This window comes from Corvus cornix, chromosome 5, assembly GCF_000738735.6.
Source record: "Corvus cornix cornix isolate S_Up_H32 chromosome 5, ASM73873v5, whole genome shotgun sequence".
Classification (NCBI taxonomy): domain Eukaryota; kingdom Metazoa; phylum Chordata; class Aves; order Passeriformes; family Corvidae; genus Corvus; species Corvus cornix.
The window spans coordinates 57,130,638-57,202,726 of record NC_046335.1 but is presented as its reverse complement, the minus strand read 5'-3'; the positions used below and the strand labels follow the sequence as shown (position 1 = coordinate 57,202,726).

At 43.0% G+C, this 72,089-nt stretch overlaps 1 long non-coding RNA gene across 1 annotated transcript; it reads right to left on the bottom strand.

Moving 5' to 3' along the window:
• Positions 1-14,466: 14,466 nt before the first annotated feature.
• Positions 14,467-63,409, bottom strand: LOC109146377. Its single transcript, XR_005602108.1, has 3 exons — positions 63,345-63,409; positions 61,393-61,492; positions 14,467-15,393 (listed from the first exon to the last, which is right to left on the bottom strand). It is a non-coding gene; the product is annotated as an uncharacterized LOC109146377 (long non-coding RNA).
• Positions 63,410-72,089: the final 8,680 nt, after the last annotated feature.

The window sequence follows — 72,089 nt, the reverse complement described above, 5'->3', positions numbered from 1 at the left end:
GGGGGGAAAAAAGCAAGAGAAAACAATTGGGCATTAAGGACAAAAAAAAAGGCTGGACACAGAGACAGAAGGAAAAAGAACCAAAACATTATCTTGAGAAAAGCAAATTGGATGGGATTTTGAGCAAAAGGCTATCTGTGGAAAGGCCTTTGGACTTTCCACAGCCAGGATATTCTCTCTTGGTGCTTGATGCCTGCTTGATGCCTTCCACCGAGCAACACTTTGCATGCCTAAGCAAAACAAACAGGACAATACAAGAAACTGCATTTTCTTCATTGAAAAAAAAAAAAAAAAGGCAATTCTATGGCAAATCAGTCAGCTTTAACAGGAAACAGTCGACCTCCAAATTTATCACGAGTCTTGCAGCCAAGCCTTGAACTCTGCGAACTTCTTCCTTCCCAGTGCCACAGCAGAGACACCCAACATTACAGATCCCACACAAAGGTGATGGAGCATCCCTGCTGCGGGAGTCAAAGCCCTTCTTTGGGGCTGCCAACCCAAAACACCACCAAGCCCCACTTTACACCTGCATGGTGCTGTGCTGCAGCTTTCCTTCCACAGGGCTTCCTTTGCCTTCCACTGGTGGTGTTGGGACAGGGCTGTTAAACCCCCTCAGGACAAAAGGAGCTCTGCAGGACCTCGTTATATGTTAAATAGAAATAGTTATATTGTAGCCTTGCATGCAGTCTATTTTACTTGGGCAAGTGTGTTTTTTGTTAGACACGTAAAACACAGAGTGGGTTTTAATGGCTGATCAGATCCCGTTAAAGCAAATTGCATGTTTAAATACAAAGGATGAAAGGATCTCTATTATTCTACAAATTTCTAGCAGCACTGCACCTTAAAAGGAATTTTATAGCAAATTTGTAGCTTTGCAACCAGCTCATGAACCAGGGGGCATAAAAAGGACATGTGTTCCAAGAGCAAATGCATTCCATATTTCAGAAATAATAAGTTCTTGCTCGAACCCAGATCTCATCAGTGCAGAGGAAGGATTTTGCACCCATGGGTTTTTTTGCACCCATGGGAAGAAGGGCTTTTTTTGCAATCCACACAAACATTCAAGGATAAAGATCCACACTGGGGGAAACACTGTCCCAGCAGATCTGGCTCATAGGAAGTGAAAAGATTTAAACACTCTGACAGCAATAAGGTTTGTGCAAGTGAATCTTCACACAGGCAGGAAGAAAACGTTCATGTGGTCTTGGAATTAATGAAAGCTGTGGGATTAGAAGGTGCAAGACACACAAACATCTCACAGCCTTCAACCACAGTAATATTCGAGCCTCTGTACTCTACATGGATATTTGTATGAATTTATATGGGCAAGCAGCTCAAGCCCTAAGCAGATCACTAGGGCCAGGGTGGTGAAAGTGAGAACATGTGATGATTTGCTGGTTTTGAGAAGCTAAATGAAATCCTAGGCTTTTTATGTGAAGAATGAAAATTCCTCCTTCTCTTACTTACGTTTTACTGCTTATAGTCGTGATTCTTGATGTCTCCCCATAGCTTTCTTTCATCTAAACAATTTTCCTTCATGCATTGGAAGTTCCAGGTCCACAAAGAGGAGAAAGAAAATTAGAAAGAATGAAAATAAATCAGAAATTGGAGGGCGGGGGGGAGGGGGGGGGCGGGGGAGGAGTGAAGCAGATCTTAAAGGTGCAAAATTTTATTCTTCCATGAGAAAAGTCACATTGGTTTGAAGTTAGTGAAAGCTGCCAATGGCTTGACCAATACCTAAGCCACAAACAATGAGCCACAGAGCATCCCCTGCATGTTCAGCAGGGCAGTGAGTGTAGGAGAGCACTATAATGAGTTGTCTTGAGGCAACTCCTCTTTGTTCTCATTTATGTAAACCTTTACATGCACTCAGGCCTGAGGTATTTCAGCTCTTTCAGCAGTGCACCAAGCAGTGATGCACTGAGACCTCCTACATCTCTTCCTCTTGCAGAAAATGAAATGTAAGAGGGTGGACCTTGACAGCCAAGCAGAGGGTGGGGAGCCCTGCCATGGTGTGCATTCCCCAGAGAACTTTGTGTCTGAGTCATGCCCTCAGAAATGTTGTGTCTTGTAGAGATCTGCTTTATCTATTTAGGAAAACCCTGTTGTGCCAGAAAAGTAAAGCTATTTTTTGTGGCAGGGCACTGGCCTGGCTTTGCTAAGGGTGAAAGGAAATGGCACCAAGGTTCATTTTTCCTCAGCCACAAGCAGCAACCCATAAAGCTTTACGTTCATCTATAGATGATACATTGTGAATGTCACAGAAAAAACAAAACTCATTGAAGAAAAATGATCCAAAACACATCATGATTCAAAAAAAACTTGAATAAAATAAGCAAAAAACTTGGCCATGAGCTTTATGTGAAGTAAAGATGAATACTGCACGATTAGCCAAAAATTACAGAAAATGTTCTCGTTGGTTCTTTCCCACTTCTTCACTGCATCCAAGTTACAGTTAGTGTAAAAAGAGGGAGATTTCTATTTGCAAGCTAGAGAGATTTCCTGGGCTCAAAACCAGAGTATGTCTTTAAGACAAATTCATGCCTCCAAAAACCCCATCACATGTGACAACCTACATTATTCCTTTATTTTCTATACACGGGATGTGTAAAGTCTGGGTTGATTTTCTTACGACGTGTCCAAATGCTTCTGTTGTGGAAAACTCCAGGTTTCCAGTGGTGTAAAATCCCATTGTGAGACGAGAGCTGTCTCATGTTTGGAAGCCAGGAGGCTGCTGCTTTTTCTAGTCCTTCCTGCCATCTGCAAGATCTCATATGGGGTAAAAACGGGAAATTACTTGAGCAAATCTTCAGCTTCCCTCAGTTTGCTTTAAATAACGTCCTCAGCCTTCTGCCTCATGATTTACATAATAAGGAGACTGTGTTGTGTTATTACATCAGTTTCATTTCTTCAGGGAAAAGGGCTCCAGATGTATTTGACTAAGTCATTAGTGCAAACATCCCATATTTGTAACAGCATTCCCTAGATCAACTGTAAAGACACACTGTTGATTTTGGCTACAGCCTGAGGAGTGGACAGACACTGCCACTTGATCTAAGCAGCTGCCTCCTCATGACTCCCTCCAAGTTCATTGTCATGGAGAGAAGTACAAACCCCTAATGGATTCACAGCATGAGCACCGATTCTCTAAACTTGGCAGATGACTCATCTGATAAAAATCACCATCGTACAGCTATTCAAGGAGTAGGGGGAAAAAAAAGGTTCAGCCTTCCTTAGAGAGATTGCTTCCTTTCCTCAGGGTGTTTTTCTTCGGTCATACGGGAATGGAATTATGAACAAGGACAGAGTGGGATCCTGACACCTCAGCTCTGGTGGGACACTGCTGCCAGTGGGTTTATTGAAAGCTCTGGTGAGTAAGGTACTACTCAGGATGAGGAAAAGTTACAAAAGCCCTTCCCATCTGACTCAAAAGCATCAGTGAAATGTAACAATGAACAATATATGACCCAGCAGAATTCTGGAAGTAAAAACACTGATTTTCCTCCATGATTTGCTGCTTGATTCAACTTATGCAAAAACTTGACTACACCAAATTATTACTTGCTACCACATCGAGCAAGCAGAAGCTTTTTTGATTGCAGATAAAGCCTTGTTGGTTTACTTTTGTACCCTAATATTGACAATTAGAAATGTTTAAAAAAAGCTAATTAAAAGATAGCAGCTTCAAATTGTTAGCAAATGGTTCCAAACAGGCACAGTAATGCCAAAAAAGTGAAAACAAGTTCTCTGAAATACTGCTGCAAAGCAGGAGAGGACACATGGCTAAGCAGATGAGAAGCTTCTAAAAGGAAATAACCTAAATAACTTATTTCTGAATAGAAATCTTGAGAATAGGTCAGGAATTCTGGTAGATGCTGACACATTTGTATCACATTTGTGCCACAGCCTCTATTTGCTCCCTGGATGCCACTGTAACACTGAGATTTTTCTGTAAATGGTTGGAATTATAAATTGAGTAAGGACTGTCATGTCCCCATACAATATACATTGTATTTTTCATTTAGAAACATTTCATTTAGAAAACACTTTCATTTAGCATGACACAAAGATGTGTGAGAATTCCAACGTACAGGTAAAGTAATGGACAAGCTATATATATATATATATATAAATATGTGGCACATGCTCTCCTACAGGATTAGACCCCATTAAAGGTAAAAAATTGCACTTATTGCTGTCTCCTGGCTTTGTCATAACCATTCAGATCCCTGTTGCTGTGCAGGAGATGTGGTATTTGCCCTTAATTGCATCATTTGAAAGCCTTAGAAGAGGGTATTCTAATGATTAAATCAATGTAAACCAGGTTTCAGAGCCAAAATAATCAAAAGTCTGACCAAGGCAAATGTTCTCAATAAAATGAGCTTGCCAAACACAAGTGCTAATTAACACCTGATTCTAATTTGGTGATTGTGAAAGTGTGGCAATGAAGCCCTATGATTTTGCAAGTGGAAATAACATTGCTTTTCCCCATTGGTAGACTGCATGAATTGCCCTCGTGGCCAAAATTCCTCCTTTTCATCTGTTCTGGGTAAAATCCACCAGCAGGGGAGCAGCTATGTTCAGGTTGTACAGTACTGCCCTGTCTGAGAATATTTACCATTCCTTGGGTGTTTCCCCAACTCTAGTGGTTCTGAATGAAATTTTATCATCCTCAAGGTCGGTTTTCACTGAAAATTTCCAAGACGAGAAAGTTCAAAATACCCCACCGACTACACATGGTAAAAACAAGTGGTCACACTCTTTCATGTTTCCTGTTATGATGGGATCAGATTATTGAGGGAGGAAGAATTCTCTTTCAGCCAGCTTTCACACAGGGAGCTCAGGACCTCCTGCACTGCAGCAAGTCTTCCATTCAGCAAGACACTTGTAACAAAAGCAGATGTGGCAGATGTGACTAATTCCTGAGGTCACTGGGCATTTGATCAGCCACCTGAATGACTCAGGGTTTGCCTTGTGCTCATAGTGAGGACACACAACAGACCAACCACAACCTGGCGTTAGATGGTATCTTTGTTGGCACCCCAAATGGCTTTGCGAACGGAAAAGGACTCGAAGGACAATTTTTCCTCCTGAATTAAGCCATGAGTCTTCCCAGTACACACAGTGAGTCTCCTCTGTGGACAACTGCAACACTTCAGACCTTGGGATCATTGATCCAGTGTCAACTCCCAAAATATTTTTTTTTTATTCCTTAAGTGCACATTCAGTGACACTCTCACATTTCTTTGCACGAAGGTGGCATCACTACACCCTGGCATCACACAAAATAAAGCTACTGCTGTCTCAGACCTAAAAGTTGAGGCACTTCTCACTTGTGACATGCCTGAAATAACGTGCAATTGAACTCCATGTGCAACACGCACAAGTAATTACCAGGGCACACAATGTATGAAGCATCTTCAAAAACAAAGTGACACAAACTTAACTTCTAGCTGACTGTCGATTAATCCAGTTATAAAATCAACACCTCACGTATTTGATCTACACAACAGAGACATTATACCATCTACTGATCTTTTAAATGGTTTACTCAGTCCCTCATTTAAAAAAAAAAAAAAGAAGTATGAAAGCCGAATTTGTAAGTGCAGGATCTGCAGAAATATTTGAAGAGACTCTAAGCGTTTTATTACCTCTGCAGTGCAAATGCATTTGACTGTGTGTTTAAAGCAACAGCAGTTTGTTCTTAATAAGGGTGAATTTGCACTATAAATGGCATCCCCTCTTTGGAAACAATACTTCCTTTATCTGCTTGTGTTCAAAAGCTCCTACCAGGGAAACCTAACTTATCTGTTTCATCTTAAAACTGGAGCTGCCTGTCAAGCTTTGACAATCTTCAGATTCTTTTGGAAATAGGAAGCAACCCATTGTGTTCAAATTTGCTCCTAGTGACAGCTGATCCCACAGGAGCATCTAGTTAGAAAATAATTGATAGCACTTGAAACAGAAAGGACTGCAAATCAGGTATGACAAGTTTGCATTCAACTGCAGCCCTAAAACTAATTGTCCGGTTAAGAAATCAGCTTCAAAAGGGGGGGAAAAAAACAAACTTAAGGGGAAGGAAATGAGAAGTTTGTTTATTGCACATACACTTTCATTCTGACAATATTTTCCTCTTTAAAAGGCAGGTCTGGAATAAGCAGTACATTAAAGGGATGGGCCCAAAGCAAAGCCTCCAAACCGAATACCCCGAACTTTATGACTCAAGCCCATCTGTAGTTTGTTATAAACAAGTCATAAGGCATAAATGAAAAAATCTGGATGCGGAAGGACAGGGGCTCGATCCTGCTACTACTGAAGTGAACAGAAAATCTCTTGCTGACTACAGAGGGCTTTGGATCAGGCATTAAAATTCCAGAGTAATACTGGCACAGCTTCAATCGTGTGTATGTGTGTGTGTGAGTGTGCGCACCCTTGTGCATAAATATACACACAGCCCAATATTACGGATTTTTAACCCTGACTCTTATGTCAGACTCTAACACCGGATGTCAAAAATGAAGATAACATGGGAGGAAGTTTATTTTGATGAGGAAATCCCTAAATGCTGTTGAAAATATGCTTGGAATGGTTAATTAGTATGTAGGGGCTTTGGAGGAAATGATATCTTGCAGCTTGACCATCATCTTTTTGCCAGGTTTCCCTTCAATTTATCTCTTATCTGCAGGAAACTGTCTCAGCTTCTGAATCTGCTGTTGGCTAAAAAGAGAAAAAGGACAATGACTCATTGTTGGGTAACAGGACAAGTTTTATTTGGATTCTAAATTTCCACATTAATGCGAGTTAATGTCCTATCTACTGTACTTCAGCCCGTCCAGGGCATATCCAGGGTGGGCTCTGAAACCAACCAAAAGTGAAAGTTCCTCCACCAAAATAACAAACAGTAAATGAAGAGAAGACACAATACCCAAGGGATGAAAACACTGAGTAAGAAGAAAAAAAAAAATAAAAGATCTGCTGTACTTTCTATGACTAAGGCATCAAAAAGGCTTCGTTAATAAATTAGAGTATTGCAAATAATGGGTAAAACACCGGTGACAGGATTGCAGCGGCTGATGCCCACCGAAGTTATTGCTGGTCAGACAACATTAAGCACCTTGACTGCTGTGACTTTTCTATTCCAAGAGGTATTTTCATGCACAAACAAGCATCGCAGGATTCCTTCCTCTGCAGCATTGGTTGAGGGCTGGCAGGGAAGGTCTGGTTAGACACAGGTGGTGAGAGGGGTTGGTGCATCCAGCAGCCACAAACAGGGGCCGGGAAGATCACTGGAGCATCCCGGGCCCCGGCTGGAAGTTCCTATGGAAATGCCGAGCTTAAGGAAGTGCTGGGGGAGGGACGAGATGCATCAGACGATCCCCGTGCCAACACTAATGAGCACATCAATGAGAGGATTAAGAAGGGATGGGGATGTGTTTCTCCCACTCCCTCTCCTGCAGTGATTGCTCCGGTGCTCAGAGGTGTGGCTTCATTTGGGTAAGAACTGAAAATTCAGCGGCTTCTCCAAATATTACATAAAAGGAAAGAATTACATAAAAAACACGACCTAACCGTGTAAATATTTTTTCCAGTTTCGCTGACCAAATCCCAAGCATGTCATGTGTCTTGCATTTTTTATTCCCCCAGCTCTCTCTCCCCAGCGTTGAGCTAACATCTGAAATAAGAGTACACAACCGGTATGTTAATAATCAAGGAGTCTGCTCGTTGCATTATGCAGACATCAGAGGAATTTCTTCCACTGTCTGATGAATATTATAAACAGGCCCGTTTGTACTAGCAGAGCCTTGTGTAGCAAATGCAAAAGTGGCAAACCAAACAGTTTTAAGCGGTTGCATTCCATCCCCAAAAGCCCTGAGTACCAAGCATCACTGGAGACCTGCATCCCGGCTGCACGTGAGGAAAACAAAGAGGCCCACACTCCGTTGGGCTGGAGGCTGGGTGCTGAAGCAGATGACTGTGACGAGGATTTTTTAGCAACCAAAGTGACACTGCAAATGCAATCTGGCATTGCAGCTGGAGGGCCAGGGCTGTTGTATCAGTTACCGAGAGGGAAGGCATTTGTTCTGGAGAGAGAGAGCGAGAGTGACACTCCAGGAAGGGTTTACATCTGAGTCATCATCTCTGCCAGCATGTGTGTGTGTGTGTCCATCATCTGGCTGAGCAGCAGAGCTGCTGCAAAACATTGCCCGACTGCAGGGGAGCCCTGAGATCTGTGACCACCGTGGGCCTCCTCTGCTGCGCTGCCGAAGGAAAGGTCCCCTTCCTGTGGGCTGAGGACTGGATGGCAACTCTTGGACTTGGAAATGGCAATAAGCATTCCAAGCATGCGGCCAAACTGCTTGAATTATCACACAAAATATAGCATATCGGCAAAATAGGCACAGCTCCTTCCCATTCCTGCATAAAGGTGTGTAACACTCAAAGCAGCGAGGGGTGGGGGTTATAGCAGGAAAGGAAAGAGAAGAATCGCCTGAATGTCCCTTTTTTCCCCCTGCTCGTTTCCCTCTCCACCTCCTTAGTCTCTTGGGAGACTGGGAATCCTCCTGGAGCACACACATGCAGGCTGAGGTGGGAGGGGGACACCTTCCTTTCTGCAAATCACCATCAGCAAGCACGACATGTGCGGAGGTCGAGGCTGCAGTCCTGAGGCACGGTGAGCTCTCAAGAGCTCATTTTTGGAAGAGAGAATGCTGCAGGCGTGCAGGTCCCTTCATTTCACATAACTGCACAGAAAGGAAGGTTCAGACGCTTATGAGCCAGCCACAGTCTTCCCTGTGCCTACGATCGTCACGAGGCCTTGGAGTGGAAGGGACTGCACCAGAAACGCTGGGAGAAGGAGGTTTCTTCACCCAAGCTGGAGGATGCCTATTGACTGTTTATTTCCACCAAATCACTTGGGTTTCCAAAGTGGGGCCTGGAAACTGTGAAGGGACAGTCTTTCTCATGAGATTTCCTGTTGGTGCTGCATCTAGTAGCACCGGAAATATCACAAGAATAGCTTTGCTTGCGGTATTTTATTACTTCTGCTTCTGCTCCTGACCGGAATTGGGAAGTACAGGGGTGCACGGAAATGAAATATAGTGGTCAGGGGAGAGTCTGCCAAAAATTTGGAAACGACAACAGCAAGAAAGGTCATTCACTCAAGTCTCAGGAACTGCTTCCAGTCCGCTCTTATTTTATTCAGATGCATTTACGTGGTGCTGCTTTCAGAAGTCATTCACCCAAGGCTGGCACCAGCACCCATTCAAACATGGACTGCCTGTGGTTTAGCTGGGAGTTCTGCTGCTGAGTTCTTACAGAGAAGCGGCTTCTGTTTCCTAAAATGTTTAACTGACATAATCCATCATCAGAATAGGTCCAAGCAGAAAAAAAACCAAAAAGCCCCATCCTGCTACATCTCAGTTACATTGCTTTTATTTAATATTACGGCAGCATGATTAGGCATATGAGATGATATAAAATCTGCCCATATACTTTCCCTGGTCAAAAGAAAATCTATTTATCTGTATTTACTTCCTTGCTCAAAATTGTTTGACAAATGCTTTGGGCAGACAAAATCTCTCTAGCAATTGTTTGTAAATACACGTTGCAAATATTTTGCAGCTCTCTCAGGCAGTGGTTCTTGGTGGCAGTGGTGACTAAGCAGTGCAAGCAGCTGCTAGCAATTCTCCCCCAGCCACGTTTGCCCTGAAGGCAGCTCAGGGGCTTGATCCAGATGGGAGGGGAATGGTTCAGGCAGCAGCGGAACCCCTAGGAGCAGTCAGGAGGAAGGGAAAGCCAACAGCAGCTCAGGCCAGCAAAAGCTGTTCAGCAATTTACACCCTTGGCATTGCAATCAGACTACCTAAACCCCACGGGACTGATTCCATTTCCTGTTTGGTAGATTTAATCTTTACAAGTTACTCCTGTTTCTTCCTGAAGTGAATTCTCCTTCACTGCAAAACTAATTTTGTTCCATTATTAAATAAGTGTTGGCTGCTAATCAACACTTTGCCTTCCTGGACAAGCTCCATTTGCAAATAAACCAAATTAAAAGGAGAATAATGACTAGAAATTATTTAAAAGCCAGAAAAAGATTCCCTGAGTTCATTTCCCCAATTATCTGTCACCCTAAGAGCACTTTGCTCAGTTTAGACCAGAAAAGTGAACTTTTGCTGCAGAAACGCCAATGTCATGAGGAATAATCATGGGTACTTTCAATTCCCTTTTTTGCAGGAGACTTAGGACACTTGTTTCACTCGTGAATAATTGCACTGAAGTTGAGGGGACTATTCCATCATGATAAAGATACGACAGATTTGGCCCAAGGAGGCTGTTTTTCCGCTGGTGTGCCAGAGAGCTAAAGGCACATGCTGTTGGAAGAAATAAACCTCCTGTAATAGCTGGTTCCATGGCCTCTGTCATAAAACAGGACCAGATTCTGCACCGACAACCTGTGCAAGCACAACAGAAAACATTTCTTTTAAAGCTACAAAAATCTTATCTCACTCCTCACTCCCTCCCAGCTGCACAGATATCCCGAAGCACAGCTCACAGTTCAAAGTAATTATTGTTGTAAAATACCTTGGCTATCATCAAGGCCTTTGCTGCACCCTTCAGAGGGCGTGGCTCCATTCCCAGTTGTGCTTCCCTGGAGTCGCCCAGCATGGATTTCTGTGCCAAGGAAGAAGATGGTTTGGAGGCAGCTTCACTGCTTTTCCCTTTTTTTTCACATCCTGTTCTGCGTTGACGCTGTTGGGTGGTATTTGGGTCATGTCTAGTGGCTGTGTGTACATTTATCACACACCTGTACTTCCCACCGCGTTAAAAGCTGGGACACTAAACTACACATTTATGTTGTACGGTTGCATAACATGTAAATACTTTGAAAAACAGGCAAAACTGGGAACTTAGCTGAAAGTTTAAACATCAGCAGATGGAATCTCATGAAGGACTAACAGGTTATTGTAGACACACAAGCAAGACCCCTCTACTCAGAATCACAGAACGTGCTGGTTGGAATCATCAGGATCACTGAGAACATTTCAATGTCCTTTCACACACTTCAGAACTAGGTATTGCCACAAAACACTGTAAAGATGCCTGTTTAAACCTTTGAGATCATGCAGCAGCAGCAGCTTTCACCCAGGGCATAAGAATGACTCCTCAACTTGACAGCCTTTGTGCTTCCTTCTCAGTCAAGTAAAACTGTAAGAGCCTGCCAGGAGAATTTTAAAGTCAGTGGGAAATTTGAGTAAAAAAGACACAAAATCTCCTTCGCCTGGAATTTGCCACAATTGAATGAAAGCAAAAATACAGATCTGGGTTGCATGCATCCAGTGTACATAAAATGAAAATATTGGATAGGGATAGGTGGCCCAGATGAATATCGCCATCCCTTTCCATGATATTCCTCAAAAAGCCTGAAACAGTCTGGATTCACTTGCATATTTCTCTGGCACACAGGAATGTTTGAGTCTGAGGTTTTGTGCTGAAATGTCAGGCACCTATTGTTATGATTTTAGTATCGATGTTTTAATTCCTTTCGAGCACTTCAGTGGAACACAGATTTTTCAATTAGCTCAGTGCTCTAGGGAAGACTTTCCAAAGTAGCAAGTGCAAATTAGATGGTGAAGAACTAGGAATGGTGTGAGGGTCAGCCCATGATGAAAGTTCTGAGTCAGTTAGAGCTGGTTGAGGTCCTGGCCACCACAGCTGAAACATGGAACAAAATTTGGACTGGATTCCTGATAGCCTCATAAAATTCTTTCAAATATCACTTTTTTTTTTTTAATCTATATGAAGAACCACAAATAATAGCCTTATTTCCCGGGATTATTTCAGAGATTAATTAATTAATTAATATTTACAAATCATTTGGATTTTAGAGTGGAGGGGGAGTGAGGGCAAAAATGAAGCAAGAATTCGGACGGGCCAAGAAAAACAGCAGAGTTTCTTCATTCCGTTTTCAACAAAGGACATGCTCAAATCTACCCCAGTAAATGAGAGCAGAAGCCCACCAAGTTAATTATGTGCTCTGGTGCTTTTATAACAGCGAAAATCGACCGGTATCACTGAAAAATGCAGAGTAGATGGCAGTCTGACCCCTCAGTGCTCCTCCATCAGCCCCCAAGCCCAGCATGGCCTTGCCATGACTGCCCTGAGCCACTGCAAACACTGGATATGCCCAGATGAGGAGCACAGGCAGCAACACTCAGGTACCCGAAAGCAGACTTTGTCTCATTATGTTCGAAAGGTGAGTTTTAAATGTTCGCCAGGGTAGATGGAACGAGTGGTGGAACAACCCATCCCACTGGGGAGCCTGGATCATAAACCTGGACTCAGGGCTTGGGGGCAGCGGGGATTTGGACTCCAGCTGAACTTTGCAGCTCCTGCTTAGCCAAACGAAATGAAATTGAACTGGAACTACTTTATCAGTAGTTATTTGATCAGCACAGAACACGGGCACAGGCTCGGTGCTGTCCCAGCTCTGCCCTGTGAGAGCCCTCGCAGTTATTTAAGGAGCATTCTTTCAGTGTACTTGAAAGAAAGCAACTCCTGGCCTGCCGTGTTATCAGTCCTGTGCATCTCAGGATCTAACACGTTTTGGAGCTGGTTATCAGCGGCAGTAAAATCAACATTTTATAGGCTTCTATTCTTGTGCCATATTTGTAGAAGTAGCAACGCTATCGCCGAACAAATGCCTCTTTCATTGCCTTTCTGGAAACATAAAGTTCCTTTAAAGCCTAGAAAATTAAATTGTGTTCGTCTGGGAGACGGCGTGTAGACAAAATCTGCTTCAAAAGTCAGAAGGCCCCTGAGTCAGAGGAAAGTTCAATTAATTTGTCAGAGAACTGAAAACAGATGATTTCAATCAGCACCAGGGAATGACTTCATGGCTGGGAAAGGCCAGAGCTCCGCTTCCAGCCGCAGTAACGGGCGGCTCCGCAGGATTCACGCTGCTCGGGAGCCCCTGGTTGCGTTCAGCTGGGCTGAGCTGAGCCGAGCCGGGGCGAGCCCACCCGGGCCGAGAAGGGCCGAGACGGGCCGAGACAAGCCGAACTCAGCCGAACTCAGCCGAGCGCGGTCGTGGTGGGGCCGGAGCCGAGCGCGGTCCCGCGCGGGAAGCGCGGGCTCATGAATAGCCGGGGTGCCGCGCCTCCCCATTGGCTGCACCGCCCGCGGGACTGGCCAATCAGAGCCGGGGGCGCTGCCGGGGCGGGCCGCTCCGCCGCCACCGCTGCCCGGTCCCGTCCCGGTCCCGTCTCTGTCCCTTCTCTGTCCCTTCTCATCCTGGCCCCATCCTGGTCCTGTCCCGTCTCAGTCCTGTGTCGCCTCTGTCCTGTCTCGTCGCTGTCCTGTCCCGTCGTTATCCCGTCCTGCCGCTGTCGCGACCCATCCCTGTCCCATCCCGCCCCGGTCCCTTCCCACCGCTGTCCCATCCTTGTCCCGTCCTATCCCTGTCCCATCCCGCCCCGGTCCCATCGTTGTCCCGTCCTATCCCTGTCCCATCCCGCCCCGGTCCCATCCCACCGCTGTCCCATCCTTGTCCCGTCCTATCCCTGTCCCATCCCGCCCCGGTCCCATCCCACCGCTGTCCCATCCTTGTCCCGTGCTGTCTCTCTCCCGTGCCGTCGCTGTCCCGCCCGGCCTCGCCCGTCCTTCCCTGCGCCCAATCCCTCGCTGTTTCCCGGGCCCCGGCGGTGCGAGCGCGGCTCTGGGATGCGGGGCGGGGGCGGCTGCCCTGATGCCGGGCTCGGGACGCGGGGAATAAATGTCGGGAAATGAACCCCATGGCCGTCGGTAAAGCCCTGTCCCATGCACCCCAGGAGCACGGATGGCCCCCCGCGGGAGCACCATCCCTCCCTGCTTCCCTCCAGTTCGCAGGGAGGGTGCGGCCACGGCGCTGAAATCCACGTTCCAGCATTGAAAATGCCGGGTCCCACCCTCCCAGTCTATTTGTCCCTGTCCTTTGGGTAAGAAATACGCCAAAACCTTGCCCGTGGTCCGGGCAGCGAGAGGTTTGTCGTGCCAGCACGGAGAGCGTGGTGTCACCACACACACCATAGAGACAAAAAAACTTCTTCAGTGGCAAAAAAAAAACCACTCCAGTGGGAAAAGCCCAAAATCCACTGGCTCCGTCACTGCAAGATTTGGACTGTAAGAATGTCTGATTGCGTGATAATTTTTTATCATTCCCCTAAGATGACCACTTTTATGAACAGAAATGAGGAACAGACACATGGAAAACAGGGAACATTGCTTTAAGGGGTTCTAGGGATACCTGTTCCCATATTAGATGGTTTTTTCTTACAAATATGTATTGTTACTTCCCTCAAACACACGATGAAATGAAAATGAACTCGATTATTTAAAGCAATAATTACTGTAATTTGAAATAACTAGGATACATTTTTAAATCAATACATTATATTAATAATAACAATAACAAAAATAATAATACTACACTCCTTTTTCTTTTAAAGTTTTGTGCTGGTTTAGCTCTGGCAGTATCTCATGAAATAATTTTATGCCATAAAAAGTACTGATGGATTATATTAGGGTGCATTTTTATTACTCCACAAAATATTTTCTGTATTTTTGCCTTTTTTAACAAGGAGAAAAAAAAATAGTATTGTTTTTACCCCCTACACAAGTGTTATTTCTTTCCATCTTTGTACCACCTTTGCCACTGACACCAAGGAACTTTGAACCAGCTCAGAAATGGATGACTTCAATCCCAGCCCTTGCACACAAAACCAACCCCAGCCTCAGCATCTTAATCACAAAGTTGCTGAAAACACAGAGTTTCTCTTACAGGGCAGATTTTGTCTTTGCCTATTTAACTCCAATTTAGCACTAACTAAGCGCTGACAGAAGATAGATAAAATGGTTGCTAGAAACTGCCAGGGAAAACTCCATCCAGCTCCTACTGAAGGGAGCAGAAAAGTGACTGATGACTTCAGAGGATAATCAACAAGTGGGAAGGATGGATGCTGGCCAAGTGTGCTACGCATACCTCACTCGAACATAAAACAAAACGTATGGCCACAGTGGACAAGCTATTCCACATCCATCCAGCGTCCTTCTCCTCCACAAGCCGATATCCTGGAGTCACCTGGGACAGTGAATGGCTGGACTCTTGCTCTGACTCTCTTTGGTCGCTGAAATGTGCTGGCGCTCCTCCTCGGAAGGCACTGAGATCACCAGGATGCCTCCAAGGGAATGAAAGATCTGCTGTTCCCTCTGCTGTGATTGTCTTCCCTTTATTCCTTCAGGAAGGTCTGGCAACTCTGGCATCTCCTCCTCGCTCTGCAACCTCGAAGGACACCATCTCAAGCAAAATTCATTTCTCTGGTTTCTCAGAACCCGAAAAGACCTAACCTGGTACAACTCCTTACAAAGAAGTAAACACAAAAAGATATATATTACGGAATTATTTCTCAAGAAATAAAGAAAATACAACAAAAATCAGAGAGAAAGTAGTTTTAGAAGTATATAAAAGAGGATGCTGTCACCCTTTCCACAAAGTCAGGGACAACATCATTACTTGGTTTCAGGGCAAGCAGGATGATCCCTGCTCTTGAAAGGTTTTGTTGCTGCCTGTTCATGAAACAAGCAAGCACCCTGTTGCACATGGCTGTGTTATAAAAGCGAAAATGGATTTATACCCATAATCTTTTCAGAGTTCAAACTCTAATGGCAGAAGTAAAACCATACAAGTATCTGAATTCAAGCAGATAATCCCACTGTTCAAGTCTCTGTTAGTGCCATAAAATTATATTTGTACTATTTATGGAATGTGCAGATACAGGGGAAATGTATTTATAGCTGTTTTGACTAGTTCTACTGTGTGCTTAGGGAAGAAACCATGGAATTTGGGGTTTGGCATTTTGGACACTGGGCAAATTAGAGGGCCCCTAACTCTCTTGACTCCCATTTGCTGCTGTGTGGTTCTGGGGTCAGCCAGGCATCTCTGGTTGGAAGGGAATACAATTCTCAGCATCAGCCGTGTCCTCTTCAGCTAATTATCTGTAAAGTGCACAGCCAGCTTCTCTCTCTGGACTGCAGGAAATGCTGCCTTGAGTCACACTTTGGGAAAGCTCTGACATCTCTGAATCAGGAGAAACTTTGTATTGATTTTTACTGCTTGTGTTTAAGTCAATTCGTTACATTTGGAATGAAAAAGAATTTGTAGCTTTTGTCATGAAGAAATAAGATAGCAAAATCCGTTCACTGTGCCTATAAATTAAACTTCTACTTTTCTACCGCCTTGGAAATTAGCTTTAGGCATTTTTGGCATGAAGTAATTATGTCAGCCACAGATTCTTCAATTTTTTTAATGTTACATTCAGTAGGACATAAAGTATTTAATATTTGTTAAAGCTCAGAGAATATTGCACAGCCTGTTGGTTTGGGGAAGATTTACAAACGTGGAGCCCTGGCTCTTCCAGTGACCACGAGGAATCTGTTTGCTGCTTTAACCACTCTTTCCCTGGAAAAAGGACACAGCTGGTTCCTGCAGGGAGCAGGGCTTTTGAGAATTTTAAAAAGCATTTTCTGCCACTGCTCATGCCCATGTAATGAAATCCTACACGTCCAGAAAGGCCTATGAGCACGGTCCAAGGAAAACTGTCCCTAAGCAGAAAACCCCAAGCAATGGGTTTTCTTTTGCTTTAAGAATTAGTGTCACTCAACAAAGCCTGCTGGTGGGATGGGAACATCTCAAACATTCCTGGCTGTGGAGATGCCATACCACGATCTCCAGATAGCCTTTCCCTCCACCACATGACTGCAGTGATAAGCAGAGTCAGATGAGACTGCTGGGCCCATCGAGGCGCCTGCTCCTGCCAAAAGGGAGCGGGGTGTCCCCCCAGCCCAGCATGGATGGACCTGTGTGCCCCTGTCGCTGACACCAGTGCTCATCTGATCCCTTTGGGAGCTCATTCAGCTCTCTCAGGCACCACAGGGGGAAAAAAAAATAATTAAAAGAAGATGTTTAGGTATTTGCTGGCACAGGGAGCTGAATCAGCTTGCTAAGGGGTCATAGGAGCACCAGGCCTGGCCTGAGTGCTGTGTCCTGCTCTGGAAGGGGAGAGCATGGATTTGCCTCTTTCACTGGCAGCAAACTCTTCTCCAGCCACCTACATGACTCAATCCAAAGATTTTTGTCCACTGGTAAAATGGCCATTTTTTAGTGTAATTACACTAATTTTCTCAACATATCCTTCCCAGCATTTCCCCCTCTTGCAGTATTATGGCTTTATTGGAGGGAAGACAGAATATTTTCTCCAGTAATTCAGAATTCTTCCCTTTTTCCTTTCTGAGCAGGAAGAAAAAGAATCATCATAAACCAGCATTGTACTCAGTAAGGGACCACTCTTGTTTTATCACCCTCATTTCTTTGTACATACTGGTAGCCCTTAAGAAAATCCAATCAAGAATCAGGCCCACGTTGTGCAACACATTAAACAAAGACATAATAAACAGCCAGCCCATGCCACCAGGGACTTTGTATGCTTGGGGTTTTATATAGCCTTCAAATTGGAATATTTTGGATGGATCTAGACATTCCAAAAGGAAGCGTCTGAATTAATAAGTAAAGGAGGTTGTGCTGGAAAATGTCATGATTGCATTTAAAGAAATTGGCCTAGTTAGATTAAATGAACGGCCTTTAAAGAAGTAATTCTTCCTCCATTCTGTGCAGAGGTTCTGTCACAGACCACCACTATTCAAAGTAAAGAGCCTGTGAGAAACAGCTGGATTGAGTGAAAAATCAAGAAACAGCCTGATATGCAGTCAAGCCCATTTAATTACACTTCCTAATTATATTTCCCATGATAATTATATACAGTATTTAAATGCAGCATGCTATTTCCTGTTCAGAGTGATTAAAAACACCCTCGTGATTGGCGAAAAGATGCCGGTAGAACCGAGGGACGTTTCAGATGCTGCTGCCGATAAGCCCCGGCTCCCTCGCAGACGGGAAAAGCGCCGGGACCTGAGAGCAGCCGTGGGCAGAGCAACCGCACGGCCCCTCCAGGGCACGGAGCTGCTGCTGCTCACCTGAGAAAAGACTCCCAGATAAAGCCCTCCGAGTATCTGCTGCATCTGCGCTCGTGGGTCAAAATATTTAAATCTGGGTGCTTCGAGTTCAGCATCTCGCTGCTCATTAGCACATCTAAAGGAGGCTCGCAGAGCACCCGAGGCTCCCGGGAGGCAGGAGCCAGAAATCCCTCTCCTTCCCCCTCTCACTGCCCTGCTGGCGATTGTTGTTTGCAATTCCAGCAGCGCCTGGCTCCTCGCGGGTATCTGCCCCATACCTACATCAGAGAAGGAGGAAGCTGGAGGGGAAAAGGAAAAGCAGGCGGCAGAGAAATACGGTTTGGGGGAAATGATGCTGCCTTGGGAACGGATCGTGTCCCGCAGCAGCAGTGGGCAGAGGCCTGAGGCCTCTGCGAGCTGCTCTCAGGGAATCATGGAGTGGTTCGTGCTGGAAGGGACCTTAAGGATAATCTAGTTCCAACTCCTTCCACTATCCCAGGTCACTCCAAGCCCCGTCCAACCTGGCTTTGAACACCTCCAGGGATGGGGCAGCCACAGCTTCTCTGGGCACCCTGCTCCTGTCCCTCTGAGTCTTATTTCTTTGCTGTATGCAGGAGTTTGTAGGACTGACATGCCTGGCCTCAGGGAGAGAACAGGAGGAGAATCCCTCATTTCATCATGTGGATGTCACTTCTGCAGAGATTTGGACTTCCCGAGTCTGAACCCTCCCCCAGGACACAGTGCAGCAAAAAACCCTTTGAACAAATTTTCAGCTTTTGTGTTGCTGAATTCATACACCAGATTTTTTTCCTAGACATGAAATATTTGTCATTGTTAAGAAAGCATGGCATTTAGTTTATAGGCATGCTCTCCTGGACAATCCCAAAAGGGAAGCATTGCTTCTTGAAATGTTGCAAAGGAAAATGCTTCCAGGAGTTGGCCTTTGAACTAAGTTTCTGCTTCATTTAACTGCTGAATTTGACAGCAGTAGAGCTCCTAATTTCTTTATGGAATGAAATGCTTTCACTTCTGATCAACAGAGGCTAAATGTATTTGCAACACTGCAGGATACTCCATGGAAGAGTTATTAATGTTACATTAGACCTAAATAAGCTGAATTTTGTGTGGATTTCTGGGGACAACTACAGATCATGTTCTAATTAGGCAGAATACAATGGGAATATTGAACCACTGCTGTTACTGTGCATGCAGCTACAACCTCAACATCCAGAACAGAAATATCAGCCCCTCAAGTCTCAAGAATGTTTCTTACCAAAAGGAGCATCTAAAATTAGTGAGGATGACCTCAAGTCAGACTCTGAGCCTTCCCACTGGATAGAGAATATTTAACAGGAGTAATCAGATCGGGGTAGCATTTCAATTATCCAGTACTCAGCTTATTACATGTAGAGATGGAATCTGAACACTTATTAATGTTCATTTTGTCAATAAAAGAAAACACAATCTGTGAGATAAGACAGCACATGCAGATGGAAACTTCTGTGTGTGGAAGGAATACAGCAATTTATCCATCCACTGCTAAAGGTTCCAGGCAAGATATTTAGCAAATGTTGACTGAAAATGAACGGGCAGCAGCTTTTAACAATTTCTCCATTTTCATCATTCTTGCAATTTTAAGTGCTCTTGGTAAAACCAGCACAATAGGAGACAGCTAATCTGTTATGCCATCATAATTCCTGCATTAAGGCAGTGTTTACTAATCCTGAATCATTCCAGATTTACACCACTCTGACTGAGACCAGCCTCTGGCCCAGAAACATTATACAAGGCAAGTATTTACATCTGGGAGCACATAAGTACCAGAAACACCAGAACCTTTGATTTTTCAAAAACCCCTATCATTCAAACTGATTAAGACATGTGTCTCAATTTACTGGTTTGAGGTTTTCCAGTTACATTCCCTAACTCTCCCTCTCTTCTCTGTTACTCCTTCCTGCCTCCCTCACTCCTCCTGAGTGAGAAAATATGCCTTTTAGGCCTTTCAAAACAGTTTAAACTCAGACCTAAAGCTCCATTCCCACCTCAATCCCATGAACCAAGATGCTTGCACTGTTTTCAGCAGTTAATTAACAATGAATGCCTGCCTTTGGAGACTGGGTGAAGCAGGGTGGGGATAAAAGATGAAGAAGGCTGAGGACAGACATAACAAGAATGGGGAGGGAGCAAAGTGGGTGGCTTATCAAATTCCACAAATACCAGACGAGGAGAGGTGTTGATTTGTTGCTGGGAAAACCCTGTTTGTTTATGGAGTTTAATCACCTGTTTTATGTTTGTTGTTTGAAACATATGGGAGACAATGGGATTGTTTGCCCCCAGTGCACTGGAATACGGTACAGTAAGAGTTGTACACAGGAATTTTAAGTCACTGGTATGTGTAAATTAGGAGAGCTCAGATCACTAACAGCTCAGGCTCCTGCTCAGCCTGTGTGAAGGAGGCACCAAAGAATGTGCCCAAGGTTGACAGTCAGGAAAAAAATGTCTCGTTTGTGATCCATAAAATAAACATAATTCTTTGAGGTGAGGTGAAGGAACTTGGAAAACAATGCATCCCACATAATATCTGTCAGCAAGGCACTGCCTGTCACATAGTTTGGGCTCCTTCTGCTTGTGCTATGTCTCTTCTTTTTTCTTTTTCTTTTCGTAGCAGCAGCCAGACTGGGTGGGCAAGACCAGAGCTCTGCATCAGTCTAAAGAAACATCAGTGGACATCCTGTTTCTGAGCAACTCCACTGCTTGGGCTGCGTGTAGAAGATCTTTTTGCATCCTTTGTGTCCTCCCCAGAGGACGGGATTCGTGTGCCCCATGCACGGGCTGTGCTGCTGGGATGCAAAAGGACTCTCTTAGTTTAATATTTAATCACACCTGGTCCAACCCTTCTTGGCAAAAGCACAGTCTTGACAAGGTGGCCCAGCAACTCGTGCAGCCAAATCTCACCCTCTGAGCTCTGCTACAATTCAGCTTCCTCCCCTGTTGTTCAGGGATGCTGCTGCCCCTCTCCAGTAAGGAAAACACACAAAGAAGCACTTTTCTCTCTATGTTTTCCCCATAAACATCTGTAAAGTCACTCCATTATCTTTCTTCAACTCTTCCTCAGATAAAATGCTCACAAATAACCCTGTGAGAAAGGAACTGTAACTTCATCTAACACTGATTGCTTGAAACAGCTTCTTTTGTTTATGTATAAACATTGCTCAGCTAGTGCTTAACTTGGAACCTGTTAAGGGACAGGAACGCTCTCTATGTGCAGCTGCTAACACAGATATTTCCTTCTCCACGTGTAGATAGCATGACAATAAAAAAAAAAAAACAAACAAGTACATATAAAATACAAGATTTTCTAAGAATCTCAGCTTTCATTTGCCATTGAAAGGAAACTATTTAGCCTCAGCGTTGCCATAAAAAACATTGTCATGCTGGTCCACATTCACTGAAAGGCTCTGAAATGAGAGAAAACTCAACATCCATTATTTTATTTTTTTTTCCAAATATTGAATTGGTAAGTCAACCCCCTTATTCTAGACAGTCTGATTCATGAAATTTGCCTGTCTGGGGGTGGCTGTACTAGATTAATTCAAACAAAAATACACCACAGCCCCTCTATGGGATAAGGTCTTACAAAGTTCACGCCATTCATAAATTGTTTCCAATTCCTACGGCAAATAAGTGTTTATTATTTTGTTAAAAGGGGAGGAAAACAACATCAGCATCACTTAAATGATGTGGCCCATGTTGTTGACATGTTCTGGTCACAGCCATGGTTTTTGTGAAGTCAGAGTGATTAATGGTGGAGGCTACAGGCTGTCCCCTGAGCTCTGTGTGTGTGTCTGTGTGGGCAGGGTCAGAGGCATCACACGTAATAATAGTGTGGTTTGTGAACCTAAATTTTAACCCCCCGCCTTGGGTTTAAGCTCTGTAAATTTTATGAGCTGTTTTTCAGAAACTGGAATCCAAATCAGGTTTTTCCAACTTTGCAAATTTTTGATTTTTTTTTTTTTAATTTTCTCTATTATTACTGTTATTTCTTGTCACCTACACTTGCAGAGATCACAGGCTTTGGGACGAAACCAGTGTGAGGGGTTCCTGACCTGGGCACAAGGCAGAAACAGGGCTTTTCCACAGGCAAAAGGTTCCACATGGAATGGAACTGTGCTCTTGCACAGCCTCTGAACCAGGCAGCAGGGCAGAGTCACCACTCCTTGGAGACAGCTCTTTATCTTCATTCTGGCTGCACGTGGGTGATAAAGCTGATGTTTGGATTTCATACAACATCTTCTCAATTTAAAACCAGTGTGATGCTCAGAGTCTTGGGCTTTCAGCTCTGGTCTATAAACGGCTCCTGGTAAATTATCAAAGGCATATAAATGATGTGGGAGTCTAAATTCTATTTTTCCAAAGGGATTTACACATATATTAGGAATGTATGAACTTAGCAGACTTAGGCAATAAATCTAATTGATTTCAGGAAGGTTCCTAGGTAGCTTTGATATTTTCAGAATGCAGCCCTTTGTCTGATGGGCTGAACCATTTCTTGTTTCCCTCATTATCACAGTGAAATGAATCTTGACTATCTGCCATCATCTAAAACGTGCTAGAACTCAACAGCAAAAATACAACAGTGGCACTCACAGGTGATGTCTAACTTGTTCCTCCCACTCAAACAATATTTCTGGGTTTTTTTCCATGAGTACAAAAGAAGCCAGGTTCACCTCGAGAACGAATTATTCTGCCCATGATGCAAGTTGAGTGGGACCATGTAACATCTGCTTTCTTTTGTCACATCTTCTCTGACTCCTAAAGCTCTGCAAGAGAAGACTACGCTCTAAGAACTCCAGCTCTGTTTTCACGAAGCTCAGCTCAGTTGTAACAATGTCTTGAGGTTAATTAAAACACCTTTTGGCAATTCAGACCAACCCTTTCTTGCTGAAACTCTTAAGACCAGCATCAGCTGGGGTTGACTGTGGAGTGGCTTCCCTGAACCAAAGTTTCGCTCTGTGCGCACCAACATGAAGTTATTAAAAGTCAGCGGTGAGTGACACCAGGGCGTGACTCCGTGGGAGAAGCGATGTCCTCCTGAGATCAGCCAACTTCTGCTTCAGCCTGTTCTCCTTCAGGCTGGGCTGGACCTGTCATGAGCACCCAGGGAGAAAAATTCCATTGGGATTCCAAGGCCTGTGTTGTCAAACATGTGGGGAAGCTGGCCCCTTTCTGAAGCCCCCTGAGCCAGCAGCCATTCGTGCCCCACAGGCAGAAGGAGAGCAGGACTCAGCTGCAATTTTGGCTTTAGGGATAAATGCTCGCTCCCCTTCTCTGGAGGAGCTGAGCTGCTGCCAGCAATTAAGGCTGTGAGAAGCAATTCCCTGATCTCTAGAGAGCATAACCTCTTGCCACCAGTAATTAAATTTCCCTGGTGGCTGTGGTTTTGCCAGCACGGCCCTCCAGCACTGTGTTCCTGCTCCTCGTCCCTCGCTCCGGGGTTGCACCACACCACTCCCTCTGCTCCACCAGTACAGCCATGGATGCATCTGTGCAATGAACTGGAGCAGGGAATAAGTCCAGCTCAAAAATAGCCTGGCAGAGAAACACTTAGTTTTTTATGTGTCTTCCTCCAAATTGGATCAAATTCCTGATCCGTTTCGCAGCAGAGCCACAAACCAATACTCCAGGAGAACCGAGGGGCCCGTGCACTGCAGGAGGGAAGATGAAACAAGCAGTAGGAAAAGGCTGGAAAGGGAATACCAGAAGCCAGAATTGGTGTTGAAGACTTAATCTTGTGAAACCACAGCCTCACTCTTCCAGCCAGGAAAAAGTCAGCAGCTGCTGACCAGCACTGTTTTTTCTAACACTTCAGAGCCCCCTTTGAACTTTTTTGCGGCCCTGGGGGGATTGTAGCCCACAGTCAGGGAAACTCTGCCCGGGGCTGGCCACTCAGTCTTAGTGCACTGGGACCAACTTTCCAAGGAATAGAAGTTTCCCCGGCTGCTGGCACACACAAACTGTCTGCTGGGGGAACATGCCTCTTTCCACCCACCCTGGTGAGAATTCACGAGAATCCTGATGGGGAAAAATGTAAGAGGTCAAATATAGCTCTGGTTAGAAAATCATCTTCCCCCACAACGTGTCTTGAAAAGAAGAGCTCAAAAAAAAAATACTTTCCTTAGCAGATTTATAGCAAAACATTAGTTTAGAGCACATTGTAATGGCAAAATATTGTACTCGTAACAATAAATCATTTCTTAAGAAAAACTTTCAATTTTAAAAGTGTTGGCCAGCCATGTTTAAAACAACACTGAAAAACAGAGATCTTGTTTTGAATTGTTTGCCAGTAATGTACAAAAACTTACTGAGATTCATGAGGAAATGGAATGATCTATGACTCATAAGGAAAACATGAATTCTTCTTTTTATTTTAGAGTATAAATGCAAAGATCTGTGTATGAACAAGGAGCTAAACAAATGTTTGGGTTGTTAGTAGCAGATACTTCACCCACTTTGAAACCGGAATACCGCTTTTCTGAAGGAAAACAGACTCTGCTGCAGGACAGAGTCTCAAATTATCGATAGGAATATTCATACACATCCAGTTGCTGGGGCAAAGAGACAGGCAAAAATGAATGCCAGATTCTTGGAAAGCCTTGCATATTTTACAGCAGAAATTAAAGCCATGCTCTTTAAGGAACATTGTTTAATAATATTCTTTCTTTCTGCCACTCTGTGTTCTTTTCGTTCTTTTGTTATTCAGTGTTCGCATTCAGGACAGATATTTAAGTGTGTGCATAATACCAAGCAAATGTCTCAGTGCTATCGACTTTAAAGTTCTAAAGTTAAGATCATATTTTAGTGGTCTCCTGAGCAGGATTTACATATTTTTTTTCCTTGAGCCGTGACCTTTAGCTTGAAGCTTTTTGAGACTTTTTGTTATGGTAGTGCTGATCTTGATTTAAACCTATAAAACAAATGATAGGTTCACATTAGTCAAAGGTTTTCCCCTCCAGGACGTGCCATTCCTCAGCACAACTAAATGAAAAAAATAGTCAATTTTTCTAAATTTATTTCACATATTTTCTAAAGTAACATCATTAGCTGTTTGTTCTCAAGAGTTTTTCTGTTTCTCTAGGCATTCTCTTTCTGAAAATGAGGATTTTATTCAATTTCTTCCCACTAACGTTTAAGAAAACATTTAAATTCAAACTGGATGGCATTGGACCCCAACTTGAAGTGGCCAGAGTTCATCTGGACCGGACTCAGTGTCAAAATAACAAGGCTTCTATCCCAAAAAGTAAGACTCAGGTTTGGCCAATTCCACAGTACATTATTTTAGGCAATGCCCAAAACATCACAGTTTGTAAAGAAAACGTCCTGCATCTCTCCAAAGACTCCAGCAAGCACTCTGGAGTCTTCCAGAGGTCCATGAACCACATCTTGGGACACAAGAGGGTGGCATGGTTTATCTGACTCTGTCGATCTACTCCAATTGAGGGGGAAAATGTGCCATTAGTTAGATTAGATTAATGCAGCTCTTATAGCTAATTTACTGAGCAAATTTCCCTTTATGTCTGCTTTATTTTCCCTTTTGTTGCTTTCCTTTTTTGCCTTTCCTTTTCCTTTCAAGCGCTCATTCTGTGAGAAAAGATGAGATCTCCAGCGAGGAGAAGAGGGAACCCGTTAAATACCTCATTATCTCCCAGGTCTGTGTTGATTTACACTTCCAGCCAGAGAAATGGAGTTCAGTTCCTCCCTGACTGCACTGACACTGCAGATAACCCCGGCACATCCATCTCAAATTGTCAGCTCAAGACAAATTACCTTCTCTCCAGGATACTCTCTTTCACTGATTACCTGCTACTCAAATTAAATGCCATCTGACTTCTGAGAGTCTTTTGTTTGTCAGATTCCACTGGATTATGCAAAAAACGATGGGGGGAGAATCTGGTATGTTTGAAGTCTTGAGAACAGAGTGCACAGGCCCTGCTTCCTCCTCCAGCTTTGGAGGAAGAGCTCGGGCTTTTCCTAATCTGTTTGCCACCCCACTGTATAGTAAACTTTACTGTCAATAAGAAAGATAAAACCTAAAAGCCTTCTGAATAATGCCTTAAAGCAGTAGGATACTGTGAAATCCTCGTGTTCAGCGGCAAATATTTCACACAACCAAATTTTTAAAAGCCCAGGTTTTAGTTCATTTAAATATTTCACTTAATTCCTTTGTTTTAATGTGTGAAAGAAAAAGAGTGTCAGGAAGTACTTCAAAGGAGGATCTAGTAATTGCAATCATGTTTACTTAAATTTTTCTCTCAAAGGCTTTTGGACTTTTTACTTCCTTCAACTGTAATTGTCTGGCCTACTATTTTCCAGTTATTCACCTCAGGCTGTTTTATGTGTTTTGGGGGTTTTTCTTGTTAAAGCTTTCCCATTCTCCAAAATGAGATGGGGGGGAGGGGCATGAAAACCAACATTTAGATGTTTCGCAGAGAAGCAATTTCAAGAAACCCGCGCTTGAGAGAAAGGATTTAAATTATACAGATCAGGGGCTGCCTTTGGCCCTTGGTGTTGAGATTTTGCTCCACACTGGTGAACTTATAAATTCTTGGGAGCTTGGAGTCTGCCCTGTGCTCTGACAACACCACAAGAAACACACGGGTGACGGCCTGGGCTATTCAGCAGGTCCTGAGTGTGCCATGTGCCCTGTCCTGACAGGGGTGTAGGGACTCAGAAGCCTTTGTCCTGGTCCTGGGGTTGCTCAGGAGGTCCCGTAGGGTTGTTGCTGGGGGCTGCTGTGCTGTTCGGTGCTGGGAACAGGAGCAGAGAAGGGGCGGGTCTGTGTTTGCCAGGTGGACAGCAAGGTCCTTGGCCAAGCCTTTAGAGCTCCATCCTCAGTGTGCACAGCAAGAGTGGGTGGTTTCACACAGAAAGCTGCATTTCAAAGCCCAGCAGGTTGAAGATTAGGACCTCTCAAGCGGGGAGCCCTGTTATCAGGAAATTGGGAAGTAATTAAGTCCCTTGGTGAGGCAGCACCCCAAGAAAAAGTGCAATCCTAAGTGTACTCAAAGACAAGACCACTGTATGAAACCAAGGGTAAAGAGTAAAATTGAAGAGTAAAATTTTAAAGAGTAAAATTTAAGCCCTGTGATACAGTTTAAAAAACTTTTTTTTTCAAACAACACTTTTGTAAATGGTGTGAAACCATATGTGCCATTTCTGTATGAAGCAGCTCATCACAAGACAATCTCCAGTTTAACAGACACAATCTCCTTGTTGAGGTATTTCTCCTCGTAAAAATAGAGTTCTTAACGTTGGTTGATTGAAGGTGCAAATGAATCTTTTTTGTTCTGAAATTATTACAGAAAGGCAGAGATACACCAGTCTGTGCTAATAACCTGCCTACAGAAGCACCACATTCATGCAGTTCACTCCCTGTCCTTTTTTTTGCTTCCTGGTATGCTGAAATGTTTTCCTTAAATGTAGCTTTGAAGATTTCCACTTTGTTAGAGAATGAAAGCTCCTGGTGGTAACATCTTGGGAGATGGGACAGTGATTAATAGTCACACCTTGCCCATGCCAAACTGATAGAGCTTCAGACAACTGGGGAGAAGAAGAATGGCTCTGCAGAGAGCACGGGGGGTTTTATTTCACACAAATCCAGCAGCAGCACTAACAGGCCCGCCCATCACCCTGCTCTGACTCCCAGAGTCCCTCAGCACACCCCAACTCGCTTGTATCCTTCCTCTGGCTTCATGAATTCCTTTCTGCTGAGTGGCACGGCTTGGACAGGATGGACAGAGAGCATCCTCACCCAAATCAGAGCTCTGCTCATTGGCCAGAGAGCTCTCCTGGGAGGTAGGACATGAGCCTTGAGTCCCCTGGGGCAGAGGAAGAAACTGAACCCTGACCTTCTCTACACAGAGATCAGTAGCCATGGGTCCCCTGCATGTCCCATGTCATGGATTTCCCAGGGCTGTCGTGGCTTCAGATGTCCAGCCTCCTGCTAACCCAGTCCTCCCAAACAGCCCCTTTGCCTCTGCTTTCAGTCTCACACTCCCAGGTCCCTTCTGGCCACGGGAGAGCTGACATTCCTGGTGTCCCTTCTGAGCTCCTGCTTGCATTAATGAGCCTGCTTGCTGTCCTGCTCGTTTACTCCCAGCGGCAGGAAAAGGGGGGAGGAAAACAGGGATGCCCCTTAAAACTGCTTTGCTTTAAGTGCTGAACTCTTGGTCCTTCCTCCTGCCCACCTTGGTCATTTTGCTGCTGGAGGTGTCCTTACCACGGCAAAGACAGAATTGTCTTCACTGAATGTTTCTCCTGTGAGGGTGGAAAACCATGGGAAGCTGATTATATCGACGGCAGGAGTACTTAAGGATTCCCTGGCTACATATAAACATGGAAACAGGGTGGGACACCAACTGGAACACAGCTGTCCCTCCTGCCAGACTTCGGGAGATGCAGGCTCTGCCTTTTGCAGGAGGGGCTGGCTCTGTATTCCAAGCACAGCTATTCCAGGTATGGCTCTTCCAGACTCAGTGAGCCGACTCCAGAAAACACTTCTCGTGGGCCAGATGTGTTTGTTCGGGAGGCAGAATTTGAAGGTGCTCAAGGAAGGGATGGCCATGGTACAGGAAGTGAAAAGAGGAAGGACAAAGAGGAAAGGTCTTTTTGAGCCAAATGCAGTTGGAAAGAATTTTCCAAGAGTTCAGCTATGTAATTTCGAAGAATTTGGAGAGAATAAGCACCCAGAGACATTCCATCCCTTGGACCTTTCACAACGAGATAGTGATCAAGCATTCTGCAGAGAACAATCCTGCACTGGCATGAATATGCCTAGATGACCTCAGGAGTCCTTTGCTCCTTTAATTGCAAAGACTTGTTACAATAAAAAAGACAACAGTGTTGTGCATGATAAAAGGGGCATTTGCAACTAAAAGGAGTATTTCCACATTAAGAAACTCCTTGGGTATCCAACCACAGTAAATATTTAAAACTGCACCACTGTGAGAAAGAGCAAAGGAGATAGTGGCAAAAAAAATAAATATATATAAAAAAGGAAAGAGAAGCAAGGTTTCAAAGGCAAAGCTCTCCTCTGTGTGTGAGCTTGCTAGTGTGAAAAGACAGGGACAGAGGCATCACACCCATTAACATTGCCAGGCACTAATGAACTGGCTTGCAAACTTGCTACTGAAATTCCTGCCTAGCCATCAGAATGAGAGAAAATGTTTGAAATTAATTTAGTTGCCATTTAAATTCAGTGGCTGTTCATTCAGCGAATCTCTGATAGGCTGTATTTACTAGGACAGCTTAGAACATTGGGTCCAAGCTCTAAACACAAGCCAGATATTTCCATTTCTAGTAGGAGAAAAAAATAGTTGGTATTACTGAGCAGCTCTGAACTCTACAGTGAAAGCACCTTTTTTTTCTCCCCTAGAAAAACAAACCAACTGTATTTACAGAAAATAAAAAAATATGAATCCAAGTGTGAGCAAGATGTATGTGAAGCGCTTGGGCAGCACCTCCCAGCAGTGCAGGAAATGCAGATTAATACCACATTCTGCTGTGTTTAGCCCACTGATCTGTGTTTCCACCTCTAGTGGATGTTGCAGAGTAAATTCCCATTCAGATTTCCCTCAGAAGGCTGCAGGAGTTGTTCAGTTCAATACTGAAAGAAACGACTGCAAAATCAAATTCAGCTCAAGAGGACAGGACTGTGCAAAACAAAGGAAACTCTTCTGTTTCTCCTAAACCCAACCACTGCATTTAGCATCTGATTTCAAAAGCTGTGGAGATACGCTTTGGACTTTTCCAAAATGCCACAGAAAAGGGTTTTTTTCTTCTTTCTGAAAACTCTGCTTTTGCTCTATGCTTGTGTCTGGTCATTTCTTTGACATACGAAGACCAGGTCTATGAACTCAAGCAGCTTAAGCAGCTGTTTAAAGTTAAGCATAAAGCTGTGAATATTTATTTTGAAGTACCATTCCACAGCATAATGAAATCAAAGTCCCCCAAACTCAGTAGCAGGCAACTGACTGTGTTCCAGTTCTGCCAAAAATACTGGCATTTTGTAATTTGGGAGAAAACAAAATTGTGAAAAAGCACATTTTCTTTCAGCTGTCTTTGTCAGATGAAATGTTTCTCCAGCCATATCTCATCCATTAGATGAGTTCCTAAGGCTAGGGTTCCTCTAGCTCCAAATAAAAAATCGCAGCACAGAGCGGGAAACCTTCAGCTTTGCCTTTGTCAGGGTTTGCTCCTGTCCTGAGGGGAGATACAGTCAGTAAGGATGAGCCTTGCTCAGTCAGACACTTCCATTGACATTCCTTGATTCTTTTTAGTTTGCTGACCACTTTGTAGGAGAATCATCCTCCAAATCCCAGCCTTTCCTTTCTCTGCACTCAAAGCTTTACATTTCTCCTGGTTTTCCTTAGCTCTCTTTATACTTCTCAGGTTGTGCAGAGGATCCAGCAATGTTTTCACATTGCCTGAAGACTGCCCAGCTGAAGGCATTATTTTGGCCATATTATTTCTGCCATATCTCACTTTTCCCTGGTTCAGTTTTCCACAAAGGGCCAACAAGAGGAATCCAGTAAACAATTCTTAAGTGAAAATTGTTCGGGCATCATGTCTGCCAACTGTGTTGTCCTATTTCAATAAGAAACCCCGTTTCTTCATAACAGCAGTTAGAAAATTATTAAAAAATGACTCACATTAGCAGGTAGCAGGACAAATCCTAATTTCCTGTTTGTAATCAATGCACGCAGTAAATTTAATTAATAAACATTGATTTTTATTGGCCATAGATGTCACACAACTAGAGAATAGATTTTCCCCTGCATATTTATCTGAAAGTGATTTTGTAAACAGAGACGTGTCTCGCCCAAGATTATACACAAGGTGTGAGAAAAGAAATGAAGCGGCAGAAGCCTCTGGTCCTCCACTCCCTGGATTTCCGTTATTCCACTGAAGTCCATTGGAAAGACCTGGTGATCTGAGAGGGGCCAGAAAGGTGATCATTTCTCTAGCATTTAAGAGAGAGTTTGTTTGTTTGTGTTTCTAACCATAACTGGTTGAAGAATGCCCCCTCTTGCAAATATTCTGTTTTCTGGCTTGGTTATGTCCCTATAAATTTGGCCCCAGACATTTTATTTCAGTGAGAAATTGAAGGGTTGCAGGTGATTTGTAATCCAAGATTTAGAAAAAAATGAATCATGGTTATGTCAAGCAGGAAGATAATAATGACAAAGGTGTGGCAGAGGTGGGTTGCTCAACTATTCAGTAATCTGGGATATCGAAGCACTCCAGGGAAAATCCATGCCACGAATAAGACCAGTACACACTTTCCCAGTGGTCTGCAGATGAAATCAAGGGACTGCTTGGAGGTGAAATTAAAATCAGAACGTCCACTAGCAGAACAATGTGGTGGCTGTCACTTTGACAGTGACAGAAGATCATCTCTGACGGCCTCACTTAATTTGAGACAAGCGACTTTCAAGGAAAAGAAATAACCTCGAAGGAAATGTAAGAGAGAACAACTTCCTTTAGGTCAGCCTGGCATTGTTGTCCTACTTGTGAGAAAACATTCCCAGCGAGGAATGGACTTTCTAGTCTTGTGAGGGTTCATAGTCAAAATAAACAGAGAAGAAACTGTGGGTAATGGACAACCGTGAGCACTCTTGTCTGTCCTAAAGGAAGCTTTTCATTTTTATCCAGTCGTTCTACACACAAAAAGATGTGTAAAAAGGCTGTTGGCATTACCTTTGCTAATGCACTCAGGTTCTTCCGAGGAATACAAACTTAGAAGGCTGTTTTATCAGCTGTCTTCAAGGGTTAGCATTATCCTTCGGCTGACCTGAGAGGTTTGAGGAGGCTGCTCTCAATGCCGCAGCACGATTTATCACAGTAAGAGGGGGAAAATGTAGAGTTAACATCGTATTTTGAAGCAGCACTTTGCTTTTTATCAAGGCTCACACAGTGTAAAATGTAAAAGGGGCTAGAATGACTCCAAAGCAGGTGCTGGTCTCTGCTAACAATGTCAGTGGAAATTAGTCTGCGGGAGTACATGTGAAAGGGACAAACACTCCATCCCTTCACGCTGTAGCCTGGCAGAAAAGAAGTCATTGACATTCCAGAGGAGGCCGAGTTAATCAGTAACACACCTGATTAGTGTCTCACAACTCCACAACAAAGATCTTTTCTGCCTCTGCTCACATCCCTCGGAGGATGTGGTGAGACACAGAGGTGCTGCCCCTTGGCCCTCAGCATCCCTCCGCGGCACAGGGGACAAGCGGTGCGGCACTGGGGACGGCAGGAAACAGTTCTGCGATGGAGATTTAACATGGAGATTGCTGGCTGCGGTGTCCACATGGATACGTCTCATTATCGGAGATAAAGGGTCATTGGGACCACCCTTTTTTTTAATGCAAATTAAACGTCGCCCGCAGACTCCTTTGCAAATCGTGGGTGCGTTCCCCTCTCCGTTTGGCAGGGTTCAAAGAGTTGCTCGGGTGTGTGACCTGAGGGTGGGGCATTTCCAAACACTTCGGCCTCAGCGAGTCATCCAGGGCACAAGACTTTCTTGTGAGGCAAGAAAAGGGCAATTTACACTTCTCCCTGGAGAAGGTCCCAGTCGCTGTTTCTCCCCCTCCACCACCCCCGACCTCACAGGCTCTCACCGAAATCTGCATGGAAGTGCTAACGAAACGAGTGAAATCCATGGTGACTTCGGATTGCCCAGCAGGAGCGACCCATAGATCGGGGAGGAATTTCTTCTTTCCCGAGGGCTCCTGGAGCTTATGTATGCCTGTGAGAAGAGGAAGGAAAGCTTTCCTCTCCCACATCCCGAGTGACGATGAGCGTTTGGTTTGTGCACTTCCAAATCACACACACACGCGGAGCAATTTTGATAATTCTCCAACAGTACCAGGTTTCCCTGAAAGGAGGTGAAAACATAACTACAAATTCAGCGCTTCTAGTTTGTGAAAGAGAAGGGTGGACCAGACATTTGCAATCGTTGCAAAGTGCTTGCAGACCCACAGATGACATACCTTCAGTTTTAGCTATTTTTGGCCGCCTCTGTAACCTTTTTTGCCTTTCCCAGGTACTTCCCAGCACCTTGTAGCTATTAGGCAAGCAAAGCAAGAAAAGCAAAAAAAAAAAAAAAAAAGAGACAAAAAAAAAAGAGTTTAAAGGACAACAATTTAATCCTTTCCAGCGCATGTATCTGTCTCATTAAAGCATTCTCCTGGAGCGGTGTAATGATACATCAAATGGAATCCATTTCAAGGTAAAATGAGTGCTGCTGATGGCTAACACACTGCTCCCGAGGCCTGGCTTAGACCCCAGTCCTAGTGCAGCCTAGCACTGAAGTAGATTAAATATCAACTCGGGTCACGTTCTCATGGCCCAGGCACAAGTGCCAACATTCTTCCAATTATTCAAGGCCAAAGAAAGAGCAACCTGCCTGACAGAGCTGTGACACAGCTTGATTAGATTTAGCTTAGAAGCCTGCCGAAAAGGATACTGTGGTATTTAACTCAGATGGAGAAAGGAATGGCCTCTCTGTTTAAATGAACTGAGGAGGGGGGAGGAGGAAAAGAAAAAAGAAAACAGTAAAAAGATAGAGCAAAAGAAAAAAAAAAAGCAGAATATATTTCTGTAATGAGAGAGAGCATGTTTTAAATTTGAAACGATTGTTTCTCCATAACATAGCCTGCATGTTCCACGTGTATAAACTGGTTTAATTGTAAAAGGTGGCTTTGTACACCCCTTTATTTAAATAATAGCTTTTTGCAGTCTGCACAGAAATCTTTCAGACCAAATAATTTTATCTTCCAGTTAGTGTAAACCACCTTGGATAAAAAGGGCTCAAGCTGGCAAACGGGACAGAAAAGCATGGACAGAAACTGAGTAAACACTGACATTTCAAACAGAAATAGTAACAGGAGTTTGGGTAGGAGAACACACAACTCCAAAGATCAAAATATCCGAGTGATTTGGCCGCGACTTTAAAGTCTAGGGAAAAAGGCAACTGCGTGTTCTGTGATTCAGCTCTGAGCTTCACATCTAATCTGACTGACAGGAATTCCAGGAGCGTAGTAAGGCAGCCGGGCTGTGATGCTGATTTCGAATGGAGCAGCAGCCAGAAGAATGCTGCTGCTCCATCTCCTGACATTCCTCAGAGGCCTGCTGTCCAAGCATTAGTCAGAGCTCAAAAGACCCTTTATTAGGGCAAATTGACGCATTTTTCCATTGAAAACTAATCTAATTTTTAAAAAGAGAAGGAGGTAGGTGAACAGAAAAATCACACAAGCCAATATTTTTTTGAAGGAAGAAGTATCTTTTTTTTCCCCCCCAAAACCCACTCACCCATCACACTCCCCCGTGTCTCTTCTGGAGAACTTAGGAAACACTTTTCACCCCGGGGATTTTATGAGGTATTGCTGTGTTCCAGAATAGGATTCATGTGCTCATTCTGGAGATTTGTGCCGGGCATGATTATTTTTAGGTGCCTACTGCTGTTGGAGAAGAAGCAGAGCGTGGACAATTCAATAAAAGTATCAAGGGACTGCTTGTAATCACTTACACATATTCTTTGCAGAGATCCTGGCTGAGAAGGCAATAACTCATACACCTGGTATGACAGCACCAAATTTTACATGGCCTCAGTATTTAGGACTCTCTACCCCCCTGATTTGCACTATAATTTAACTGCATTGGTGTAGCTGACTTGTCCTGTCCAGAAAGAGAAAAGATAAAATGTGTTCTGTAAGATTGGAGTGTATTAGCAATCACACAAACACCAACTTCGTGACTCTGGTTAGAGGAAAAAGAAATGAAAAAATATTAAAAGGATCTAAAATTATTACACCAAGGTATAAAACTACACAGGGACCAGAGGAAATAAAATAATATGTGAATATTGATGTAAACCCCAGTCTCTAAATTCTGATATCTACATTCCAGAATGCTGCTCAATCAATTGAATGCTGGCATGAGAAAAATATCTGTATAACAAGAAATTAATGAAATTCTCAGTCAAGTGCTTTTTAAATCCTATATGAATCTTTACAGCCAAAAGGATTAAGGTTTTGTGTTGAACACTTTTTCAAATATTGGCTTCAGTTGGAAAATTTAAATTATTTCTCTCACAGTTTATCAAGACGGGATATTTTAAATTTTTATTTTGTATAAGAGTTTCACTTAGAAGTTCAGTTACATTCTATTAAAAAAAAAAGTAAAATGGAATCCTCCAAATGAGCTGTCTCATTCAGTCTGAAGTGCATTTCCCCTCCCATTTCTTGCTCCTAAGCTGATTTCACTGCCCCCCAATTCCTTCCTCTTTCCCCACTTTTGGTTCTTACAGAAAATGTATTTGCACAGCTGTACTCATAAAGCACATATATTTAGATTTTATTAGCATTATGCTGGCACGAAAATTCTATTAAAAGTAGTTTTTTAAGTTTTAGGTTATTCTAAACAGGTATTTAACCACCAGCAAAGGGGCAGAAATCATACCAGGTCCTTGTGTAGTAAATGTCCGCATATTCTCTTCCTAATTCCTAAATGCTTTGATCAACTTGGATACAGAGTTTATCACCCTCTACCATATCTATGTCTAAAGTACTATGTACTTTTCAAAAATATTCTGAATTTTGGCTTTTTTATTGTTCTCTCTCTTTTTGACACCACACAATTCCTCCCTCCCCAGCTTATACCTGGCTCAGTCGACTTTCATAATTCATTTACATTTTGGGCTGAAACCTAATAAAGGTTTTCCTTTTGATATGGGACAGTCCAGACAGTTGAAAATAGATGGCACTGGACCTGGAATCAGAGCTGCTGCCATTATAAACAGAGCCTGGAAGCACCTATTCTTTTTTTCTTTTTTTTTTTTTTTTTGGTCTGGAAATGGGAAAGAAAGTTCATCCTCAGCATTCTGTATCAGTCTCTTCATTTTGAGAGGGTTACTGTGACCCACATAGGCTTTAATCTCCTCTTTGCCTTTTCAGGCTTTTAAGGAGAAGCTAATTTTGGCCCTCTCACTACTGGAGTTTTCTTTTTTTTTTTCCCCACGGGAGGCATGTGGAATGTGACACTACCTGAGCACCCACTTGGGAGAAGCAAACACCTTGCACCTCAAGTGCAGCCACAGGGAGCAGAGCGGCACCCGTTTGTGAAGGAGAGGTTTGTTCTGGAGGTGCAGGGTCCCTGTGCCCTTCCAGGCTGCCTGTGAAGGGAGCAGCCCCACTGATACAATCCATTTTCTCCTCTTCATTCAAGCAGAAGAGCCGTAAGCCTTGACATTCTGCCCTTGGCAAAATAAAGTCCCCTCCCTGCCTCTGCCTTGTCCCAGGGCTGCTGGACTAATTTTTAACAAAAGAAACGTTTCTAAAATGAATGAGTCACAGAAAGAGCATCCTATTCTTCCACTTGCTACTCCTGCTAGCCCTCTGAGGGAAACAAATCCACATAAAACTTCCCTGTCATGCTATGAATTGCAGGAATTATCAATTGCCTTTAGAAATATCACCCCATTTCCACAAGTAGTGTTTTATCTATTAATTGAAAAATAAAAAGCAGGTCCTGCAAGCACAAATGATCCACTCTGACCAAATGGGATCATTCAGCTGAAAATGGGTTGCCTAATCAAGGCCTTCATTTTCCATGTGGCACCCTGATACATATTTCAACTTGTCAAGCAAACTGAAAAAACTGCAGTGGAACCTTGGGCATCCTGGCCTAATCAGGTACCGTGTGTAGCCCTGAAATAAAAGTTATTTCATGTCCACTCCTGCTCCTGGCAAGAGCAGTTGTATAAACAATTATTTCAGGTAGATTTATTTTAATTTGCTGCTGTAGCACAGGGGTTATCTAATGCCTGAACCCTCAGCTTTCTTCCTGGTCTCCAAAGGTCCAGCCAACTGCATTTGAAAGATGAGGTACTCAAGAGGGAATTGGTAGGGATGGATATAAACCTGCATCTGATTGATGTAAATTGTAACTCAGGCTTCCAAAAAATCTACTCATATTCTTCAGAGGGAAAAAAAAAACCCGAACCTGAAGTTCTGATCTGGTTGCAATTTTAGCAGAAATTTAAATTTCTAGTTTTAAATGCAAACTTCCCTGAATGTCATGGCTACAGACTACCGCTGTTTTGGACCGTTTCCTAATTCTAAGGATTTTTTGAGGTACCCAAGGAAACAAGAATCAGCAAAAGGAAAGATTAGACGAGGCACCTGACACACCTGCTGGCAAGTGGTTGAAACACTTGTAAAATTGTAACAAAAATGTGAGAAATCAAAATGGCCAAAAGCTGACAGAGAATGTAACAGCTCCAGTGGCAGGAGTTGCAGCCACTGGATCCATCCTCCCAGCTCCCTTTTGGCCTCAGAGTGATCATTACCCTAGAGGAACAGCCAGTATTCTGTTTACCCACTGCACATCCACTTCATTCCCAACTACTTTAAGCCCATGAAGGGTCTCTTCAAGCTGGCTTTAAACTGTAAAAAAGTTTGGGGCATAAAATGCATCAGATGGAAGGATACTGAGCTGTTGAAGCTGTAGGGTGGAAACTTGCCAACATGAATGCAGTCCTAGGAAAGTTGCAGTGGCATGTTTTGTCTCAGGGAAGGGGCAGTGGTCATTGTGGCAGCTGATGACAGCCCTTTGAGTCCTGGCATTTGCCACAGCACAGAAGAAATCTGAGTGGAATGTTTACAATACAGAAAAATGTTTCAAAGCAACCTCAGACCAAGAAGTTGACTGGTTTAGTGGCTTTGCTGCAGATATGCAGGCAAATGATTTGTAGAGAACATGTGCTCTGCTGCCATGTTTCTTCTGCTTACAGTTACTGGGAGCTGTCCCAGTGAACAGGGGATGGATTTTTGGATTTTAACTTCAGAAAATCCTGAATATAAAATTCACAGGAAGATGGTTGCAAGAGCTAATGTAACACTATTTGCTTCTGCATCACACCGCTGTTCCAAAATCAAAGGATTTAAAGCTCTTAAAATTAAGAATTTGACTGAGCAGTGTTCGAGTTGGGTGAAGTTAAATTCCTATGTATTAAGTCTTTCACAGTAGAAGTCCTTTCTTCATCCCTACTTCTTATCTATTTAGAAGAGAATGGAAGTAATGCTATAAATTAGTCTTTGAAAGAGTAAATTATCTTTACAATTACAGGAAGGCAGTATAATAATAATAATAAACAATAATAAAAAATAAAGTCCAGATAATGAGGATCTTACATCTCTGAGGAAAGTCCGTAGTCAGATTTCTGAAGTCAATGCAACTATGTCTGCTGAAAGAAAGTCTCCAAGGAAAAAGGAGCTGGAAGTCTGAAACCATCTTAGTGACAGAAGTGGTGCTACAGTAACACAGCCCACGACCCTACCCTCACTTACCTTGTGGTGATGCTTTACCCATGAGGATCCCAATAACTTCAGTGCTATGGAATAAAGTACCACTGAATAAGGGGATCCAGATCTCACCCACTGCAGACAGTGAGGTGAAAAAGTGGATGTTTGACAGAAATGTCCCCACCCACACACTCTTCTATCATTTTTTTGACTCATTGCATGCTGAGGTTTGGGGAAGCATATCCAGGAAAGACCACATTATGTGCTTAAGGATTGAGGTCAGTGGGAGTTGGCACCTGAGGAAGGGCTGGCTTCCATCAGGACCTTGCCCACGTTTCTGTCTCAGTGCAGAATTTCAGGTCATGAGGTAGCTCCCACAGGAGTAGTTCCATGCTTTCATGGAACAGTGGTACACAGAATTACAGAATCCTTAGGGTTGGGAGATTTTCCAGGCCAACCCCTCTGCCAAGGCAAGTTACACAGGAACACAGACAGGTGGGTTTGGAATATCTGTAGAAGCACTTCAGGTCAATGTGGCCCAGCACTGTCACCTAAAAGCCCTTCTGTCCTTCCACACCTGCTCATTCCCTCTCCTGAGCAGTGTTTCTTCATCCTGGCACAAGCCAGTGCAAAGGTAAAACAGATTAGGAAACTTGATCGGGCTGAAAACAAACCTGGCAGGGAAACAGAGTCAAAATTTGTCCATTTTCAGCCAAATTGATTCTCCAAATCGTTTCACTGTGTGGCCACTGAGTCAGTCATGCTCTGCCAGCTTAAGAGATGAAGTGCTATTGGGTGGGAACAGCCTGGGGGACAGGAAAGGATGACAAAATTCTTATCATGTGGTTGCAGTGATGAAAAGCTACTTTCCCCCTTCTGCAGAGTTCCCAGTTAAACCCTCCCAGGGCATTGCCAATGTTCCAGGGACTGAGATCCCCAGTATGTGATACAAATAATCTCTGCTGGTGATGGTGGTAGAAGAAGAGAGTATAAACCAGATGAGGAAATTCTGCCAACCTCAACCAGCTTTGTTGTTTTCAGATGCAACATTCTTTGATATAAATTGTGTTTAGCTGCACTTCTTCAGAAACTTCTTCAGAGCTGCCTGCATTTTTCTGTGGCTGGAGGGCTCTCACAGTTCCCTTCCAATCTTTACAGTTCAACCTCTTTTCCTTTGAAATCTGTCACTACCATTCCTTGTGTCTGTCCTCCAACATTTCAGTGTATTCACCACCTGGCTCTCTTACACTTATTTCAGAGCTGCTAAGCAGCAGTGGAATTCCCTAGAAGGGATTTGAGCTGGAGAAATGCCAAGAGTCATAGCAATAAAATAAAAATAACAACAAAACAACAGGGTATTATAGATGTTCAACACTATTCAGAATCAAATTCTTAGTGTATGAACTGTGGCAAGTTTTGGGAGCCGCCTGCACAGTCTAAAGCAACCCTACAAAAACTGTGTGCAATGCAATAAAATGGTTATCCTTATTAGCTGATGTAACAGTGCAGGGATCTCTGCCAAGAACTATGGACCTTACATGTGGTCCTTTGATAAATATCTTTGTATGCACTTGGTACTAACAAAAGCATTACCATCTGTTTACCTTGCACTAATACACATCACATTTTTGCACAAATCCTGGCTTGTATTGCCTAAGCCAAAGCTAGGCACTGTATCCATCAGAAAGGGTGACAAAGGTTTAAATCAAGCGGGCCGTGTTTCAGCACGTTATTCATAAAACTAGGTCATGGGATAAATGTACTGTTGGAACACAGCTTTATACTAATTTTCCCAGTAAGATGCATCATAAATATTAACTGTCCTGAACACATACACACAGGCTCGTAGCCTTGGCTCCGGGCCCTTCACATGGAAGCTGGGGAATGAGCGCTGACTTAAGGTAGTGAGAATGTGAGGAACTCTGAATTATCATCAATAGCAGAGCCTTTTCTGCCGCCAGCTTTTCCAGCCAAGCAGTAACACGGGAGCTGAGCACCACGGGGCCTGGTCCTGCAACACCTCTCTGGTGGGAGCAGCATTTATGTGAAGCCCAGGACTTGCCTTCATGTGCTGCCCCTTCAGCAGCCCCGAGCCGAGTGTTCCTTTCACAAACTCACACAGACTTGTGAGCCTCTTTCCTATTTTCTACCATTGGTGTGAGCTCAGGGCCTCCCCTCCTCCCCCAAACACTCCCCATTGTCCTATTATCTCCCAGCACAGCTTCCAGCTCGCCTGTGATACCAAGAGCAGGTACCCCTGCACACAGTGAGGCTGCAGCGCCGCGGGAACTTCCAGAAACAATAGTGTAGCAATATCTAATTATTTAAAGCGGCGGCGCAAAGGAGGAGATTAAGATTATTTGTGATCATGGGTACGCATCCTTCTTTCCATTCTCATGGTATTTCCTGCCCGAGTGAAAGGAGGAAGAACCAGAAATCCACTGAGAATGTCTGTCTCTAAATTTTTTTCAGCCTCAAGAAGTATAGCCAATAATAACAGTATTCAGAGTGCTTTTCCCTGATAATTTTCAATGTGCCTCACAAAGAGGGATAAGAATAATGATCCTTGTTTTATAGACTATAACACGACCAACAAAAGAGCCAAGAAAGGAACCCAGATAGCTTGCCCTTTCCTCTGGGCTTTGCTATTGTTTAAGGATTAGGACCCACATTCAGGATAACACCTCAACCACATGCCTGACTTCAAGCATTTGCTTAAGTCGCATTGATTTAAGCACATGCTTAAAATTAGGCATATTCTTAAATATGTTCCCTAACCGGGGCTTAAATAACCATCCAGTCTTCTGGGTGCATATTCAGATAAGACCATATTTTATTTAAACTCAGGAAGAGGAGGAAGAACAGGCTGGGTGCCGCTGTTTTGCCCTGAAGTCTTCCTGGTAGAGGTCCCCATATTGCAGTTAAAAACCATATAGTGTTCTTAGTTATTGCCAAGAAAGCAAGCAAAGTTAATGGCATCCCACCACAAGGAAAAAATGATGATGCCAAACGTCACCCAAATTGACTGAACTTTCAAAATCACCATCATTTCCCAATGTTGCTTTCCCAGATTTCCCTGTGAGAATTACGAAACCTTGCTGCTGAAAGAGGAGAGGCAGCAAAAGAAGTCTCAGCATAGGGCCAACTCCACCTGTGCCTCTGTGAAGCAGAGAAACCTCTTGCTTAGTCCAACAACAAGTGTATTGCTATTATCCCACTGTGACAGTATTTATCTAAAGTGGTGTAACAAATTCCTTATGTTTACCTACACTTAATAATTCTCCTCTTCTGTTGCCTAATTTTGCTCTAAACATACCTTACTTTCTATTGACCTAACAGCCAGAAATTTCTACATCTGTCTTGATGAAGTACTTACAGAGGAGTTTATTGAGAATGGGTGAAATGTCTGAATTTGTAACTTCCAAAACCATTTCACAAAGAAAAATCTTTCTCCCCATTGACTGTCCTGGAATTTTTAGTCTGGGACACTCCAGTTTAAGGAAGCCATGACTCCGACCAAGCCACTGCTTTACACACTGCCCATATGGAAAGAAAAGAATGTTTTGCAGCAAGCACCTTTCATATGTGCGCCCAAACCTTTGTTGAGGGGTGTATTTCAAATTCCCATTGAAGTTACAGATTGAAGCTTGGGGGGAAGGTAGTTTGCCATCTCACTCACTCCCTTACTGTCAGACACCTTATTGTGTTTATGTGTGTCCATTCTGCCATGGAAAAAGAAAAGGGATTGGGGGATCTTTTTGTCTCAGTTTAGCAGCCCAAATGTACTGGAGTTGTAATTTAATACATCCAAAATGAGATGAGGTCAGGGGCAAATAATTGAAATATGGCCCTGAGAGTAAGCTGGTGCTATGGCATAGAGCAAACATGCATACATGTTTATAAATGATATTAATAATAAGCAAATACAAGAAAACAAAATTAGCGGAAGACACAGTCACCATAAAAGCAGAGACATTCCATCCCCGGGAAGTTTCTCATTGTCCACCACCAATTCCATTACATTCTCTGACTCATGTGGGAGGTTTTTCTGGTCTTTCAGATAGTGACTTCTCTGGGCTTTTTATAGTCAATATATTGTGCTCTCTAAAGGTCACCACTGAGGTCCAAACAATCTGGCAGTGTGTTACTGGCGAAGAAGAAGATTTCCAGCTCTGAGACCAAGCCAAATTTGTGGTGAAAACTTTACTTGGCTCTTAACTGACCACAGAAGTAATCAAGGGTTAAATCTTCTGTCTCATTTGGAAGACTTACAACTGGAGTAAAGAGAGGGACATTTAATTTATCAGCTGCAGAATAAGTAGTAAGTTGGAGTGCTCCATTAAAGACAGATCGAGGTTTTCAAACCCGATTCTTTTGCTTGGTGAAAACGTCCCTTTTAGCTGATATGCATGACTTGGATATCATGACAGATTTCACAACTATTGAATGAATATTCAGCGTGAATGCAGAAAATAATGGCCTCAAAAACATCTCTGTTTTAATAATGCAACAAGGTGGGTGTAATGTGGTCATCACCATGGTGATGCCTGCAGTGTGTTGGCCCCATAACATGAGAAAATTCCTCTTTTTTCACTCTTCTTTGCATATAGAGAGGCAGTGTGAAGTGAGATATAACGGAAGACCATATGTAGGGCATCTAAATGAGTATTGAGACATTTCCTTTTGCTATTAAGTGAGAAAAATTCTAGTTACCAAGAGCTTTTTGTGGAGACTTTGGATCAGCTGGTACATATGGCTGCGCCTCCTTGAATAGTGCAGCTGAAATCATGGGAAATACTCACCCTTTGAAAGTTAGATCCAGGTTTAAATCTTCTGCTGCCTTTGTAAAGAAATGTGATTGGAAAATGTTTTGTCAATAGTCAACTCACATTAGGATGGTCCAACCAAATAAGTGGGCAGGAGTATATTGAGCCATGGTGAGAAACGACAGAAAGTTTTTAGCCAGATCCACAGCTTGAGAAATTCCAATACCTGTAATAGAGCCATGCTGATTTCCACCAATTAAAGAGCTGGCCCTTTATTTTCTTTTTGATATGTTTTCCCCTAACACATATACAATACTTTCCCAAAGGTAAAAGCTGCTTCAAAGCATTTTTAGAGGAACATTAAAGAAAAGGAAGTTGTAACACTCTAACACTGCCATTATTTTATCTAGGACTTTACTGCAATTAAAAAGAATATAAAATGCTGTTGTTGCCCTGGACACTTACTTTTGGATTTTTAGCCTTGGAAAAACACAGGCTCCGACTCCTTGTGTCAGAGCAAGGGCCTCCACACATTGTCCCTGCATTACGCTTTTTGATCCTGTTAAAAAATGTTACCCTGTGCAGCTCCACGCATCAAAGGAACGCTTGTACACACTGGGATCTGTTTCAGCCCTTAGGCAACGAGACCAAAAGACCCTTCTCATAAATTCTAATTCAAAAGTTTTTAGTTATCAAGAGGAAGTTTCCAATTGCTCTCTCACATGTGGGAAAATATGTAAGCTACTGAGAGGACCTTTTGTCTGCGGCTTTAATGGGGGCAATTTGCAAGGGGGAGTGCAAAGGTTCTAATATGCAGTGTGCACAGACAGTAAGCAGGCACATACTTGGTATTTAATGAAGTTCCATGAATCATTAGCCATACAATAACCATCGGGTTCTATAAATCACCTGCAAAGATTTCTTGGGCTTTTTTAGGCCAATAAGTTGAGCAGCAGAGTGGAGCACCTCGAGGAGACCAGGAAGCAGGAGGAGGAAGGAAAAGAAAAAGATAAAAGCGGGGCACACGATGTATCATCTCTTAGCTGGCCTGCCAACCCAAAATTAAATCCTGTTGGTTTAACTTGTTGATTTTACAGGAAAACAAGGCAATAAAATGAAACTTGTCCTTAATAAAACCCCACTGTGGTTTGCAAGAGGAAAATGTAGCTGGAAGATTGCATGTATTTTAGACATCTGAATTGGAAAATATTTAGGAATTGTTCAATTTTCTTTCTTTTTTTCTTTCTTTTTATTTTGTCTTTTTATTTATTAATTCATTCTACTGATGAAACATCCCTTTGGGAATTCCTTTCCTTTAAAAACATCAAACCCTATCTTTACAGCTGAATAAAAGTTTGATTCTTTCCAATTAGGAAAAAAAGTAAATGTTATTTGCAAGACAGACTCTCTCAAGTGGAGTTTTTTTATACTGCAGAACATTCCAGTAACATATAGCTCTGTACCCAGCCTGAAAAGACCAAATTTTTGCTGTAATTATGCAGGATGCAAAATTCATACTGGGTGATTAAAAGGCAGAATGGCCACGATCCTCTGCTGAAAAATCCCAAATTCATTTTAGCTGGTCAGGAGGCCAGACAGCAGATTCTCTCAGTTGCTCAAGTCCCTGCTAAATCTCCCTAAAGCAGAGCAGTGACGTCTCACTCCTTCCACACTCACATGTATTCTGAGATGCCACACTGTAAAAAGTCCCTAGGTTAATTTATTTTTATTTTTAGTCTCAGAAAGACAAAGAAAGAGATCATGCCAGCAATGGCAATGCCATGCATTAGGACAAAGAACAAAGAAAAAATCATGTTTGGGACTGATGCTGTGTCTTGTTCACCTCAGAAAATTCTAAAACTAGGAGCTAAAATTACCGAATTCCCACCCAGAGGAAGGACAGTGGGAATAACATTTTACCGTGTCTCTTTCCTTTGCTCATCAGTGGAAGTCAGAGCCTAAGCCACTCAGCCTAACACTCCACAGCCCTCCCTAACTAATAGGAGAAATTAAAACCGAGGGACAACTTTGCAGCTACAGCTGAACTCCCACATTTTGGCTGCATTTTCCCCTCTCACTCCCACTTGGAGATGGGTTATAAAATGCAAATGGCAGCAATCAGTCCCCGAGGTGGCATCGTGTCTGCGTGGCCTGCAGCGTGCTGGTGGCTGAGATAAAAGGAGATGGCAGCGCGCTGTTAATGCATTTACCTTTAAATACCACCCCTGCACGCCAGTATATCCAAGGGTTTCCAGCCAGTCCCTAATGATCATTTGTCCCCATCGCCATAAAAGCACCACACAGCACACTGGCCTGTCCCTGCCCAAGAGAGGCCCCAGCACTAAAACAGCGGGGAGGTTGCAGGTAAAGAATCCAAATAAATTAGCGGAGCAGTTTGTCCGGAGCGCCTGCCTGCCTGGGCCGTGCCAGGATCCAGACTTTGTTTCAGCTTCCCATCCAATCCATCATGTCAGGAACCAGAGCAGGGCTAAAGCAGGGAAAGATGGGAACTGGAAGACAAAACTGAGAGTAGGGAGGCTAAAAGAGAGATGCTGCCATAACCATCTCAAGACACGGCACAGGACATAAAAGAGCCTTTTATTGTGACTCTTCTCCGTCCTGGAAGTGATATGGCCAGCAATAAAACAACAAACCCACCAGTGTGATTCCTGAGCTGAGAGCGATGTAAAAAGCTTGGTTTGGAAGAATAATTACCCAATTTGAATTCACACAAGATATTTCAAGTTAAAATGTAAAAATAGCATAACAACGCCCGCAAACACTTTTTATGGTGCAGCTGCAAAGAACTGATTGCTGTGCAAACTCGATTTTTTTACAACTTTAAATAGCTATAATTCATCAACACAATTGCTATTTTTCCATTTTTAAGTTTATTCCCTGAAAATGATGCCCATTGAGTAAAGGAAGCTCTCTTCTTGGGCAGCTTTTAAAGTTGATATTCAAAGCTGAACTTTAACCTGAGGGAAATAACTATTTCATTGACTCTGGAACGGTGGGGAGGGAAGGAAGGTCTGAAAGGAGGGGAAATATTTGATAGGAACAACATCACACAAATTGAAACTTTGCAGCATTTTCACGTGAATTCAGATGAAAAATATTCAGCAGCTTTATCCAGTCCTAGCTCTGTCCACAATTCAGTCTGTCTTGTCCTGTGATAATCCCTTCTCCTTTCACTGAAAGAAGAAGCACTTAATCACTTAGTGCAGATAGATTGCCAGGAGGTTTAATTAAAACAACTTATTTTAAGTGATCTTAAACAAGAGGTAAATGTATTTATTGTTCTAACATTTGGAGTGGGATAGGGGAGAGAGGAGGAATAACAACCTCTTGGTCCTTGGTATCAGGTTGCTCCTTTTATGAGCCATACGGTAGTGATTAGGAAGCTTAGTCCCTAAAAGTTTGCAGTCCAACTCTGAAGCACACTGTTGGGATTGTTTTCCCATGTTTCTGAGGCTCTGGTCCCCAATATTCAGTGCAGAAGGCAGCAGTGGGCTGCATGTGAAAATGTTCACGGCCAAAGACATCAGCAGGGCAATGTCAGTTCTGGGCAGGGAGCTTCCTCATCCTGCTCTCCCGGAGGAAGGTGTGTGGGCTCTTCCATGTCCTTCTAGACTCATGACCTGAGGTAATATCCCCACATCCAAACACTTCCTGCTGCCAAGGGAATTCTGATCCTTCTCCAAAAGTCTTCAGTCGTTATTTACAACTTGCAAGCAAGTATAGAACAGAACAGGAGATTTTTTCCTGTTAAAACACAGGAAAGTAGAACTCACAAGTCCAACTAGCAGCTATGTCTTGAGATACAAAGAAATAAGATGATCCCTGTTACACTCAGAGTTACTTATATATATATATGTAAAAGAGGATTTTTTTCCCCATGTTTCCAGGCTAAGAAGTCATGATTTCTTAACATAAGTCCATTTATTGCAAGTATTCCAGTGCTAGGCCTTTGACCTTTTAAGTGATGTATTCATGTTGGGAAATGAGTAAAGGAATATATGCAGCTTCCTCTTTGGGAGAACTTCAGCTGGGATGGTTGGATGAAATATAGGCCTCAGAACAGCCACTTGAAAGATTCGTACCGATTTCACTGGGCTTCACCTTGTTAACTCATCTGGATGCTTCACTTACTGCCAGTTCTACTGTGATAATCCTTGCAGAGGAATGGAGGAACTCCAGTTTGTAGCATTTAATAGCACGGCAACACCAGTAGCTGGAGCTAGATTCAGTGTCTGAGTCAGTTAAACCTTAATTTAAACACTTAACCACTGTGTATTTTGAGTGTGGGCCAAGTCTTGTTCGTGCTGAAATTACATGACACGGGCCGCGCTAAGATGTCAGCTCGAGCTACGCGCTAGAATGCAGCGGGGCATGAAGAGAGCCTGGGCTTGTGCTGGTCCTTAGCCCAAGCTCAGCTTTGTGCCTGCCTGGGGACATCAGTCCCTGGGGCCAGCACTGGGCAAATGAGCCAGCAGTGGGGCCAGTGGGTCAGCAGGGCATGTAGGGCCACACCGATCCCACTGCCGGTGTCTGCTGAGCCCCGAGTATGGGGCCTGCTGTGCTCCACCAGGACGTCTGTCCCCCATGTTCCCCGGACTAGCTACCCTTCCTTTACAGCTCCGTGTGGGATGCACAGGCTGCCAGCATGGCAACAAATGGCTGTGGAGGGAGAAACCACAGCAGGGGCCAAGGGCACACCCCACTGCCCAGGTGGCAACCTGGTGCCATCCCGAGGAGACCTGAGCGGGGACACCAGCTTTAAACAATCTCCCACTTACTGCCATTTTTGCGTGAATCCAAGATAAAAGGGGCACTTCAGACCTGGGAGAAGTTAAAGGTTTGTATTAAAAATCGACTGTCTGGCTTGAAAATTATGGAGCTTGACAGATGGAGGATGAAAGGCTGCAACAGAAGAAAAACACAGGCCACCACCCTTGACACCGCTGACCACCCCGTTGCTGACAGCTTCTTCCCACAGCCCCGCTCTCTAAAGCTCTTCCCGCTTTAAGGAAATGTATCAGAACACAGGAGTTTATCTGCCCTGACCTCTACCCCCAAACGGAACCCTCTTTCATGTTAATTCTCTTCACAAAACCCACCGCATGTAAGGTCCCTGCGGTGCTCTGGTTTATTTGGTTCTCATTATTTGTTGTTGGTGGTTGTTGCTGTTATCCTACAGCAGTTAAGCTCTGATCAAGAAATTCTGGAAGCACATTAAATATGATGTCAGGCTTGCTGCTTTCCACGGGTTTAAGGTGGGGAGCACAAGCCACATGCTGCTATTAGGAGAAGCTTTTAAGAAATAAGAACAGATGAGAATTTTTTATCGAAACATTTTAAATCAAGACAAAAGAACAGACTTCTGTGACAGCAAGATTGACAAGATTCCTCTGCTATATTTGGGTGGCACCTTTCCACAGTTATAGCTTAATAGTTCAGCAACAAAAAAATTCAGGGCCTGATCCTCTGGTACAAATATCACAAATCGCAACCTGTCTGTTCAGCTTAGGTTCCCCAAAACAAGGCAGGCATTAGGGAAATGAGCTGAAATGAGGTAAATATTATATTCACACAGATAGTGATAGCTGGGATCATTTTTTCCAGCAGACCACAAGGACTCTGATGATGACATATTTTAACCCCTTTCCATTCTTTGGCTGAACAAAATAATGTTCTGAACAAGACCCCCAAACTTTACAAGGCAACTTAAGAAGGATGCTGTAGTGTAATTTAAAGTTCATCTAGCAGTTCTCCTGACAGTATAAGTGAGGTCACAGCATGGCTGAAGAAAATTCATTCTTAAATATGAATGAATGGATGCTTATAAGACCTTTTGTTTTTCTCTTTTTCCCCAGAGTTGAATTTCTGCAGATGATTTTCCTCTGTTGTTGATGCTTAGAAGACACACAGTAATATGGGAGATGAGGGGAGGGACCCTCTCACTGAACAGGAAGAACTGAAATAATAATTAAGATACAAGATTGTGATGCAGGAAAGGAGAATGTCATTCCTGGCTTTGCCCTGGTTTTCTGTGTGACCTGGAGCTACTCCTCAAAGGGACTGGGAGCAGTAGCTGGCACCGTGGGAAGAAGCCACAAGCAGGGCGACCTGCACAGAGCCTGGGCTGAATTAAACATCTCAGTGTTCTTGAAATAGCCTGGGGGCCACTGGCAATTGTGATGTGCTGGACAGGGAAGCATTTTAAACCCAAAATTTGGAGGGGTGGGGGGGTGGGGGTCTACAAATCCCTGTCCAAGCTGCACTGAACAGATGTCAGACCAGGATGTTTGCCCAAAATCCTCTCCCAAATATATACAGCTACATTTCTTCCTATCAAAAACCAAAACAAACAAAGCATAAAGCAAGCAATAACAGAAAACAGAGCAGAGTTTACTCTCACAGTCCAGACAGATGATACGGCTGAGCTAATCTAAAGCATCCCTTCTGCCAGAAGGGGACAATTCTCCCTTTACTCCTTCCTCCTTATTTCCTCTTGCTCCAGTCCCTCCCCTCTGCTGCTGTGTCAGCTCTAAAGCTCATTTGACTGGACAGTGAGAGCCTCAAATCACAAACCTAATGAAAAACTGACCCATCAAAATACAGTTTTCTGCAAGATTAGTGGGTTAAATTGCCTCAGCATGTGGTCAGAGGAAAGCAGGACCTGCATGAGACAGTGACTGGGATCAGGGCTGGAGAGGGAGGGAGCACTTGGCTGTTGGAAAAGGTTACCTGTGCCTCTAGCTCAGGATATGCAACCCAGATTTTATCACCACCTTTAAATCATGTTTTATTCAGACACAGGGGAGCAAGACTCCTGTGCTTTTATTTTTATTGCATGTTCTTCCAGCCCCAGTGCCAACACACCACTATCACTCTCCAACTTCCCTGTCCCAACCAAGGGAGAAGTTGCCACACTGCACACAGGACCATCAGTGATTTTAAGTGCAGGAGATAATAAAAAGAGGCACCAGTGGCAGGAGTAGCTGTCACTGACACTGAGCTGGGAACCCAGCTCCTTCTCATGACAAAATGCCATGGTTTATATTTCTCACAGGAACTGATAGAGAGGCTGAGGACCTCATCTTTCCCATCACAGATGTGTCCAAGCTGATGATCAAAGATGTGAATCTCTCTCAGTCTTTGCTGGAGTGGAGAGAGAACTTCTTCCTGTTATCCGACAAGTGCATCTTTTCCAGTCCTTGCTGTAGGGACTGGAACTCCAGTGTGTGCCCCCTCTCCTTCCCCCTCCCCTCCCCAATAAATACCATCACTGTAAGGTTACATACAACTCTTACTTGAAATACATCTCCTACTTCCCAAATTAAAGATCAGCTCAATGGGCTGAAGGGACTTAAACTCTCTAAGCAGTGTAAGTCTGTCTGCAGCTAAATAGGGATTTTGAGAACCTAAGTTTTCAGCTCGTGGAGGGGACAGAGCCTTTAGGCACCTGGGCTGCCCACCCTGTCAATCTCCCACTTTGTTAGAAAACAGAGGAGGAATCTGACTCCTTTGTTTCTCAGAGCAATTATTGTCACTGTGATTTTACACCGTAGAAGGACACAGTGCCTAAGGAACAATGATTACACACGCAAAAGGGTGTTTTTTCTTTCAGGAAGCAGCATAAAGAAAAGTATTGCTCTTCAGCACAACATGGCATTTGGACACAGGACCACCAGGGTGATGGAGCTGTTTTTCCTCTCCATTCATCCATTTTAAAATCTGTAAGTTGCTATAAAATGAACAGATGCTATTAACACTTCAGTGGATTTGTGAGGAAACTGTGATTCATCCTCAGCAGCAAGTCAATATAAACACATGAGATTGCCTTCAATCTGCTTCCCAAGCCCTAGGAGGCCTCACAGAGTCAAAGAAAGAGATTTCTGCAGAAGATTCTTCTGGTTGCACACCCAGAATAATTGTCTAATTTAATCATGGATGCCAGTTGCTTGTAGCTGAGTACCAAGCGTGGCTTTTGCTGTGGTATTTGCTGTGGAATAGATGTGAAATAATTGCACCAGGTAGGAATGAAGGTGGAATCCTTCAATCACTGAAGCCTGGAAGAGGTAGATGGTTTTATATCTAAATTCAGAGAAATAACTGAAGCATAAGCTTGGCCCATGTCAGTGAAAGAATGACATAAATGACCACAAATCTCCTGAATCCCAAACACAAGACAGTTTTATCACCAGCATTTTCTAAACTGTAAAAACCATAGGAAATAAAAAAAAGTAGAAGCTGTTATTCAGCTGGGCACTGGAACAAGAGGATCTTTTCTAAATCCTTTGCACTTCTGTGATCATTCTAATGCCTAATTTATGCTCTGTAGAGGTGAATTTAGAGGGCACAGGTGGTTTATTTGTGGTCAAAGCCTGGAACATCCCATCAATTTAGTTTAATCCTGGCACTGCAAAGTTTCCTACATGGCCTTGGTGAAATGTCACATTATGGTTCAGCCCCCTACCCCTGAAAATGAGCTTAATAACATCATTTACTCTCTCCATTGCACTGTTCAGATTATTCATGAATTTTTCAGGGTAAGAAAACATCTGCCATATGGCAGCAAGCACCAAAGAGCCCTGTCTTTAACTGCAGGCTCTGGGCTTTTCTATGGCACAGATAATTCTGACTTAGAATAGCTGTTTTGGGGCAGGATAATTGTTTTGCCACAGGGATTTACCAGGAGTGGAGACAACTGGTCCAAAAATGCAGATGAATGAAAAGCCTTTTTTTTGGTGGATTCAAGAAGATGCTGACTGAAAAAGTAATTTTTAGAGATCTGCTGGATGCTGGGGCCAAAACCAAAAGGTAAAGTTTCTAAAATAGGTGATAGCCTGGTGGCTGAGGCATTCCTCTATGATGGTGGAAAACAACAGAGGCAGACTTGAGTCACCCATTCCCTAAGTAACTGGTCCAACAAGCACCAGGTCACTTTTCAGCATCTTTTTGCTTTTTTCAGTGAAAAAATCCAAACAACCTTGATTCTGTCCTGCTAAAGAATGGAATACTTTCTGAGGCTTTAAAACCTTGGCAGGACAGAAAAAACACCTCGTCTCCTCTCTTAATTACAACGACAGCTCCCTAACACAGTCCAAGCCGAAAATCCCTTGTGTTTGTGCCTGGCCACTGGAAATATCACAGGTATGAAAAAATTTCATGCAATTATGTGATTCGGGGCACTTCCCAGACTTTTGCTCTTTTCTCTTAATTGTCAGGTTCTGTTCAAATACATGAAGTCTGTAGCTCTTTCCTTTGTGTGAATAGCTTTCTCAATCCCTATACAGCTTAATATTCTGTTGCCCTATTAAGCTAGCCATGCAGAAAACGGTTTCTAGCCAAATAATAGGAATAGCAAACGTATGAACTCTATACCTCAATGAGGTGTTAACTTCAAAGCCTTGTTATTTGGGAGTTGGGGCCATTTAAATGCTGACATTATTAGGCAAGGAAGTCTAAGAAACAAGCACTCAGTGGGAGTCAAAGATCTTTTTAAAAAGCATTTTCTTTATGCTCATCACACCCCAATTCATTTAGGATGGGCTCCTGTTCTATGCCTACACGTTTCCTAATTAAGACTTCTTTCCTTGCCACAATGTTTAGGTTGGAAGGAATCTGAGGCTCTCAGTGTACCCCCTTCATGATTGGCATATTTTGTTCTTTCCCCTCTCCCATCTCCCTGGTTGTAATTACATTACAGTGGCTTATCTCTCCATCAAAGGATGGGTAAGTGGTCCCTTTATAAACCTGCTCGAGCAGCTGTTGGCCAGTCAGGGAACACTGAGGCCTGACCAGAGCTACACTTTCCCCAAAGGGCTTATCTATATTATGCTGCATTGAATGCGATGTGAATCGGTGTAGACAAGAACAAATAGCATTCAGCACATGTCAGCTAAGTGCAGTTTTAGCCTGGCCTCATCAGTGTTTAATCATGATTAGCTGACGTGCACAGTTTATTGTTGTCTTCACCAGCCAACATATTGTGACCGGTATTACGTCAATTACTCAGTTACCCAAAATTGCATTCAGACATGATTAAATCCTTCCATTTCTATGGCTTTGTGGAGACTCAGCGGCACGAATTTGGCTCTTTGGGACCTGGGCAGCCAAGGCTCACATCTAGGTCTGGGCCTGGCTCTTGTCACAGGATGATGCAAAGCCTCTGGACCATCCGCTCAGTGAAAGCAAGGCACGGCTGCAACACGTGCAGGGATCTCAGACTGGCTGCAGACTAGGTCTGAGTGCTCAAAACATGAGGTCAGAGCACCACAGGCTTCACCTGGCAAAGAGGCAGATAATTGCTCGGGTTTCAGGTGGGGAATACCATTTGTGCCTTACCCAAAGCCCAAGGCGTTGCAGGTTTCCTGCTGCAAAAGCATCCTGCAATGCCACACCTGACTGCAGCTTGGGACAGCCCAGGGAAGAAGGTGCTAACTGAGGCACTGCCAGAAACTGTCTCACTCCTGCTGGGAGAAAAAGTGGGATTTATATTCCAAACATTATGAAATAATACCCCTTTATTCCTTAGACTCTTGCATTGCTAGCATTTAAGTCAGGTCTGCACACTTGCACTGGGTGAGCCCCACATTTGCAGCAGCAGCTCCACACAGACTCCTTCTCAGGTGTCTTTGGGGCTGCCTGTTCATGTGCACGAGATCAGCTTCGTGTTTGCCCCATTCAAGCCTAATTCCAGCTTCGGTTCCAAAAGCAATAAACCCTTGGCAAAACTCTGCTGATACTAAAGGACTCGGAATTTTCTGTATACTCAGTATCTTTCTATAACTCAACATCCACATCCAACTCACCAACAATAGCCTAGGGGTTTTTTTTACTTTTTTGAATTCTTTCTAGAAATCCTGAGGCGCCAGGTGAATGGCAGAAATCATAATATTTATTTTTCTGGCCCAGATCACTTGCAGGGATTTCACAGAGGCATGGCAGGCAGTTGATACCTTTTCAGCTGGAGTCCCTGTTCTAGTTTTGCACCCAATAACCTCATAGCCAGTGTATGCATTACCCAGTTTTTTTCCAGAAAGGAAAATATCCTATGGGCCCTTCTGCTTCTGCTGAGCTTGCGTGTTGTGGGGTCGATGGAAGATCACCTCTTCTAGTGGTGCCCGCTCCTCCAAGTGCAAAGACACGTGGTTTGGGAACAAAAGGCATTATTCAGCCCCTGGGAGCAGAACACTGGCATCTATGTTTTACAGACTATTTGAAGCCCGAGATTTTTAGGGGTCAGCAGCTTCCCCAACCCCTGTGCTCATTTTGCTGGCACCCCTTGGGCAGGAGAGCTACAACAAGAACAGTCTTTCTGAAACCTGGGCATCCTCAGGCTCCCAGAACTGGCAGTTACTGTGTGCAGGGAAATTCTAAGTCATGTACAGTTGAGGCCACATCTGGTGTGAAATGCATTTACCGTAAGCACCCCGACCACACTGAGGCAATGTTTAAAAGCTACAACATTTTCAACTAAAACACCATGAATCAGTCATCCGCTCTCTACATTTTTTCCTTCCTAACACAGCAGATTGCCGAAATATTCATGCACACATTTTCTTTCCTAATCTTCCTCTTCCTTCCAGCCTGAATCTGAGGAGCAGGAAAGTGTAGCGGGCAAACCCAGAAACATTTGTTGTACTTGGATGTCTGGCTGTAGCTCCCGGTTGTGGTATCGCTGGATGATTCCAGGCAAAGAGAAGCAAGCTTTGCTCACCAAAGTTAAAATCTGGCACCGATTCTGCTTTTGCTTATTTTGGTATAAAGCAGGAATTTCTCCTCTTTAGTCAGTAGGGTTGTACCACGAGGGTAAATTAGAGGGGAGGCAACTCAGCATGTAATAAACAGGAGTGAGAAAAGAGAACCCTGCGGGAGGCGAATATGAATTGGGTAATTTGAGAAAAATAAAATAACCTACGGGGATAAACTGAAGCTATTTTGCTAAAAAAAAAAAAAAAAAGACGAAAACTGCCCTTACTTGGTCCAGGAGTATCAGGTTTAAAGCCTGATGAATTCAACAAACTTTTGAATCACCAGGTAAGGAGCCTAACAAGATTTTCCTGCCAAAGTGCTGAGCAACTTCATCCACCTCTGTCATTGCCATTCCTGTGCCTGATCCAGGCAGGATCCCTAGAACCTGTGCATGGATAAGGTACCAGTTGAACCAAGAGTTTTGGAAAGTAGTAGACATTAGGAAAAGAGCCATGAGACGAACTGAAAAGTACGAAATCGGGAAAGTGCGCTATCAACCTAACAAGGAGAAGGTTAGGGAAAAATACATGTGGGAAATGGGAAATGCAACAGGCAGATCATCAACATAACTGCCATAGGTATTCCTGGAATTTGAAGTGAAACAACACCAGACTAAAAAGAAAAGCCTGCATTTCAATTATTAAGTATTAGGTCCTGTCTCCTCCCCTCAGTATTGACAGCTGGGATATTATATTAATTATGTTATGTTACGTTGTATTTATTATATTATATTATATTATATTATATTATATTATATTATATATATTATATTGTGTCTCAGGTTGCCTCTTTTGGATGAGGGTTATGCTCATGTTTTTACTTTAGATATTGTCAACTTCTCAACTGTTCTAGTGGAAATGCTAAGGTATAATATATTTCCCCTAAATATTTCTGACAGGAGCTAATCCGAGGAAGTTCTGTAGTTTGCACTACAAAGCGGGTAGCAAAGGTGAGCACAAAGCGTCATCACACGAAGGATTTCTGGATTTATAAACCATGGTCTGATTATTCCCATTTTATAGAGGAGTAACTGAGGCAAAGGGAGTGGTCTTGTCCTATGGCTGTAAATGGAGGCTCCAAGAAAGTCCTTGTTATGTGCGCTGCCCTTGAAGCTCTGCTAATGCTTTGTCATTAGCTCAGGCTTCCTCCCAAAAGTTGGAGGTGTTTAACCAGCCAGCTGGGGTGTGACTGCAGTCATTTGAGCCCTGTTCTGGAAGGTGCCTGCCCGTGCAGCCAGAGCACACCACCTCTCCGTGCCACCATGAACACCTTGACACCACTATCGTTATTACCTGAGGGCTGATTTTAGTAAGGGGTACCTTTTCAGTTACAATTGCACCAAACTATGAGCTCTGTAGCCAGGCTCGCTGGGAGAGTCAAATCAGTGAAAAAAAAAATAAATTAAGGATAGGCCTGGCCTTAGTTTTAGGGGCTGTCTCATCCTGGTTTTAACTGATTTCTTCCCCCTACAGAGCCCTATCCCCAACAGTGCCTCCTGTCATCAAGGGCTGCACTGAACTGCACTATCAGCAAACCTTCAAGCCTTACAAAGAGAGAAGAGAACATGAATTAGCTGAAATAAAAGACCTTGGCCAGATTGCTTTGTTGGATAAAGCACCTTTGTTGTAAGAATGTGGGAAAGGAGAGTCCAGCCACAGCTCATCCAGATTCCTTAGACACACACGCCCAGTGATATGTATTTGTGAATATTTTCCACATTTATATCTGCTAACCAAAGCAACCAGTTTTTACTTGTTTAATTACTGCTGAAGAAAGAGGAACTGTCAGTGCTTTAAAGAGTTATGCCAAAGCACAGGGTGGGTTCTCTCTGATTCATATGCTGCATGGCTACAGAAACCAAGACCCAGCATCAGGAATGCCAAGCAGTTAAAAAAGCAGCAGTCCAGCTCTATGGCGTATTTTTAATCTAACTCCCTCATTAAATTAATGTTATTCCTGACTTTCCCAGCAATTTAGCAGCGTATCAGCCGTTTTATCAAAACACAAGGAAACAGGAAGACCTTTTGGGGGGTATAAGTGTGGGACCTAACAGACTGTGCTATGCTAATGAAGTTTTGCTCCTCTTATTTTCCAAGCGAATGAAAGTCACCGCAGCTCTGGCTCTCTCTTTAACTTCATTGGTACACAACATTACCACAGGAAGTAGATTAAATAAATACCTATGATTGGTTTTTTACCGAAGTGGAAAATATCCCTTGTGCTTTGTGCACAGAAAGGCATGGAGGTGACCTATGTGAAGCCTTTCTGAAAATCACCACCGCCATTAAAAACCCCCAAATCCTCGTAGTCCGGAAGATTTTCAAGAAACTTGGCAGATTTTGGTCTTTCCATCCCCGGTGAAGATACAAGTTTGTGAAGAGTAAGCTGAGGATGCCAGCTACCTCCTCTGTATATCCAAAAACTGGTCTTAAATCTCACAGGAAGAGAGGGAGATGATACACAACAAGAAAGAAAATTTGGGGTAATATTCCATGGACATTTGAGTGGATCAGAATCAGGATGGAAAATGCGCTCTAATAAAGCTCTGTAACATTATTACCATAATGACATCTGCACCTGGCTTTGGGAGGATTTACACCAGGTTGTAAGGAGACACACAGGGAAGCAGACACTTCTGGATGCACAGGAATGCAGTGTGCAGCCTTGAGGTGAATTTGCAGGGTGATCCTGAACCCTTCCAGAGGCCTGAAATTTCTGCCCATCTGTCTCGTTCCCATGCTTCTTATCTCTGTCTGTTATTAAACTACAGGGTTTAACCTCCTTGCTCAGTCTTTCCATCTGCAAAGAGCAATATTCACTTTTCTTTCAGAAAAGGATTTTAGGATTAGAGAGATGAGAGTGCTGCCTCTGAGCATGGAAAAACCCCAGACAGATGCACAAAACGAAGTCAAGATTTTGATGTAGGGTGGCCACTGCTCCATGAACTGTGAAATGAAGGAACAGTGGGCAGGAAAAGAAAGACACTTCTCCTGGGACCTTCAAAAGTAGCTGTCTAAACCTGGAGATTTCACATCTAGAATCACACATTTGATAGCCCTTTATAAGCCCTCCTGCAATTTACATGTCACAGTATCCACGACAGGTAAATTAACTTAATTACAACCATCACACACTTGAGAAAACTGGGACACAGCAAAGAAGCAGCTCATTGTCACCACTGGCCCTACAGCCCAGACCTTTCTGATGGGTAAATCACTTGTCAGAAAACACCAATTCAAGTTTTAGTTTCCTAACATAGGATTCCACCCAACACCCTGAGATTGGCCAAGTGTCCCTGAGGTTATTCAGAGGTAAACCAAGGGTTTGTTTTATTTGTTTTAAGTGAAATTACACTGCTGAAACGGTGTTGAAGAGAGAAGGGTTTAGTTCTACAAATCTTCCACCTTGCAAGTTCAAGTAGCCCGTCTAGACAGCGTATTTTATGCTGTGCTGACATGTATATAGAGGAACAGTTGAAGCAAGAAGCCTCATATCCATGATTTGAGCAGGAACAAGAAGGATACTGTTCAGGTACGTTTGTTATATCCTCAGATACACTGGTGGTGCTGGTATGAGTTTCCCAGGGCCAGGTTCTAAATGCAGTTGTGCCCAAATTAAAAGTGACTCCCCTGGACACAATTATCCCAGGTCTTCCCTTTCGATGTCCAGTTAGAGACCAAATGATGTTGTCACATTTGTGTTCACAGCCAGTAAGTGGCTGTGTCCAGCAGAATATGATTCATTTCTATGGTAAGTACAGTTTTTGGGGGCTGCATTGCTCACTGTTCAGGAGACAAGTGATAAATTCATGGTTGGGGAATATACAGCAACAAGTGAAGGCACAGAGAAACCAACATGAGAGAAGCAAAACAAGTTTTGAAAGTGGCTTTTGCTTAATAACAGCTCCCACCCAATAGAAAAACTGCACTGTCGGTGGTGAGGAACGATAAGGGAAAACTTGCATCACCAGAAAGGTTGTCCCAGAGAAAACTGCTGTCTGGGGAAGTTCAGAGGAGAATCCAGTCTTTCTTCTGCCCTGAGCATATCAGGTTTTGAGGATTTCGTGCAAGGCTTGAAGCAATTTTCAATGCTAAATGTTAACAAGGCTTTCAGATAGTCCTGGGATGTTGGGATGCAAGGACCGAACAAGATCCGTTTACACAAGCAAAATGGATATTTAAATAGAAAGCAGCCACCATCAAAAATGTTTTTTAAAATGCTGTTTTGGTTAATGCAACGTACTGTACTTCTGCCAACAAAGGCGGTTTCTGATCAGGACATGCCGTGCTTTCCTCTGGAGATTTTGCAGGCAGGGTGGTCTTCCATGAGGGACGGGAAAGGGCTTAGTTAACATTACACATCCTTCATACATGCAGGCTGGTCAATGTAAGGCGTTGCAGCTGTGCAGTTTGTCACCAAAAACCAAGCTGAAAGGAGTCTAAATGCTGGAGACCGACGGGAATATGACCTGGTCACTCTCAACACCTTTGATTCTCCCCTTACATAACAAAGCAACTTCTGCATTAGTGCAGCCTTGGTCTTTAGAGAGAGTAGTCAGATGGTAAAGACAGGGAACAAAAAGGGACAGTGCAAAATACCCTAATAAAGTGATTTCTTATTTTCCCATAGACCAGAAAATAAGCCTGCAGTCCCATTATGCTACTTTACATTTACTTTGGTAGGAAAAAGCTTTGGCACTGGAAGAAGACTGCACTTTGTACCACAGAGATCTAAATCCATTCTGAAGGCAGGAGCTGCTCTAAAGACCTCAGCTTCCCCTGTCTTTACAGATGCCTGTAGAAATCACCTCTGTGCAAAGGAGGGGTGTAGCTGGCAAATCAAGTGGATTTCAGTGGGATAACATGTTGCTTCTATTTAAGAAAGCATCCCTGACCAGTGCATGTTTAAACCCAGAGAGACCTGAGCCCAGGCTTAAAGCTAAACATATGCTGAAGTCTCTTCCTGAAACAGATACACGTGAGGAAACACTGATCAGTTAGAATATGGGATTCATTCTCTGGTTCATCCCCTCTTTTCCTCCTAGAATTTCTAGAGTCTGAAATGCAAAGAGTCCATCTAAGCTAATAGGGAGATGTTTATGTAATTATATGTGTGTAGCAGGTACAAAGAACCTATTTTAATACCATAAACATGATGGTCACCTTCCAGGTTAAGCAATTTACTAAGATCATTTGGTTTTATATTGACCTATCTAAAAATTTGCAAGTTGGAAATTTCGTGTCTCTCTTTGAAGCAAAGTAACCAAGCCATACTATCTCCCAGGTACTAATTCCAAGAAAATAGCTGTTACACCTATCATCCATATTATTAATGTTATTATTATTATTATTATTATTATTATTAGCAGTGTTTTCCATCCTGTGCAAAGCAAGCATTTGAAATAGGGCATGGATATGAGATTATCATACCATTAGAACCATTCTCCTTCACTTCTGTGGTTAAGACTAGAAAGACTTGGGAAACCTGTTTATCGGATTTCTTAAATTCCAAAGGTTTTAGCTGTAAAAATTCAGCTCCGGCAAAAAGGAATCATCCAGGAAAAGATGCCATCATTTTTCCTAATCTCAGCCAAAGCTTATTCTGAAAGAATTTCCACTGAAATAAATGGGATTGTTCACAACATCGGGTCTATTCAGCATACATACAAGTGAAGGAATGCTGCACGCAATTTTGAGGCATTTTCTTACTCCCTTATTCCCAAGTTACAATATAGTCAAGATGGCCACTTCAGTTCTCAGGCTCACAGCTTGGAGTGCTGCTCCAAAAGCACATTCCTGGCTGAGATGGGATCTCCAGGAAGTGGGAACAGCACATGACTGAGCACCTCCAAGAGCACAGTTGGATGCACAGCCCAGGCCATGGCTACTTCCAGTTAGGAGTTTGTGACCCATCGCATTCCTGCAGAGACTCTCTCACCATCCCTCTTCCCTTCCACTTCCTCGGATTTGCCACATCTTTTGACAGAACCTCCTTCCAGCTGGAGGCTTTAGAGGATGAGTGAAGTGGTTGGGATGGACAGGAAGGGTAACCTGGATCAGCAGCAGCCGAGGCAGCACATCTGCTCACACACAGAACCTGGGCAGCAGTGCTGGAAATCTCCTGTGTGGGATCCAGCTGAGGGCATCTTCAAGGCTGCTGTTCCCATACATCAGCAGCTATGAGGAGGAGGAACACACAGCCCCATCCCAAACTAGGATGATCCCATTCAAGACTGAGGTATCCCTGCAATGTGTAGTCACAAACATAGAGAAAGAGTAAGGATTTACAGTTTGTACACAACAGTGGCACCGTCAGTAGGGTTATAAACCAAGTGCTCATCAGTTACACCATGATTTTGCTCACTTAATTCTACCTAATTCAGGTCCTTCATGGCAGCCTTTGAGACATGATGAAATCTCCTTATTTTCTAGCTCCCATTCATCCCAACTCCAGGAGATACATACCAAGCTCATGCCATAGTGACCTCCACAATCCACACTTGGGTCTTTGCACCTGGGGCTGCTCTTTCAATCTGCCAGCTCATTACTCTGCCTGGTGGACATTCTGCACAGAGGAGAGAAAAGCCCAAAATCTTGTCACTGCACAAGAGTAACCTGCTTTTAGACCTTTATCAGGCATATATTTATACCAGATGACCTACTTGATGCCACAAACCATGAAAATCTATCTTGAATTTCTTTATAAAAATTGCTGGGGGCTGTACCAAGCAATCATTCCCAAAATTCTGAAATGAAACAATTTCAAAGTCTATGTTACAAAAATAGCATGTGGTGATACCAGCTTTGGAAGATTAGAGAAATGAGGCACAGCTACAACCTACTCACCTTGGACAGTCTTGATGAAGCACTCATGTAAACACAAGGACACTCAAAAAGAACACATTCATTACAATTTCCTGGGGGAAAATTCTCAAAATGCCACAGAAAGCACCACGACTTTGGAATATGCATCCAAAACACAAGGTAGAGAAGAGCTGTTACAGTGTGGAAAAGCTGTGCTTGGAAATCCTTGGGATTCTACAAGCCCCAACCAGGTATTCATGAAAACAGAGGAGGAACTTGAAGGAAGAGGGAAGTCATGCTTAACAACAGGTCCTTGGTACTTAATAAACCATTAGTTTTTGAGATAGATGCATCTCGCGTATATATTTACATATTTCATAAGCCATAGCTATTTGCCATACAGGGCTTTGCTGGTTTGGGGTTTTTTTTCCAGAATGCTATTTCAGAAAACTAAATTTAATAAGTTTCTGCAATAAAATTTCCCCCTCTGGGTTGTATATTGAAAAGAACAAAAGAATTCAGAGTTCTGATTCTCCAACTTCCTGAGACTGCTGTCATTACTAAATGAATGAACTAATTTTGTGATGAAAGTCATTCTTAGAAGAAAAATATTGAAATATTAATATCTCCCTACTTTTTAGTAGAAATGGGTGATGTTAAAGTTCTGCTGCACTAACTGCTCTGAAATACCAATGTAAATTGGTAAAACCAACCCAAACTGATCTGATTTGGTTCTCCTTTTTTTTTTCTAGAGGGTGGAAAATTTTGTTTTGCTTTTTTCCTGACTCATGAAAGACACCAGACAGTGATGTGGATGATGTGGTGAAAGCTCTGAAGAAAAAAATCTACTTAAGTCAAGGAATAGGGGAAGTGGTCACTCTGCGAGGTCATTTTCCTGTGAGACTCTGTGACAGCTGGAGAAAATTAACCAAAATATCTGCATTCCAGAGAGGTATAAAAAGAAGAAAGAAAGGGAGGGGAGAGGGTCAAATGTCTTGTGGAAACCTGTAGGAATGGCAATGGCATTTTCTATATGGGCTCGCTCAATCTGGTTTCCTGACAAAATCCTACAAAAATAGGAAGAGATTTTTAAGGTCTCAGAGGGTAGTCAGGCAGCCAGCTCCCTTAAAAGTCAGCAGGACATTCATTAAACTTGAACAGATTAGCTGCATTGGATCTTTTCTCTGATGCTGGCACAGGGACCACACAGAAATCCTGTTCCTAACACTTTATTACCATTTAAAGCTTTACAGATCAGTCACACTTCCAGAGTGGAAGAGCTTGGAAGACAGCAATAATACCAAGGTAATCAGATAGATTCTTTGGTTTCCATGTTTGTATTTCAAGGAAATAGCCAGTGAATGCCAAATTTGCTTCTACACTATTTCTGATTCCCCAGCATTGCTTTTGTTTTGCAATCCTGTAAAACTAAAATTTTTTCAAACATTTTAAAAACTGATTTGTATTCTCTTAAAAAATCTCACAGTTTTTTGTGTCCTATTTCTCCCAGGCCAGAACCAAAACTGAACTTTAAAGCCTTAATCCTGTCAAAATTAGTGTATTTTTGTGAAACATTTTGACTCTGCCAAATTGAATATCAATTGAAACCATACCTTCCCACCTTCAGAGCACTTCCATCCCCATGGATCCTCTGATCATTTCAGACTACTCTGCAAAGAAAAAGAACAGTAAACAAAGTCTCTTTGAGGTGAAGCAGCTCTCTGTCGCAATTTCAAGCAATGAAATCAATTCATGCATGAGGGATTCTGAGTTAACAAAACTCTGCAGACCCAGGCTCAGGCACCCTCTCAGTGGGAGCAAGACAGACAGAAGGACACAGGCAGGAGTCAGGAAATGACATCCACAAGCAGAAGCAAATCAAAAGGACTCACAAGCAGAATTAAGATATTTTTCCAGAGTCCCAGGCTTTACAGTTGAGGTGAGGATTTCAAAACAATACAGCTCTTGTTTGGGTAACTAAATTTTACAGACCAGTCCATATCTGTGACTTCCCGCTGCAAGATACGGAGCCAGATTTCCCTCTGAAAATCCATCTACCTCTCGAGCTTTTTTGGGAAGCTGAGCCTTTCCAACAGCCCTGTGCTAAAACCATAAGCCTTTCTAGAATTGCTGCAAAAAGGCAGAAATGCTACAAAGAATTTTGAGACATCGCAACCCATAGCAGGTTACCTACAAGTGGAGAAGCAACTACTTCACATCTGCAGCAAGGCTGTGCATTGTGGTGAGATCTGGACATTCCCTGTTCACTGCTGGTTTCACATTCATTACAGCCAGGATAAAATAGCATGACTTTTAGCTAGCGAAAGCAGAATCTGCGGAGAAAGTTGCAGAAGGATTTCATGTGGTCTCCAAAACCTAACTCAGCGACACTCAATCCTTTCTGCTGCAAAACACCATCAGCGTCTTTTCCTCATAGCTAGACCACTTTGTTTGAAGTCTCTGTCCACAGTTATCACCATGTCACTGCTCTTCATTTAACCTGATTTTCTCAGGCAGTTTATCTTTTTCGTGGGGCGATAAGAAAACAGTGTCTGATTGGGGAAGATGGATTTGTTTGGTTTTGTTTTCTAAAAATTTATTTTGATTTGCCCATTCTCTCTTTTCCTTTATCCTTCCAATGATAAATAGCTGTGAGGGAAGTAAGAGAGCTCCAAAAGAAGAAAAAAAAAAAAGGATGTGGCAGTTTGCATTACTAACTCCATTTAATGCTAACCTCAGGTTGTGTTTGGAATCTGATGTAGATTTTGTCCAGGTAGCTACAAAAATTTCCCGAACTACTTAGAGAACAGATAATGGTTTAAAACAAGCATAAAATGGTCCAAAATCACCCCTAAATCCAAACTTAACCAATTCAAAACTCAGTTAACTCTAAAACACGTTGAATTAACTTCGTTTTTAAGGAAGTGTTTCATTCTTGCACTTCTTGTTTAATTTTTAAATGGACCAAAAGCAGAAGTTCGAAATGCCACATGAAGCCTTGCTCTCATAAGATTGCTGCTTGAGCTTCACCTCAGTGGGATTCAGAATATTCCAGATAAACTATTTAGCTTGCTATCTGAACCAAAATGCTGAGCTTTTGAGGATTACCCAACCTCCTATCTTTACCAGACACCTTTTTTACCGATTAGTGCCTCTAAGCCATCATAAAACCTCTCCCCACACTGGGGATTTTCTTGACCTGGTCATGGCTGTGCTTGTTCCTGCCATGGAAGTGGCAAGTTTGCCAGAGCAGCTTTCCTGGGTACTTTGACCACTTTTAGCTGTTCATAAGGAAGGAGAAGGGAAGTAGTTCATAAGAAACTTTCTGGTACTTGTCATATTTCACTCTCAGTACTTTTCTGTGGCTAATTTGATTAATTTTAAAAGGTAAATATTGAAATACATTCATTGACATCCTATTATCTGTGGTTGTTTACATATAGAGGGCAAATCTTCTCCACCATTCGAAGCCAAAATAAACAGATCTTGTACAGGCAAGTTCCAAACTGTCCGGGGGTGTTGGATTTTTCACCAGAGGCTGCAGAGCTCTTTAATGCCTACTCCTACACCCCAGGTATGCTTTTTTTGCAAAGATGCTGTGTTTCCTAGAGAATCTTCAGGCACAGTTAGTAGCTTTCAGCCTTGACTGAAGCAATGTCAGCTTAGCAACCTTTCACTTCTACATTCTTCATTAATAAAGAGAAGAAAGACATGACAACCTTAAAAGAAGATATTTGACCTATTTATCTACCTTGAGTGCGAGACTGAAAAGCACTGTAAAAGGCTGGGTGATCTGACTTCTTAACCTAACTCAAGGAGCCGTTCTCAAATTAGCTAATTTTAATGAGTGGATGAAGTATGCAGAAGCCCTTCACACCTTTCTACTAAGGTGTGCGGTATCTTCATACCAGATAATTGCAAGTATGAAAGGATACAATCTTCTTTTTTAAAAAGTCACAGAATCATTCACTAACCAGTCTCCTAATTCTTCACTAAATTCTGAGTTTGAAAATCTACTGTCATTCTCAAACAAAAATAATTTTTAGAGAATTAGCTATCAGTATATATATATACCAAAATTGGTAATAGTGTCCTATTCAGGAAAAACTCAACACTTTTATGCTTCAAATGAATATATTTATAACCAAATATATCAATCTGAGAACATGTATTTGATAGAAGCATGAAGAGTAATGCTGAACCTGTATTAATATGTGATTCTTTCTGCAGCAGAGCTGAAAACCAAAATAAATGTACAATTAAATGTTACCAGCGTTTATCATACAGGGTGATGTTCTGGTATTTGCTTTCAGGTAAGAACATTCCTCATCATAAACTTATTTCTCCTGGATTATCATTTTAAAAAGAGATAAGAAGCTTTTGAATTATTTTCTCCTACTAGGAAGGTGAGTAGATTACATAACTGTTTTTGTTCAATGGATCAATCTCCATTGCTTTGCATACAGGGTAGACTTAAGATGTTACCATTAGCAATTTACACCCACTTGCTGGCCATAAATGACTTTCCAGATCCAAGGCAGTGGATTGTAAAACCACTGACTTCACTGCTGGAGCACTACAGAAGAGAAGAAACTGGATGAGACAGAGCAAGTCCTGAATGCCTTCCATAATTACCAAACGTGGCAAGACAAGTTATGAAAAACAAAGGAAGACTGGACAAATTTATGCTTGAAGTCTGGTACTTATGAAGGTCTGTCCGACTACAAAAGTCTCTTTTGATCTGCGTTAATTGAAAGCACTTAAAATTCAATCACACGTTTACAGCCACATGTCTAAAACTGACTCCTAATCTTGCATCTATCTGTACCTCACTGGTCAGGCTGGAATGCCTTCCCTCTGCCTCCAGCCTGCAGAGGATACAACTCTAATGACAGCTGTCTTTAGTTCCAGCTGGAGAGTTTCATGGTTGTGGCCTCAGAATTCCCTGAACTCAATCCTGTGTAGCATCCACAATGATAATCGTCCCATATCTCTGGCAGCTCACGGCAACAGCCGCCCGTGCAAGTGACGAGGCCTCTACGGATGAAGACACTCATTCCTGGTTTCCCAGGGTAATAAGAGACCAGGATTCAGCTGGGTGTGACACACTGCTTCCCGAGCTGCTCCGAGATGGAGAGAGCAGCATCTCCCTCGTTTTTTTTGGGAGGCAGGAGATGGAGTCCGCAGCTTGCGGTGGCACTGGTCAGCAAAATGAAACCACCACGAGTGTGCCTGTAGGGGGATGCAGCCAGCCTCGCCTTTGACCAGGTAAAGGAAGGAAGAATAAGGAATCAAGAAACCACATTTATTCCCAAGGTTGCTCTTAGATTAAAACCTGCAGTGCAAACCTTAAATCCCACCAGACAGCAGGACTCCATCTCACGTGACAGGGACAGGTCAGAGAACCGCTTGCCCAGATCCACTAATCTGCACCAACACTGACAGCAGGAGCAACATTCAAGCCCAGCTTTGAATCTTTTCACGAGTCAAGCCACTTGGGTGTGTTATATTCAAGATTCATGGACCCCTACCCTTTTAGATCCCTCCCCCCCCCAAAACATAGAGAGGTAAACAGATTCTGCTTGAATATTTAGTTACGTTATGTATGAGGAGAGCTCTGCTAAAGGGCTTGCACTATTGTACTGTCTTGACTAATAGTTTGTGTGACGTGCATAAGGAAGACCAGATATTTGCAAATTTAAGGATTTTTTTTGCCCAAGGACAGCTTGTAAAACCCATTAACATGAATTGTGTCTGAGCCGATGAGGAAAAAAGAAAACACTGAATCCAGACCTTCAATATTTTATTGGTGTTTCTGAACTTTTATTAGCTGTACTTTCTTCCATAAAATCAATTTAATAAGGGGAGCGGTGTTTTGGTAATGCATCAAAAGCAGTTCTTCTCTTCAAAGGGCATCTTTTTCACTCAATCTCTTCTCTAAAGACAGTGACATTAGTTTTGTAAATTAATAAACAGGCCAGCATCTGAGGACTGCATGAAGCCTCCATCACCCCTTATTGTGCTTTCTCTTCTGACCCCACTTTCCAGTGCAGGGCCCTCATCTCAGCAACAATACCCTGAAAGCCTGTGTGGCACTCTGGGATCACACTTGAAAAGGCCTTTGGCTGAGGCTGGCTTTCAAGGAGGGGGGACAATTGGCAAGAGGCCTGTGGCTATTCATGCAGAACAGGCAGTGAAAAATGCCTGAAGTCAGATTCAGGGGTGGGCAATGCCCAAAAAAGAAAGCCCACATAACATGAATGGCTGCTGCTAGGAGACTAAAACCAAAGGCATGCCACTAGCAGGCCTCCATGTGCCGACATCAATGGGTTCATCCTATCCCTATTAGGGGCCTAAAATGATGGAGAAACATGAGAAGGGACTATAAGCAGGAAAGGAAAATAATACCAAAGTACACAACGGTCAATGCTTATATTGTTATACTAAACACTCAGGAGAAGGAAATAATATTTTCAATGTTCTGCACCTTGTCTGCTGACAGGGGTTGCGTGGGTTGCAAAATCTGATAAGCAAAATAGCCATGGCACATTTGCTTGGAGGAGGAAAGCCACGCACTTCAGTAATTAGTTATTTCTCATGCCCATAATTAAGCGTGATTATAAAAACATATTGGAAAAGCCAGACCTGAGTTAGAATGGCTCCAGACCTGGTGCTGGAGCAGCTCCAGTCCCCTGGCTGTGCACACACAAGTCCAGTTCGGTTCCAAACCCAGCAGTGCTGGTGGGAGGGAAACAGGAGGTCTACACATTTATTAAAGGAAACCACTATAATGCACCGCAAAAGCATTTCAGCGGCATACAAATGACCCAAACCTTAACTGTGCTCAGGGTTAGGAAGCCTGAGAGGTGCTGTCTGCAGTGTCTCCAGTCCAAAAAAGACCATCATGAAGAATTTATGTTGCTTTAAGTCACCAGGTAGCACTGGTTTTTTCCTCTCATAAAGTACAGCTGACCCCCCCATATTTACATCCTTACATTTCACACTGGAAAGCATGGACTGATGATCTCTTTTGAAAGAAAGGAGACTGTCCATACCCTCATTAATTTCAGCAGCATTCTGAAAATGACACACCGGTTTCTGTAGGAGCAACCCACCCTCCCTAAAATCCTTTCCACTTCAGTACAGATGTTGGCTCTTGGCTAGCAAAAACCTTGAAAAAATGAATTACAATGTCTAGTCATGTTTGGACCAGTTTCTAGGCATGATCTCAGCTCTTAAAAAATGATCATATTATTTAGTTTATGAGTAATAATGTCTGACTAAAAAAGGTATAAAATACAATGTGATACTATAATCAAGTGATTTATTTCAGGGGGTGATGTTTATTATTTGGTGTGGAAGAAACCTCCCCATCTTGCTTTTCCAATTATCTATTCTTGAAATCTGAATTTCCAATCCTTTCTAAAGTTTGCTAACAACCTCTTTCCTTCCTGCACTGGTACAGCTGCTGAAAGGAAAGTAAGACCCTCATTATTGCTGTACTCTGTCCTACGTAAGGAGTAGGAAGAAAGAAGCAGCTCCCTGCCGAAAGAGGGGAGAGCAGTGGGAGTCAGCCTCGGGTTTCCCTCATTTGGTTGCTGGTTTGGGTACGTAACTGGGTGGCAAGTGGTGGATGTGGTGCTCCTCTGGAGGCAATGAAGCAATCTGCTGTCCTCCAGTGGGAGTCAGGAAAGGAGCTGTGCACGCTGCAGAAACAAAGCTGCTGTGATCCACTGATACCTCAGGGAAGGCTCTAAAGCAACAATTCCATGCTGTTTGTCTGTCCATTTGGATTGAAAATTTCTAAATCCACTATGGAGTAAATCTTAGCCCCACGTGTGATCTCAGCACCTGCGTGTGTCTCTCTGGCATCTGGAATGGCTCCCGTAAGTGGCTACTTCCAGCAGAAAATCTGTGCCCATTTTGTATCTCCTCGTGTATGGATGAGCAACAATGTCTAACCGCTTTAATATCTGAAAAAGTCTCATAAACACCAAAACTTTGTATGTATAGATTTTACAGATTATATATATATATATATATGTTTTATAGATAGAACAGGTGGACATGAGTAAGGCTAAATGCAGCTCCACTGCTACTCTGCCAAAGGAACTCTGTGTCTTGGGTGGTTGTGATTCCTGTGGCCTCTCAAGGTTGAGTATTTGGGATTTGATATTTAATTCAGGGAAGCAAGTAGAAGTGTTTATGGTATGTGGGCAAGCCCAATCCTCTAAATCAAGAAACTGAAAACTCTGTCATAGTTTTCCCATATCTTGAGGCCACTGCTTCTCCTTCTCTCTTCTTCATGGATGAGCAAATAATTTTTCCCCCAACAAAAAGATGAATCCTTACAAGAACTAGAACATTTGTAAAGCACAGAATTGTATCTGAGAGATTTAAGTTTGCTTTTGTATGTGTAGCATCATGTGAAATAAAAGAAGAGTCAAGACCTGTAAGATCCAGCCTTGCCTCCCTAAGTGAACAGTTTATCTATATTTCCAAGGCTGGAATTTTAAAAACCCTGTTAATATCTTATGATGGACACTCACAGAGGTTTTCTGTGAACTTAAGATAGATAGATAGATAGATAGATAGATAGATAGATAGATAGATAGATAGATAGATATTCCAACATCAATCCTATGGCAGGACAAACTAGCTCTCTAGATACGTCTTTCTCTCTCCAGGAGTTAAAGCTGTATTAGGTACCATAGGAAAGTTCCTAACATTCTCTAGACAAAAAAGTTAGACTGAATCTCTTCCACTCCAAACAGCAGGAATTTTACTCTCTAGGATTCGAGTTTAGCTTGCCCAGCCCTCTGAATATCCTTGCCTTTTGCAAAGGGCATTTTCAGTTTCCCTTATCTAGTGATATTAGCACACTCAACGTAGTATGTTCAACAGTCATCAGATTTGACAAGAAAAATTACTTGAATGTTTCAGGGTTTTCAGCATTCTTCAATGGATTTTTTATGTAATTTGTGTCAATTGAAGGAGGACCTTCCTAGCTTTGGGAGATGGGAAAACAACCTTCCAAAGCCTGAAGAAATATATCTTTTTAAAATTTGTGAGATCTGAAAGGAAAAGGGTGGGTGGTCTTAGCCCTTCAGAAGGTCTCTGATCCTCTGACCCATTAGACCATTAGTTCACCTAACACAACCACCAAGAGCTATTCAAGTCTAAGGGTATAAAGAAAGGTGGCAATAAAAATAAATTACTTAACAAAAGGAATAAATATAAGCAGTTCAAGGGTTTTTTTTTCCTTCTGTGAAATCCAAAAAGTGTATAGGTTGTTCCATTCTATCTATTCAGTCAAGATAGCTACTTGATCTTTTCAAGAAAAAGTAAGATTAAACTACCATGGGTACCCAACTACAGAAATGGGGTTTGTTACTGACATTTAAAGTTTGTGCTGTGTGTGCAACGTTTACCCAGCCCATCAGTTTGATATTTAGCCACCCTTTTCTGCTCAGACCAAGGGGTTTTGCATACTGAAGCAGCAAATCCTAATTAATAATCATTTAACTGCAAACACCAAGACTGTTGGGAGAGAGCAGAAGTCACCCATGGATGCCCTGGCTGGTCTACAGGAGCTGCCCTTGTAGACATCTCCCAGCTCCAGCTTCCCACAGAACAAATGGTAGCTCTCAGACTTTTGGCCAAGGGTCTCTAAAAAGTCAGGATCTCATGTAACTCATTGTTTCCTTGCCCTTGAAAACACTGAGGAAAAGCCATACATTGCACTGGCTCTAATTTATCATCAGGTTTAGCTCCCTCTGACGTTTTTTTCTTCCCTTTTTTTTTTATTCCAAAGAGCACTCTCTAAACATCTCATAACAGCAACCAGAGCCAGACAGCACGGGGAAAATGAGAACATTCTCCTGACACAAAAACCATTAGGCAGCACTTGATCTCTATTTGAAAACTAGAAATCAGATGATTTTTCAGTGAAATAGCAAACACCCACAGTGAAATCTTTCCTGGGGTTTTGAGGCTGGGGAAAGACTCCCAAGTCTGATTATAAATAAAGCATAGCTACTAAGGAAAAATATCATGGCTGAGGCATTGGACTGGAGATTCTGCCTGTATTTTCAGACCTTCTCCCTGCTCTTGGGTAGCTCTCTTAATCTCTCTGCTAATCCCCCAGTAGAAACATCCAAGGATGGTTTTGGCTCTGGTGATGCCAGCAGTGGTCTGCATTTCACCTGCTATGGCACTAAGAACATTTCCAAATTGCCTGCATCTTTAATTTATAGCCACAGCCACACTGTGGCTTTATTTAGAAGATGGAGACCTGAAATATGACCCTTCAGCTGTTTTCTGCTCCCCTTTGGATCCAGCATGGATTCAAGCACCAT